The 72,089-nt window shown below is 37.5% G+C and overlaps 1 protein-coding gene across 1 annotated transcript; it reads right to left on the reverse strand.

The window, feature by feature from the left end:
* Positions 1–7,547: 7,547 nt before the first annotated feature.
* LOC104657922 (histone H3.3) lies at positions 7,548–8,584 on the reverse strand. Its single transcript, XM_010357789.2, has one exon. It carries the CDS (start codon positions 8,466–8,468, stop codon positions 8,058–8,060), a length of 411 nt encoding a protein of 136 aa, XP_010356091.2. The 5' UTR covers positions 8,469–8,584; the 3' UTR covers positions 7,548–8,057.
* Positions 8,585–72,089: the final 63,505 nt, after the last annotated feature.

The following is a 72,089-nucleotide window of genomic DNA, read 5'->3' on the forward strand; positions in this document are numbered from 1 at the left end:
AGTTCTTACTGATCAATAATTACCTTGAATATTGTATTAGTCCATTTTCTGTCCTTAAAACAGAATACCTAAAACTGGATAATTTAGAAGACATAAAATTGAATTCTTACAGTTCTGGAGATTGAGATGGGTTGAGGAGGCATATCTGGTGAGAGCCTTCTTGCTGGTGGGGACTCTGAAGAGTCCTGAAGTGGCACAAGGTATCACATAACAAGAGGGCTGAGCATACTAACATGTTGCTAGATCAGGTCCCTCTTGTTCTTATATAGCCACCATTTCCCCTTCCATGATAACTCATTAATCCATCAACTCATTAATTTGTTAATCTATAAATGGGTTAATTCATTCATTCATGTTAATTCATTCATAAGGGCAGAGCCCTTATGATCTAATCACCTCCTAAAAGCCCCATCTCTCAATGCTGTCACATGAAGGGCCATGTTTCAACATGACGTTGGGAGGGATAGTCAAACCATAGCAAATATAAAGAATTAAAATTTCCATTCAAAAGACAAAGAGTGACTGAACAGATTTTTTTAAAAAGACCCAACTATATTATACCTATAAGAGACTCATTTCAGCTTTAAGGACACACAAACTGACAGTGGATGGATGAAAAAAAAAAAAGGTATTCCATGGAAATGGAAACCAAAAGAGATCAGGAATAGCTATGCTTACATAAAATAAAATATACTTTAAGTCAAAAACTGTATAATGAGAACAAGAATGATATTATATAATGGAAAGGAGTCATCGCATTCTGTACTATAATATGCTCCTGATAAACTGTAAATATACATGCACACAACATTGGAGCATATAAATGTATAAAGCAAATACTAATAGATGTTAAGGGAGAGAAAGACTGTAATACAATAATAGGAGACTTCAATATTCCACTTTCAACAATGGACAGATCATCCAACCTAATAGACACATACAGAAAATTTCATCCAACAATGGCAGAATACTGCAGAGTATTCTTCTCAAGTCATTGGAAACATTTTCCAGGATAGATCATATGTTCAGCCACAAAACAAGTCTTAACAAATGTAAGAAAATTAAAGTACCTTTTTTGACCACAATGATATAAAATTAGAAGTCAATGGAAGGAGGAATTTTGGAAAATTCACAAATATAGTCACGCACCATGTAATGATATTTCAGTCAATGATGGACTGCAAATATAATAGTCTCAAAAGATTGTAGTTTTGTATTATTGTGCCTTTTCTATGTTTAGATACACAAATATTTACCATTGTGTTATAATTGTCTAGAGTATTCCTTACAGTAATGTCCTGTATAGTTTTGTAGCCTGGGAGTGATAAGCTATATTGTATAGCTTATGTATGTAGTAAGTTAAACCAACCATGTTTGTATAACTACACTCTATGGTGCTTGTACAATGACAAAATCACCTAAAGACACTTCTCTCATAACATACCCATGACTGTATGTGGAAATTAAACAGCATACTCCTGAACAACCAATGCATCAAAGAAGATTTTAAACAGCAACATAAAATATTTATTGAGACAAACAAAAATGAAAACACAATGTAGCAAAACTTATGGAGTGCATCAAGAGCAGTTTTAAGAGAAAGCTTACAGCAATAAAGGCTCACCTAACAAAAGAAAAAATATCTCATATAAGCAATTTAATACTATTCCTCAAGGAACTAGAAAAATAAAACTAAGCCCAAACTTTGTAAAATGAAAGAAATAATAAAGATCAGAACAGAAATAAATGAAACAGAGACTAGCAAAACAATAGAAAAGATCAATAAAACAAAGAATTGTTTTTTGAAGAGATTGGCAAACCTTCATCTGGACTAAAAAACAAAGAAGACTCAAATAAATGAAATCAGAAATTAAAGAGGCAACATTACACCTGATATCAGAGAAATACAAAGGGTCATAAGAGACTACTACGAACAATTATATGCCAACACATTGAATAACCTAGAGGAAATAAATTCCTAGATACATATAAACTATCAATACTGAATTATAAAAAAATAGAAAATCTGAACAGACCAATAGTAATTAAGGAGATTGAGTAATAAAATGTCTCCTATCAAAGTAAAGCCAAAGACCTGATGACTTTATTGCTGAACTCTACCAAACATTTAAAGAATTAATACCAATTCTTCTCAAACTCTTCCAAAATTTTGAAGAGGGAATATTTCCAAACTTATTTTGTGGCCAGCATTACCCTAATACCAAAGCCAAACAAGGACATCACAAGAAAAGAAAATTACAGGCCAATATCCCTGATGAACATAAATACAAAAATACAACAAAATACTAACAAACTAAAGTCAACAGCAACTTAATAATTCACCATGAGCGAGTAGGATTTATCCCAGGGATGATGCAAGTATGGTTCAACACATGCACATCTATAAATGGGATATACCACATTAATAGAATGAAGGGCAAAATGTGCATAATCTCAACAGATGCAGAAAATTTGACAAAAATTTAACGTTCTTTCATGAGAAAGATTTTTAATAAATTATAAATAGAAACAACAAAACTCAACACAATAAAGGCTATATATGATATGCCTGCAGCTAACATTATACTTAATGGTGAAAAGTTGAAAGCTTTTCCTCTATGATCAGGAAAAAAGGTGATCATTTTCACTATCTGCATTCAATATAGTACTGGAAGTTCTAGCTAGAGCAATTAGGCAAGAGAAAGAAAGAAAATGCATCGAAATTGGAAAGGAAGACATTACATTTTCTGTATACAGATGATCTTATATGTAGAAAACCCTAAAGACCACAAAAAAGTTTTAGAACTAGTAAACAAATGCAGTGAAGTTGAGGACACAAAATAAACATATAAAATATCAATAACATTTCAATACACTAACAAACTATCCCAAAAAGAAATTAAGAAAATAACATGGCTTACAATAGTACAGAAAAAAAATACTTTGCAATAAATATTGCCAAGGACGTGAAAGCTCTGTACACTGAAAACTATAAAAGACACAAAAGAAATAGAAAAAAGACAAAAATAAATTGAGTGACATCCCGTGTTCATGGATTGGAAGTATTAATCTCTTTAACATGTCCATACTGCCAAAGCTATCTACAGACTGTGCAATCCCTATTAAAATTCCAATGACTTTTTCACAGATTAGCTAAAACAATTCTAAAAGGTATATAGAACCATAAAAACACTGAATTAAAGCAAACTTTGGCAAAAAGAACAAAGTCAGATGCTCCAAGATGTCCAAATAGGAACAGCTCTGGTCTGCAGCTCCCAGCATGATTGATGCAGAAGACAGGTGATTTTGGCATTTCCAACTGAGGTACATGGTTCATCTCCCTGGAACTGGTTGGACACTGGGTACAGCCCATGGAGGGTGAGCTGAAGCAGGGTGGGGCGTTGCCTCATCTGGGAAGTGCAAGGGGTCAGTGGATTTCCCTTTCCTACCCAAGGGAAGCCATGACAGACTGTACCTGGGAAAATGGGACACTCCTGCTGAAATACTGAGCTTTTCCCATGGTCTTAGCAACTGGCAGACCAGGAGATTCTCTCCTGTGCCTGGCTCGGTGGGTTCCACACCCACAGAGCCTTGCTCACTGCTAGCGCAGCAGTCTGAGATCAACCTGCAAGGCTGAAGCCTGCCAGAGGGAGAGGCATCCGCCATTGCTGAGGCTTGAGTAGGTAAACAAACTGTCTGGGAAGCTGGAACTGGGAGGAGCCCACCACAGCTCAGGAAGGCCTACTGCCTCTGTAGACTCCACCTCTGTGGGCAGGGCATAGCTGAACACAAAGCAGCAGAAACTTCTACATACTTAAATGTCCCTGTCTGACAGCACTGAAAAGAGCAGTGCTTCTCCAAGCATGGCATTTGAGCTCTGAGAACAGACAGACTGCTTCCTCAAGTGGGTCCCTGACCCCTGTGTAGCCTAACTGGGAGACACCTCCCAGTAAGGGCCAACAGACACCTCATTGAGGCAGGTGCCCCTCTGGGATGAAGCTTCCAGAGGAAGGATGAGGCAGCAATATTTGCTGTTCAATATTTGCTGTTCTGCAGCCTCTGCTGGTGAAACCCAGGCAAACAGGGTCTGGAGTGGAACTCCAGCAAACTCCAACAGACCTGTAGCTGAGGAACCTGACTTTTAGAAGGAAATCTAACAAACAGAAAGGAATAACATCAACATCAACAAAAAGGACATCCACACCAAAACCCCATCTGTAGGTCACCAACATCAAAGACCAAAGGTAACTAAAACCACAGAGATGGGGAGAAACAACAGTAGAAAAATTGAAAATTCTATAAACCATAGCGCCTCTTCCCTGCCAAAGTATCACAGCTCTTCTTCAGCAATGGAACAAAGCTGGATGGAGAATGACTTTGACGAGTTGACAGAAGTAGGCTTCAGAAGGTCGGTAATAACAAACTTCTCCGAGCTAAAGGAGCATGTTCTAAACCATCACAAGGAAGCTAAAACCTTGATAAAAGGTTTGCTGAATGGATAACTAGAATAAGCGGTGTAGAGAAGACCTGAAATGACCTGAGGGAGCTGATAGCCATGGCACAAGAACTTTATGATGCATGCACAAGCTTCAGTAGCTGACTTGATCAAGTGGAAGAAAGGATATAAGTGATTGAAGATCAAATGAATGAAATAAAGCGAGGAGACAAGTTGAGAGAAAAAAAGATTTAAAAGAAATGAACAAAGCCTCCAAGAAATATGGGACTATGTGAAAAGACCAAATCTATGTTTGATTGGTATTCCTGAAAGTGACAGGGACAATGGAACCAAATTGGAAAACACTCTTGAGAGTATTATCCAGGAGAACTTCCCCAAGCTAGCAAGGCAGGAAAACATTCAAATTCAGGAAATACAGAGAAGATGCAAAGATACTCCTCAAGAAGGGCAACCCCAAGACACATAATTGTCATATTCACCAAGGTTGAAATGAAGGAAACAATTTTAAGGGCAGCCAGGGAGAAAAGTTGGGTTATCCATAAAGGGAAGCCCATTAGACTAACAGTGGATCTCTTGGCAGAAACCTTACAAGCCAGAAGAGAGTGGGGGGTCAATATTCAACATTTTTAAGAAAAGAATTTTCAACCCAGAATTTCATATCCAACCAAACTAAGCTTCATAAGTGAAGGAGAAATAAAATCCTTTACAGACAATGAAATGCTGAGAGATTTTGTCACCACCAGGCATACCTTACAAGAAGAGCTCCTGAAGGAAGGTCTAAACATGGAAAGGAACAAATGGTATAAGCCACTACAAAAATATGCCAAATTGTAAAGACCATCAATGCTAGGAAGAAACTGCATCAACTAACGGGCAAAATAACCAGCTACATCACAATGACAGAATCAAATCTACACATAAAAATATTAACCTTAAATGTAAAAGGACTAAATGCCCCAATTAAAAGACACAGATTGGCAAATTGGATAAGAGTCAAGTTCCATCACGAGACACATCTTACATGCAGAGACACACAGGTTCAAAATAAAGGGATGGAGGAAGATCTACCAAGCAAATGGAAAGAAAAAAAAAAAAACAGGGGTTGCAATCCCAGTCTCGGATAAAACTGACTTTAAACCAACAAAGATCAAAAGAGACAAAGAAGGCCAATACATGGTAAAGAGATCTATTAAACAAGAAGAGCTAACCATCCTAAATATATATGCACCCAATACAGGAGCACCCAGATTCATAAAGCAAGTCCTTAGAGACCTACGAAGAGACTTAGATTCCCATACAATAATAACGGGAGACTTTAACACACCACTGTCAATATTAGACAGATCAATGAGGCGGAAGGTTAACAAGGATATCCAGGACGTGAACTGAGCTCTGCACCAAGCAGACCTAATAGACCTCTACAGAACTCTCCACCCCAAATCAACAGAATATACATTCTTCTCAGCACATCACACTTATTCTAAAATTGATCACATAGTTGGAAGTAAAGCACTCCTCAGCAAATGTAAAAGAACAGAAATCATAACAAACTGTCTCTAAGACCACAGTGCAATCAAATTAGAACTCAGGATTAAGAAACTCATTCAAAACCGCACAACTACATGGAAACTGAACAACCTGCTCCTGAGTGACTACTGGGTAAATAAAAGAAATAAAGATGTTCCTTGAAACCAATGAGAAAAAAGACACAACATACCAGAATCTCTGGGAAACAATTAAAGCAGTGTGTAGAGGGAAATTTATAGCATTAAATGCCCACAAGAGAAAGCAGGAAAGATCTGAAATCAACATCCTAACATCACAAAAGAACTAGAGAATCAAGAGCAAACACATTCAAAAGCTAGCAGAAGGCAAGGAATAACTAAGATCAGAGCACAACTGAAAGAGCTAGAGACACGAAAAACCCTTCAAAAAATTAACGAATCCAGGAGCTGGTTGTCTGAAAAGATCAACAAAACTGAGAGACCACTAGCAAGACTAATAAAGAAGAGAGAAGAATCAAATATACACAACAAAAAAAAAGATAAAGGGAATATCACCACCGATCCCACAGAAATACAAATTACTAACAGAGAATACTATAAATATCTCCACGCAAATAAACTAGAAAATCTAGAGGAAATGGATAAATTCCTGGAAACATACACCCTCCCAAGGCTAAACCAGGAAGAAGGTGAATCTCTGAATAGACCTATAACAGGCTCTGAAATTGAGGCAATAATTAATAGCCTACCAACCAAAAAAAGTCCAGGACCAGATGGATTCACAGCTGAATTCTACCAGAGGTACAAGGAGGAGCTGGTACCATTCCTTCTGAAACTATTCCAATCAATAGAAAAAGAGGGAATCCTTCCTCACTCATTTTATGAGGCCAACATCATCCTAACACCAAAGCCTGGCAGAGATACAACAAAAAGAGAGAATTTTAGACCAATATCCCTGATGAACATCGATACAAAAATCCTCAATTAAATACTGGCAAACCGAATCCAGCAGCACATCAAAAAGCTCATCCACCACAATCAGGTTGGCTTCATACCTGGGATGCAAGACTGGTTCAACATACACAAATCAATAAACATAATCCATCACATAAATAGAACCAATAACAAAAACCACATGTTTACCTCAATTGATGCAGAAAGACCTTCGACAAAATTCAAGAGCCCTTCATGCTAAAAGCTCTCAATAAACTAGGTATTGATGGAATGTATCTCAAAATAAGAGGTATTTATGACAAACCCACAGCCAGTATCATAATGAATGGGCAAAAGCTGGAAACATTCCCTTTGAAAACTGGCACAAGACAAGGTTGCCCTCTCTCACCACTCCTATTCAACATAGTGTTGGAAGTTCTGGCCAGGGTAGTCAGGCAAGATAAAGGAAGGGTATTCAATTAGGAAATGAGGAAGTCAAATTGTCCCTGTTTGTAGATGACATGATTGTATATTTAGAAAACCCCATCATCAACCCAAAATCTCCTTAAGCTGATAAGTAACTTCAGCAAAGTCTCAGGATACAAAATCAATGTGCAATAATCAGAAGCATTCCTTTTTTTTTTTTTTTTTTAATAGTTTAATGTATTTTAATAGCAAACTTACAGGAACAGCACAGAAGACAGACAACATTAAAAACATGTACTTGCATGTAGGACAACTCAGTTAGAAAAGTATAGTGAATGGATGGAATCTACTGTATGATAAAAATGCTACAAACACCATTTAGTTGCCGTCAATAAGAAATTTACTTGTTTTAAAAAAATCCAAATGCTGGCATTGTCCAGAAAAATTTAACAGGTTTATTTATAATTATTATAAAGTTGAACCGCTGAAACTTGTTCACTGAAACATTTTAACTTGCATTAATGCTTTACGCCTCTGCATTTATATTAAAAATTCACACACAAATGAAAATGGAAAAACTGCCAATACCTGATTTCTGCCCCCTATTTTTCCACTCGCAATCATAACCCCATGGAAAAAAAATATCTAACGTTCAGAACTACCAATAACAGGAAGAAGAGAATTTTTTTTTTTTTTTTTTTTTTTGAGAATGAAATGTTTCCCATCATAGTGGATTCTTAAGCACGTTCTCCACGTATGCGGCGTGCTAGCTGGATGTCTTTTGGCATAATTGTTACACGTTTGGCATGGATAGCACACAGGTTGGTGTCTTCAAAAAGGCCAACCAGATAGGCCTCACTTGCCTCCTGCAAAGCACCGATAGCTGCGCTCTGGAAGCGCAGATCTGTTTTAAAGTCCTGAGCAATTTCTCGCACCAGACGCTGGAAGGGAAGTTTGCGAATCAGAAGTTCAGTGGACTTCTGATAACGTCTAATTTCACGAAGCGCCACAGTACCAGGCCTGTAGCGATGAGGTTTCTTCACCCCTCCAGTAGAGGGCGCACTCTTGCGAGCGGCTTTTGTAGCCAGTTGCTTCCTGGGTGCTTTACCACCGGTCGATTTGCGGGCAGTCTGCTTTGTACGAGCCATGGTACAGAGACCTCCTCACTTACCCCCCTTCTCCTTCTGCTGGAGCTCGGCGAGCGAAAGGCGGCGCTGGCGTTGGAGAGCGACGGCGGCGCGGCGGCGGCTGCGAACACAATTGAAAGATGAAGCATTCCTATATATCAATAACAGACAAACAGCCAAGTCATGAGTGAACTCCCATTCACAATTGCTACAAAGAGAATAAAATACCTAGGAATCCAACTTACAAGGGATGTCAAAGGACCTCTTCAAGGAGAACTACAAACCACTGCTCAATGAAATAAAAGAGGATACAAACAAATGGAAGAACATTCCATGTTCATGGATAGGAAGAGTCAATATTGTGAAAATGGTCATACTGCCCAAGGTAATTTATAGATTCAGTGCCATCCCCATCAAGCTACCAATGACTTTCTTCACAGAATTGGAAAAATCTACTTTAAAGTTCATATGGAACCAAAGAAGACCCTGCATTGCCAAGACAATTCAAAGCAAAAAGAACAAAGCTGGAGGCATCATGCTACCTGATTTCAAATTATACTACAAGGCTACAGTAACCAAAACAGATATATAGACCAATGGAACAGAACAGAGGCCTCAAAAATAACACATCTACAACCATCTGATCTTTGACAAATCTGACAAAAACAAGAAATGGGGAAAAGAGTCCCTATTTAATAAATGGTGCTGGGAAAACTGGCTAGCCATATGCAAAAAGCTGAAACTGGATCCCTTCCTTACATCTTATGCAAAAATTAATTCAACGTGGATTAAAGACTTAAATGTTAGATCTAAAACCATAAAAACCCTAGAAGAAAACCTAGGCAATACCATCCAGGACATAGGCATGGGCAAGGACTTCATGACTAAAACACCAAAAGCAATGGCAAAAAAGCCAAATGGGTTCTAATTAAACTAAAGAGCTTCCACATGGCAAAAGAAACTACCATCAGTGTGAATAGGCAACTTACAGAATGGTAGAAAACTACCATCAGTGTGAATAGGCAACTTACAGAATGGTAGAAAATTTTTCCAGTCTACCCATCTGAATCTACAAAGAACTTAAGCACATTTACAAGAAACAAACAATCCCATCAAAAAGTGGGCAAAGAATATGAACAGACACTTCTCAAAAGAAGACATTTATGCAGCCAATAGACACATGAAAAAACGCTCATCATCACTGGTCATCAGAGAAATGCAAATCAAAACCACAATGAGATAACATCTCATGCCAGTTAGAATATCAATCATTAAAAAGTCAGGAAACAACAGATGCTGGAGAGGATGTGGAGAAATAGGAACGCTTTTACACTGTTGGTAGGGGTGTAAATTAGTTCAACCACTGTGGAAGACAGTGTGGCAATTCCTCAAGGATCTAGAACTAGAATTACTATTTGACCCAGCGATTCCATTACTGGGTATATGCCCAAAGGATTATAAATCATGCTACTATAAAAACACATGCACATGTATGTTTATTGCGGCACTATTCAAAATAGTGAAGACTTGTAACCAACCCAAATGTCCATCAATGATAGACTGGATTAAGAAAATGTGGCACATATACACCATGGAATACCATGCAGCCATAAACAAGGATGAGTTCATGTCCTTTGCAGGGACATAGTTGAAGCTGGAAACCATCATTCTCAGCAAACTATCACGAGGACAGAAAACCAAACACAGCATGTTCTCACTCGTAGGTGGGAATTGAACACTGAGAACACTGGGACCCATGGCGGGGAACATCACACACTGGGGCTTGTCGGGGAGTGGGGGGCTGAGGGAGGGTAGCATTAGGAGAAATACCTAATGTAAATGACGAGTTGATGGGTGCAGCAAACCAACATGGCACATGTATACCTATGTATCAAACTTGCACATTGGGCACGTGTTCCCTATAACTTAAATTTAAAAAAAAATGGAACGAAGCTAAAGGCATTATGCTACTTGTCTTTGAAATATACTTCAAAGCTATATTAATAAAAACATTATGGTACTAGGATAAAAACAAATACATAGACCAAGGGAACAGAATGGAGAGCCCAAAAATAAGTCTACACAGTTTTAGTCAATTGATGTTCCACAAAGATGCAAGTATATACATAGTAATAAATAGTGGTTGGGACAACTGGATATCCACATTCAGAATAATGAAACTAGATCCTTATCTCACACTACATACAAAAGTCATCTCAAAATGGAGTAAAGACTCAAAATGTTAAAGCCTAAAATTGTAAAACTACTAGAAGAAAACACAGGAAAAAATCTTTCAGTAATTGGCTTGGGTAATAATTTTTTTGGATATGACCCCAAAAGTGCAGGCAACAAAAGTATAAACAGACAAATAGATTACATTAAATCAAAAGGCTCTGAACACCCAAGGAAATAATCAGAGAAAAATTCATGGATTGGGACAAAATATGTGCAAACCATACATCTGATAAGAGGTTAATATCCAAAATAGATAAGGAACTCAACTCAATAGTAAGAAAATAAATAACTCCATGAAAAGTTCACGGACCAAAATAGACATTTCTCAAGACAAGACATACAAATGACCATCGGGTACAGAGAAAAAATGGTACTTTTTAACTAATCATCAGAAACTCAAAACTACAATGAGATGTCACCTCATAACTGTTAGAATGATTGTCATCAAAAGACAAAGGATAATAAGTATTGGCAGGGATTTGGTGAAAAAGAAACCCTTGCACACCGTTAGTAGGAAAGTAAATTAATATCATTATCAAAAACAGTATAGCGATTTCTCAAAAAAATAAAAATGTAACTATCATACGGTTGAACAATCTCACTACAGGGTATATATCCAAAGGAGGAGAAATCGACATGCCAAAGAAATATCTGCACTCCCAAGTTCATTGCAGCATTGTTCACAATAGCCAAGATATGGAATCAACCTAAGAGTTCATCAACAAATGAATGGATAAAGAAAATGTGGTACATACACATAATGGAATACCATTTCACCATAAAAAATAAAAGAGAATCCTGTCATTTGTGAAAATGGATGAACCTGAGGGACATTATGTTAAGTGAAATAAACCAGGCACAGAAAGATAAATGCTGTATGACCTCACTTATATGTAGTATCTAAGAAATAACTGAACTAATAGGAGCAGAGAGTAGAAGAGTAGTTACTAGGGGGTTGAGGGGGTACCTACAGAGGGGAAGGGCTTTGTGAAATGTTGGCCAAAAGATATAAAGTTTCAGTTTGACAAGAGGAACAAGTTCAAGGAATCTATTTTAGAATATGGTGACTATAATTATAAACAATGTATTGTGTATTTCAAAATTGCTTATAGTCTATTTTAAGTGCTCTCACAACAAAAATGGTAAGTGAGATAATGTTAATTAGCTTGTTCTAGCCATTCCATGATGTATACATATTTCAAAACCTTGTGTTTTATACCACAAATATACATAATTTTTATTTGTGAATTAAAATAAATTTTAGAAAGAAGACAACACTAATTGCTCTAGTTAAAGAAATAGAAGTCATTTTTCATTGTTCTCTTTCCTTCACCTTGTTCTTCTGTTGCCAATTGATAAACAAATTGGTTCTGTGTTATTTTCAAAACTCATCATGATGACACTCTCTTTTCTTCATTTTCATTACCATCACCCTAGCCTCAGTGATAATCACCTCTCTTGCCTGGCCTCCCAGCACTGTTGACCATGACTGCCCCTAATGTTTTCTTTATATAGCAGCCAGAATATTCAAAAACCTAAATCAGATCATGGCATAATCCTGCTTAAAACCCTTCAGTGATCACTTCTTGGCCTTTTGGCTAAGATCCAGTGTAAAACCCTTCATTGATATTCTGTTTATCTTAGAATAATTCAAAGTTCCTTATCCCAGCCTTCACAACCACAAATCATTCGATGCTTGTCTATTCCTCTCAACTTACATAGTAATTCTTCTCAGTCATACTGCTCTGCCTATGCTAGCCTGCTTTTACATTTCTAAAACACCTGAAGTCTTTTCTTCCCTTGGAGTTTCCAGTATGTGCTCCTGCCTATAATGCTTTTTCTCTGCCTTTGCACTTAGTTCAAGTCTCCTTCATCCATCACTTTCAATTCACTTTAAATTACGTGGCCTTGACAAATTATGCTCTCACTTTACTCTTTGTGTTTCCTTCTTAGCATGATCATAGTTTTCAAATCACTCATTTAAAAACTTCCTTGCTTACATAAGAACTATTTGTTAATTCCAAATACACTTTATAAGTTCTTACTATGATTCTGATAATTTTCTAGGCAATAGAATACAGCAATTACCAATGTCCTGACCTCACGGAGATATTTCATTTATGCTTTCAGTCAACCATTACCAAACTGTAACAAGAAAAATCTAGTTTTATTTAATTCCAAATAAAAGCAAACATCAGGCCCCAAATCTGGCAGGAAATAGTCCATCTTGCTTATATTGTTAAGATTCTTTAATAAATGTCTGCAATGCAAACTCTTAGCAATAATCAAAGGGGCTCTGATGGGGAAAGAATCATCAAAGTATAGAGACTGAACTTTTGTTGGCATGTTTACATGTTCTATTCTTTTAACATATAAGGTAGTGGTGACATTTACTTGTTTTCTTTAGTCATTCATCCTCTAGATTCACGTAGGTGTCTCCATCTGGAGCTTTATTTGAAATCTTCTCTGAATGCCAGCCAGAATTTGTAGAACACTGTGAATCTTTTTTTATAGCAAGCTCATAGAGAATGGTGCTAGGGTGGGAAGGAATAGCTACCCAGGATCCATGTATATAGAACTTAGACCCAGAGAAAGCCAGAAATGCAATAAGAGTGGACATGCCATGATCTGAGCATAACCTAGGGCAACATGTGAGACAAAAAGCTTGCTCAAACAGGTGGGAAGACACGCTTTCTTATTTTTTTGAAACCATTCACCACCAATGACCTATTTATAGAGTTGATCTATATAAACAATTCTACTCCCTTCCCCCCAAAATTACACTTTGGCACATTAAACCTTAGAATCTTAGAATCATTGCACCATAGAGCATCATAGATATTACAGGAGATATTCAAAAGTCAAAAGCATGAATCAATGTCCCTGCTAAACTGTCTTCTGGATCAGGTTTATATATCTATAGTGCCAAAATACTCATTGCATTTTCACCTAAGGGTGCCTCAGGCTGTTAAAATAGCTGTTACTTAAGCTATTCATGTGTCTCTAATATACAACTTTCTAGATATTAATTTTCATTAATCCAAAAGCAAAATGTCTCAAGCCTTCATCTTTTATGCTTAGAAATGTGCAGTTTTCCTCCAATATTCTAGGGAGAACTTTGTGGATCTACTAATCAATCTCCTGGACAAGTCTCATTCTGGATTCCTACTCACATTAAGTGCACCATCTAATCTTTTCAATCTTATTACAGAGGCTGCTATCTACCTTGACGCAATGCTGTGACTCAAGTGTGGATAGTCTTGCCCACATTTCATTTTCTAAAATACCAACTACTGAAAGCTGCTTATGAAACGTTTTACTGCAAGTTGGCAGGGCCATAGAAGGAGAGCAACTAGTTATGACATTTACAAAGACCCTTAGTCATATGCTGTACAGGGATTTAATTTCTGACTGACCTTTCTTTTCCTTAGTCTGTGGTCTATCACTATCTCTCACCCACTCTCTCAGATACTTGTCTCCCATTCTCTTCCTTCCAACCTAAAATGTTCAGAGCTCAACTGGCAAACAGACAATTCTTTCTTACTTTATTATGGAGAACAATTCACCCTCTATCCAGCTTCTCCCACCCAAACTAATTTGGAAAACTATATTTGCATAATATGTATTACAGAATTTTTTGTATGCAAAATAATAATTTTCTCACTTAGATTAACTCTGTCTTTGGCTCCTAAAGTAACAAGCTTTAAAGTAACAAAATGTTACTTTCTATATCCCTATATTAACCCGGAATGTGTCCCATTTGTGGTAATATTTGTTGGTTTTAGTTCATTCATTTAATGATATTTATTGATTTTCTACTATGTTCCAGGCACCATGCTAGACATTGAGGGATGTGAAGACCCAATCCCTGCCTTCAATGAACAAAGACATAGAGATAAATACAAAGGCATTTAAAATATGTTATAATAATTGGTACTCTGGGGATATAAGCAGTTTATGGGAGACATGTGAAAACACTTAATCTAGACATGGAGGGTTCAGTGGAATGAGCTGTGTTCTTCAAAGATAGATCCAAGTCCTAACCCCTGGTACCTGTGAATGTGCCTTTATTAAGGATCTCAAGATAAGATCATTCTGGATTTAGAGTGGGCCCTAAATCCAATGACTAACATCCTTATAAAATAAGATATGGCACAAAGACAAGGAAGAAGGCCAGGTGAAAATGAAGGCAGAATTTGGAGTTAGGCTGCCATAAGCCAAGAAATACCAGAAGCCACAAGAAAAAAAAAAAAAAAAAAAAAAAAAAGGAAGCATTCTCCCCTAGAGCCTTTAAAAGGAACATGGTGCTTTTAACACCTTCATTTCAAACTTCTGCCCACTAGGCTGTGAGATAATAAACTTGCCACTGTTTTAAGATACTACATTTGTTGTAATTTGTTGCAGAAGCCCTAGGAAACTAATATACAGGATCACCTAATATTTTCTCAAGGACATGATGTCTAAACTAAGAAAATTAAAGTGAGCAGGTTAGTAAAGGGATAACAGGGATTGAAGAGTGTCCTGACTCAGAGAACAGCGCTATGACGATGTAATATATGTAATACGAGGATAACAAATGATGATGGCTGCTGTTTTTCTGTTTCTTATGAGAGCGCAAACGGCCACGGAGAGAACTTCATAGCTGTGACAAAAGGAACCATATACCCCCCACCCTTTGAGTTCAGAAGAATGTCAGTGGTTCCAACCCTCCCACCACAGAGTTTACTAATAGGGGATGTATTAGTTCATTTTCACCCTGTTGATAAAGACATACATGAGACTGGGCAATTTACAAAAGAAAGAGGTTTAATGAACTTACAGTTCCCTGTGACTGGGGAGGTCTCACAACCTTTTATGCTGTTTCCCTTTTAAAACTGAATGCTTTTAACAGCACCCAAGTCACCTCTTGAATACTTTACTGCTTAGAAATTTCTTCTGCCAAATACCCTAAATCATCTCTCTCAAGTTCAAAGTTCCACAAATCTCTAGGGCAAGAGCAAAATGCTATCAGTCTCTTTGTTAAAACATAACAAGAGTCACCTTTGCTGTATTTCCCAACAAGTTCCTCATCTCCATTTGAGACTGCCTCAGTCTGGATTCCGTTGTCCATATCATTATCAGCATTTTGGTCAAAGCCATTCAACAAGTGTCTAGGAAGTTCCAAACTTTCCCACATTTCCTGTCTTCCTCTGAACCCTCCAAACTGTTCCAACCTCTGCCTGTTAAGCAGTTCCAATGTCACTTCCACATTTTTGGGTATCTTTTCAGCAGCACCCCACTCTACTGGTACCAATTTACTGTATTAGTCCACTTTCACGCCCCTGATAAAGACATATCTGAGACTGGGCAATTTACAAAAGAAAGAGGTTTAGTGAACTTACAGTTCCACGTGGCTGGGGAGGCCTCACAGTCATGGTGGAAGGTTAAAGGCACATCTCACATGGTGGCAGACAAGAGAAGAAAACTTGTGCAGGGAAACTCCCCTTTATAAATTCATCAGATCTCATGAGACATATTCACTATGACAAGAACAGCATGGGAAAGACCTGCCCCCATGATTCAATTACCTCCCACTGGGTCCCTCCCACAACATGTGGAAATTCAAGATGAGATTTGGGTGGGGACACAGCCAAACCATATCGGGGACACTCCAACAGAACTCACTATAACCCTCTCAACACCTCCTATCCCTATAAAGACTTGCATTCAACTACAAATAACAGAAAACTCACTGCAACAGCTTACACAATGGAATTTGAGGGTTTTTTCCACCTAACAAGGAGTCCAGAGGTTAATAATAGCTGCTAGAGGCCAGCATCCATGTATAAACAAAAATAAAATCCTAAGTCCCCCACTAACTGGACAGACCCCCTTGGGGCCAAGAGTACCCCACAGAAACCTTAAAAGCTGACTTCCCACCCATTACAGGAGGGAGGTTGGATATGCCTCATTATAATCGCTTTCATTTGGAGTTTAGGCACAACCACTGACCAGTATTAATGTTAAAATAGAACTCATAAAACAAAATGTACTCCTTGTGGCAAAAAAAGATACCAAATTTGAGACAAGACCTATAACCATACAAGGCAAGAATCAAGTCATACACCTGCTGACCATCAGTCCTGTTAACAGGTCATACTGTGGCTCTGACATAGCATCCTTATTGGAACATTCCTTTTTGCTAACTCTCAGTTTTCAAAATTTTGTTCCTTTCACCACTTACATGTTAAAAAAATCTATAAATCCACCTGTGACTTACAAGCTCCTGCTCCAAGATACCCTGCATTTTTGGGCCAAACCAGTGTACAGCTTGCATATACTGATTTATGTTTTTGCCTATAACTCCGGGCTCTGTAAAATGTGTAAAACAAAACTCTTATCTGACCACCTTGGGCACACTTTCTCAGAACTCCTTGAGACTGTGTTTCCCCAAGCCGGGGTCACTCATATTGACTCAAAAGACCTCTTTGAAATATTTCCCTGAGTTTGGTTTTTTGGTTAACAACGCAAGTCTTGTGGACTTTTCCTCAGGTGTGCTGTAACTCTACCTTCACCTCTGAGCATGAGGTTTTCATTTTAGGCAAAAAGAAAAGGGACTAGCGAGTGGGAATGGGGCTTTCTTCTAGTAAGTATTTGCTTTTTGTTTTGAATTTAAAGATAAAATGTGTGTATGGGAGGGTTGGAACCACTGGCATTCTTCTGAACTGAAAGGGTGGGGGGCGGGTATACGGTTCCTTTTGTCACAGCTGTGTTATCTCCATGGCTATTTGTGCTCTCATAAGAAATAGAAATATATATGTACTATACAGAAGCCCTGCCCAATCTTTTAAAAAAGGAATGTTTTACTACCCCAAATTAGGACTACATTTAATCAGAAGTAAATAAAAAGTTATTTGTCAAACTGAGATATCACTTTATTTCTTGTTGCCCAGCAGGGAAGGAATTCAACAAAGCAAACCTGGCAACAGTTTTTGAAAAAAAAAAATAGAATTGTCTTACATTCACAAACCATTAACTTGAAACTTCACCAAAACTTCTATTTGTGCAAAGGCCTAGAGGTAAGAATACTCACGATTTATTCAGAGAAAGAAAGAAAATTTCAGAATGTTTGGAGCAGAGAAAACAAGAGAGAAGGAAAAAAGATGGGATTGAGTGGCTAAATGAAGGCAGTTTATAAATAACCCACAATTAAAGTATTACTCTAAATGTAATGGGGGATGGTATTTAATCAGGATAATGCTATGATCTGATTTGATTTTTGGAACCATTCCTCTGGCTCCAATAGAAACATGTTTGGAATAAATAAATTCAAAATATGGGAGACCAAAAAGGAAGATATTTTGAGGCTAAAGACAAAAGATGATTGCCTGAACTATGATAATAGCAAAAGATGAAGGTAGGTAAGTAAAAAATAAAAAGAGAGCCATTTTATCAAATAGAAACACAAGGCTTGATAACTGATTACATATAAAAAGTAAATGAGAAAAGGGCAAGTCATGGAAAATTATTTGGCATTTGGCTTTTATAATTAGGTAGAGGGTGGTATTTTCACTGATAAAAAGAACATTAAAGGGGGACATTTATAGGATTTTATGTGGTGATATCTAGTAGGTGACCAACAATTTAGATCTGAAGCTCTGGAGAAATATCTTGTCTGAAGATATAGATTTGAGAATCATCATGATAGAAATGATATAATTGAATTTGTGAGTAGGAAAAAAAATAATCCTCATAGGCTATGTGAAGCAAAAAAATAAAAATTCTTTCTAGGCTAGAATCTGGAAGAAAATTCATATACAAGAGATTAGCAGAAAGCAGGGAAATTCAAAAGAAACTGAGAAAAAGCAGAATAATTTGAGAAAGCTTAAAAAATGTAACAACAATGGGGAAAATATTTCACAAAGTAGGGAATAATCAAGATTATATTAGGTTGGTACAAAAGCAATCGTGGTTTTTGCTGTTACTTTTAATGGCAAAAATTGCAATCACTTTTGTACCAACCTAATAAATTTGCTGCCCAGAGATCAAGTCAGTTGAGAATCAGTTAAAGAAATTATTGGTGACTTTGGCAAGAGCACTTTCAGCGGTGTAGTGCGGGACTGGTCTTTCTATCAAAACTGCCATCTTATAATCATTCATATAAAACAACTAACCAATAAGAAGAATATGGGAGACAGACTCAGCCTGTGTGCTTTGGCAACTTTAAGTTCCTTTGGTGCTGTATATGTTGATCAACAAAGTAAATGACAGTGAAGATGTTGAGAGTATGGATACTATGCAATAAGAAATTACCCACAACAGGAATGTACCAGAATTTGATTTGACCTTGAAATTTTATAAAACTTGTTTTGGGATTCAGCCTTGCTCTTTGGAAGAATAGTCAAAGACTTACTTATCATCTCTGGAACTCTAAACTTATGATCAAGGATGAGACATCAAAATTATTATCTAATCACCATAAAAATATTAGTTATAAGGATTTCATATCATTCAAAGTATAGTATTACTACCTAAACATTCACTTTCAAATATAGACATTTAAAATGTGACTTGGAGTAAAAATTAATATCCTTACATGCTTTATGTTGCAATTCTGCCCAGAAAATGTTAACAACTTAGGGTGCATTTCACCATCAATATTTACAATGGCAGAGCTCAAAACAGAATAGCTTGCTCCTCCTTTGATCTGAATTGAAAGTGAGAGTCTACTGTATTAGTATTACAAAGGTTTAGTGTATTGACCTCCACTGAGAAGGCTGGGAAATCATTGTGTTGTACAATAATATCAAATTATACACTTTGACTATGAGCATTTTTAATGACAAAGTTAAAATGTGGAAAATTTAATATTTATTCTTGATTCCCAGAAGCTCATGCCATGAAGTGATATTCATCTTCAACTTCAGCTTAGGCAGAATATTGATTTTTAACCCTTGGCTAGACATTTAGCTGAAATGTGTAATTTGGTGGACCCTACACAACAGTGTTTCATGGGCTTTTGTGGCAGGGTCTGCAATGTAGCCTGGCTTGCACAACGGTAAGTAATCAAAAAGCAAGATTCTTGACAAGAAAGTTAATGTGTTTAATTAACATACTAAGCAATCTACAGTAGCCTGAAATGTGTTAATGAAAATCATCTGGGGAACAATAAAACGAAGCCCAGAAAAAGTCCATATGCCTAGTTGATGTGCTAGTTAATTCTACTCAAGGAAGGGCTTCTGTGAAGATTAGTGTGGCAAGAAACAAATCCCTCTGAATTCACAACATGATGCATGCCAAAAGAATAAAGAATTTGGGATTGTAAAAATGCCTTATGGTGTGGTTATAAGGTACATGAGAGAGAGAGCAAAGATAACTAACAACACAAGATGGAGAGAGGATAAATAAGTCAGAGCCCTAGGAGGGAATGGCCTTGGGTAAGAGAGAGGTCACTTCGTCTCTGATAACTGATATGAAAGAGACAGGCTATCCTTGGCTTTGATCTTTCTTCTGTTTTGCTTCCCTTTGAGGACTGAATAAATTTGAAGCTGAGCTTCTGTCTTTTTTGAGTTTATGTTTCCAGTTTACTCACACAACTCTGATGCAGCCTTGAAAGATTCTAATTCTAATTCTTGTTCTTCTAGTCCCATGATTAACCAATATCTCTGCTCAGCTCCTCAACCTCTCTGCTGCTTTCAAATTTACAAATGCCCTGAAAGAAAAGTGATGCTCTCTGCCCTTCCTTTCTCCCTAGGATCTTCAGTTCACAAATCTTGGCAGCCTCAGCAAGATCTCAGATATCTTCAACTGATTTATTGTTTTCTTTTTTTTTTCCCCTTCGTTCAGCTATTTTGGTTGTTCTCAGAGAGAGGTTTGATCCAATACAGCTAGTCGGTTAGCTGTCTAACTGTATTTTTTTCTATATTACATATTCTCTCCACACACCTCCTTGTCTTTCATATCTAAAGATTTTAATCCATGATCATGTACACTTTAAAAACAACCCACAAAACTCCCATGAGAGATTCTAAACATAGGGATATTATCTCCCTACATTTTTTTCCTTTCATCCTCATCCATTGATAGTCTCTGGTTCAGACACTCTTTTCAGGAAGCAAACTGGGACCGGGACTTTGGCAAGGACTGAGTAAATAACTTCCCCAATCACTATGGCCTTCTCTTTAGACTCTACAGGTTCATCTGTGAATCACAGCTGCCACCTGAGAGTAATTATTAAAGTCAGGATTTAAAACTGTCTGTAAAATGTAGAATTATTTCACTACATAATTTATTTGTTCTGTTTCCAAAAAATTCCAAAGAGAAGTTTATAATTTCCCTGTATAACTTATACATTTACTTATTAAACTCAGGTTTTTTTCTAGGAGGCAAAATAGAAATTCTTGTATTTGTATAAAACACATGCCTAGTATTACCAAGTCTGAAAACACCTGGCGTCTTACTGGCGGTGACTTGCAGTGCAATCTGTGTATTGTTCTATAAGGAGGAACAGTCTCAGGTCACCCTATAGGAGGCAGAGTGAGGTGGTTCACGCCTGTAATCCCAGTACTTTCGGAGGCCGAGGTGGGTAAATCATCTGAGGTCAGGACTTTAAGATCAGCCTGGCCAACATGGCAAAGCCCCATCTCTACTAAAAACTACAAAAATTAGCCAGACGTGGTGGCCCATGCCTGTAATCCCAGCTACTCGGGAGGCTGAGGCTGTAGAATCACTTGAACCCGGGAGGAGGAGATGGCAGTGAGCTGAGATTGCAACACTGCCCTCCAGCCCAGGCAACAGAGCAAGACTCCATCTCAAAAAAAAAAAAAAAAAAAAAGGTTACTGTATAGGAAAACAAGGCTTTCATCTAAAAGATAATTGTAATTTCTAGCTTTCCAAATTCTTCTCTGAACATTTTTTAAAAAGAATTATTGGAGAATTGAGAAATCAAATACTCATACTTTTGAGAAAATCACATACTTTGAGAAAATCCCTTTAAACTTTACCAAAAATGCTTTTACTCTCCTGAATTCTATACCTGGAAATGTCCTGTCTTAAAACAAGAAGCTAAGGACAAAGTGAAGTAATCACTCCTTTAAAGAACTGTGCTTTTCAGGGCAGGGTAGGGGTGGGGTCAGTTCAGCACATATTTTATGATTAGTGTGTAAAATACCACCTGCTAAAATGAATCCTCAGAAGAAAGACAATCTGCATAAACACTTTTGTGGAGGTTTAAATTAGCCCTTTACAGCATTCAGGGAAGTGAGCCTACTTTTTTAAGGAAAAAAAAAAAAAAAAAAAAAAAAAAACCATATATACACACCCACACACACACATCACATTGACTTGAATTTTATGGTATGATATAGACATTTTTCAAGACACAGCCTGAAATACACCGCATCCATGAAAAATATCTGTGAAACTCACTTTCAAAATAATTTTCCTTTTTTCATGAAACTGCATATTTCAAAGAAAATCTAGAAAAGGGTATGACTATAACTAGGACCATCTATCACTGGAAAATGTTCTTACTTTTAATATATGTAGAAAATCTCTATTTCCAAAATGCAAATAAAAACTACAATGAGATATCATCTCACCCAAGTTAAATGGCTTTAAGCCAAAAGACAGACAATAGCAAATGTCAAGGATGTGGAGAAAAGGAAACCCTTGTACACTGTTGATGGGGTTGTAAATTAGTACAACCACTATGGAGAACAGTTTGGAGGTTCCTCAAAAAACTAAAAATAGAGTTACCATATGATCCAGCAATCCCACCCCTAGTTATATATCCAAAAGAAAGAAAAATCAGTATATCTAAGAGATATCTGCACTTCCCCATTTATTGCCGCACTATTCAAAATAGTAAAGAATTGGGAGCAACCTAAGTGTCTATCAACAGATAAATGGATAAAGAAAATGTGGTAAATATACACAAGGGAGTACTATTCAGCCATAAAAAAGAATGAGATCTTGTCACCTGCAACAACACAGATGGAACTAGAGGTCATTACGTTAAGTAAAATAAGTCAGACACAGAAAGACAAACTTCATATGTCCTCACTTATTTGTGGGAGTTAAAAATCAAAACAATTGAACATAGACAGTAGAAGGATGGTTACCAGAGGCTGGAAAGTGGGGGTGGGGGAGGGTGTGTGGAAAATGGGATTGGTTAATGGATACCAGAAAATAAAATAAGACTTAGTATTTGCTGGCACAACAGTCAGACCATAGTCAGAATTTAATTATTCACTTTCAAATAACTAAGAGTTTAACTGGATTGTTTGTAACACAAAGGATAAATGTTTGAGTGACGGATACCACATTTACCCTAATGTGATAATTACATATTTCATGTCTGTATCAAAATATCTCACATAATCCACAAATATATATGCCTACTACATACCCACAAAAAAGTTAAAAATTAATTTTAAAAAGAACCAAAAAGAAAATCTCTATTTCTAAATTTTATATAATAAATATTATTTTATAGTTATAATGAGAAAACCTACATGAAGGCCTTTAAATGCTTTACTCTCTTCCCCTTGGCTACTTGAGAACAATTCCTTTTGGGTCTGAGTGAGCTTGGCAAGCTTGGCCGAGAGACGTATTTATCACGGAGTTATGATTTGAAGCTGCTCCACCATGTCCTGCTTAGCAGTGACAGGACATCCACTGTGAGTTAATTGCTTGTCAAAAACTTAAACATATGTGATAACCTCACACATCAGCAGGGTTACTCTTCCCCATCTTCCAAAGTCTAAATGGACTTGGACTGTAGCCTAGTGGACTCTATGAACAAGAGAAGTCCAAGAAGTTAGTTCTGTGCTTTGTCACCATTGTAGACAACATTTGATTCTAAAATGGTCCACATGCGTATTATCCATAGTGTGATTAACATGGAGCCACTCTGTACATAAGAGTCAACAGGATGATTCAACATCTAGGGTGTCAGGCAAAACATATCTTCAATAGCTTGTCATTCATATTAGCCATCCTTTTGTAGTATACCAAAGTCTCTCCTGGAAGACATTCAATGACACAGGGTTCTGTATTAAGTGCTACATATGTATTATCTCATTTCTCTTCACAAAACCCAGTGAAATCAGAATTCCATGACACAGGGTTCTGTATTAAGTCCTATCTTATCTTATTTCTCTTCATGAAACCCAGTGAAATCAGGTGCCGTATTGGTCCGTTCTCACACTGCTACAAATATACTATCTGAGACTGGGTAATTTATAAACAAAAAGGCTTAATTGACTCACAGTTCTGCATGGCTGGGGAGGCCTCAGGAAACATAATCATGGCAGAAGGTGAAGGGAAAGCAGGCACCTTCTTCACAAGGCAGCAGGAGAAAGAGAGACAGTGCAGGAGAAACGGCCACTTTTAAAACCAACAGATCTTGTGAGAATTCCGTCACTATCATGAGAACAGCATGGGGGAAACCAGCCCCGTGATCCAATCACCTCCCACTAGGTCCCTGAACACATGGGGATTCTAATTCAAGATGAGATTTGAGTGGGAACAGAGACAACTATATCAGGTGTTTACTGTTACTGCCATTTGTAGCGAGGGAATTGAGAATTAGAGAGGTTAAATAACTTTACCAAGAACACAGGGTTAGTGAATGGCAAGCTGAAATTCCAGCCACGTTGCTATATTGCCTCCTCCTGTGGCCTCTAGGAAATTTCAGGGCAAGTATTAAGTGTGTGAGCTACTGAATAACTTTGGCAAATCACATAACCTCTCTGAGTTTTCTTGGTTGTTTTGAAAAAGAAAGGTGGGAAAAACACTTTACTTTCTACTTTCACATAAACAACTCACCACTCAACACAGAATACTTCATCTTTGGTCGCCAAGATATATGGGAACTTCTTTCATACCAATTGGTACTCTAGAGGACACCAGCTGGGTATCCTATAATTCAATTCAGTTCTGACACTATCTACTTGTATGTAGATACTGTCAGATCTCAAAGGTTAAGGGCTCAAATCCCATAAGCCTGGTCCCTACTTCACATGCCAATAATAAGATTGTAACCTGTGCTTCTGATCCATCACTCCACCTAGGGTTTAATTTGCTACAGTGGCCCACAGAACTCAGGAAAACGCTTACTTTTGTTTACCCACTTATTATAAAGGACATTACAAAGTGTATTAGTCCATTTTTACACTGCTATAAACAACTGCCTGAGACTGTGTGATTTATAAAGGAAAGTAGTTTAATTGACTTACAGTTCAGCAAGGCTGAGGAGGCCTCAGGAAACTCACAATCATGGCAGACGGTGAAGGGGAAGCAAGCTACACCCCCCAGAAGGCAGCAGGAAGGGGAAGCACCAAGCAAAGAGGGGAAGAGCCCCTTATAAAACCATTAGATCTCGTGAGAACTCACTCACTATCACGAGAACAGCATGGGGGAAATCACCCCCATGATTCAATTACCTCCACCTGGTCTCTCGCTAGGCATACGGGGGTCATGGGAATTACAGTTCAAGATGAAATTTGGGTGGAGACACAAAGACTAACCGTATCACAAAGATTAACAGATGCACAGCCAGATGGAAGAGCTGCATAGGGCAATGTATGTAGGAAGGGTTGTGGAGCTTGCACGCCCGCTCTGAGGTGCACCCAGGTGCCTCCACTTGTTCATCAGTCCAGAAGCTCTATCCTTCTGCAGTTTTACAGAGGCTTCATTAAGTAAGCATGACGGATAACATCACTGGCCATTGGTGATCAGCTCAACCTCAGTCTCTCTCCTCCGGAGGTTGTGTGCTGGGGGCTGAAAGTCCCAAAACTATAATCATGCCTTTGTTTTTCTGGTGACCAGCCCCCATCCTGAAGCTATCTAGGGGTCCTAGCCACTAGTCAGCTATAAAAGCATATAAAAGACACTCTTATTACTCCAGAGATCCCAAGAGTTTTAGGAGCTGTGTGCCAGGAAGCAGGGACAGAGACTAAATATGTATTTCTTATAATACAAGTACCACAATATCACAGTTGTGAAATTGGCATCGTAACAATACTTATTTCAAAGTCATTGTGTTTATTAAAATGAGATAGTACACATAGAATTTATAACATAGTCTAGCACCAAGAGAGCACTAAATAAATGTTGGCTATTATTATCTGCTGTGAACACTAATACACAAACCCTTTCTTACCACCTACTATATAAAAACTCAAAGAAAATACATTTTAAAGATTACAGACATCTTTGCTGTTTTGTCATGTCAAATTAAATTTGGCATGAGGATGTCTCTGTACTTTGAGTCCTCATGTAATGAACTGCAACCTAACTTAGTGCATAAATTAACCAAAAGCCTAATTTAGGAGTACACTTTTTAAACAAATAGCTGAGTCTCAGCCTATCACAGCAGCCAAACTTCAGTCAGTTACAGGCAGTCAACTAATTAGGCCATATTCAAATGAGGCAAACGCCAAGATGTCACCAAACTGTCTCCGTATCTCATTGGTAATTTCTGGTTGTGAAGGTTGCTTGGCTCACAAATAGTTATTTGCTTAAACTGTTAAACTTAATTTTGCTAAAGTTTGAATTTTAACAATAATAATACACTCAGGGCCAAACTATCACAAATCCTATGCAAAACCTTGAGCACAGCTAACTGGACTTCTGTTGAGTCTACATTTCTCTATCCAGTCATCTGAGAACATGTAAAGCTTCATTACATTCTTCATCAAACGTCTAGACATACTCTGTCAAAGTCATTCATTTTCATGATATGCCTATCAGTCTAGAAAACTCATTTTTTTAAAAAAAAGGGGGAAAAGAAAAAGACACAATACGTTGTTCCACCCAATAATAGGTGGAATACACAATGGGCTTCTCTAACCCATTAAGTTCGAAAGTAAATTTCTATCTTTACTTAGAAATCTGTTCCTCAGCAGGGGCGGTGGCTCACACCTGTAATCCCAACACTTCGGGAGGCCGCAGCGGGTGGATCACGAGCTCAGGAGATCGAGACCATCCCGGCTAACACGCTGAATCCCCATCTCTACTAAAAATACAAAAAATTAGCCGGGTATGGCTGCGGGCGCCTGTAGTCCCAGCTGCTGGGGAGGCTGAGACAGGACAAGCGCTTGAACCCGAGAGGCGGAGCTTGCAGTGAGCACTCCAGCCTGGGCGATAGAGCAAGACTCCATCTCGAAAGAAGAGAGAGAGAGAGAGACAGAGAGAGAGAAAGAGAGAGAGAGACAGAGAGAAGAAATCTGTTCTTCTTTCCTATGTCACGTGAAATAAAATCACCATCACCCAGGCACTCAGACTAGAAACAGGGAAGTAATAAAATTTGCTTTTAGTTATTTTAAATACATATATAATGAAAAATTTCAAGCATATTTTGAGAGATAATAAAAACAGTGTATCACCTTCCAAATTTGTCAAATATAAATATTTTGCTATATTTGCTTCAGATATTTTTGGTAATGTTTTTCAAAGAAATGCGACACTATAGATAAGGTTCTATGTATAAAACTCCCTGATCTCATTTTCTTCCTTTCCTTCCTAGAGAAAATTATCATTCTGAAATGTTCTTTATTTTTCTGTATACTTTGTGAAGTTTTCTCCATATGTCTATAACTATAAATAATATACATTATCGCTCTGCACGTTTATAAGTTATATGAAATAAATCATATCATACCTATCATTTAATAACCACTCATATTTTATATTTCTCTAATTTTTAAAGATAGCATTGTGCTAAGTAAAGTAAAATTGAAGTGCTGGAATGTTCTGGTATACTGTAGTGTAAGATATCCAAATATTTAGAATGCCTTTGGAATGTTGGAGTAGATTTATCAAGTTAAATCTGCTCACTCCACTTCTAATTACATCCCCTGGTGGGTTCAGAGTACTCTCCTTTCACCAAAACTGTGAGAAATACACTCATGAGGGATGTCTGGCATTCTTGAACAGCTCTATTGTTTGTAGCATAGGAATGACAATGGGAAATGCTACCATCAAACTCTGCTCCCTGAAGTCTATCAGTTTAACCCTGATGCCCTAGTAATTTATTTTTGCTATCTTTTGTGCAGTATTGGTCTGTGTGGGACTGGCCTTTTTTTAAAAGAATGAGCTTTTCTCTCCATCTAGCCTTAGAAGCATTGTTGTAACTACCTATAAAGTAATCCTTCAAGGATTCCTACATGATACAAAGCATACAAAGCAGCAATTATCTAATTATCTAAACTTTTTAACTTTTATTTTAGGTTCAGAGCTACATGTGCAGGTTTGTTATATAGGTAAACTTGTGTCATGGGTGTTTGTTATATATATTATTTAATCACCCAGGTACTAATCCTAGTACCCAATAGTTTTTTTTTTTTTTTTCTGATCCACTCCCTCCATTCACTCTCCACTTTCAAGCAGGCCCCAGTGTCTGTTTTTCCCCTTTGTGTCCATGCATTCTCATCATTTAGCTCCCACTTATAAGTGAGAATGTGTGGTATTTGGTTTTCTGTTTCTGCATTATTTTGCTAATGATAATGGCCTCTAACGCCATCCATGTTCCTGCAAAGGATATGATCTCGTTCTTTTTTATGGCTGCATAGTATTCCATGGAGCATACGTACCACATTTCCTTTATCTGGCCAGCCATTGATGGACATTTAGGTTGATTTCATGTCTTTGCTAATGTGAATAGTGCTGTAATGAACATATGTGTCCATGTGTCTCTATGGTACAATGACCCAATAATGAGATTGCTGGGTGGGATAGCAGTTCTGTTTTGAGCTCTTTGAGGAATCACCACACTGTTTCCCACAATGGTTGAACTAATTTACCTTCCCATCAGCACTGTGTAAGCATTCCCCTTTCTCTGCAACCTCCCCAGCATTTGTTATTCTTTGACTTTTTACTAATAGCAATGCTGACTGGTATGAGATAGTATCTCATCATGGTTTTGATTTGCATGTCTCTAATAATCAGTGATGTTGAGCTTTTCTTCATATACTTATTGGCCATGTGTATGTCTTCTTTTAAAAATTGTCTGTTCATGTCCTTTGCCCACATTTTAATGGAGTTGACTTTTTTTCTTATAAATTTATTTAAGTTTATTTTAGATCCTGGATACTAGATCTTTGTCAGCTGTGTAGTTTACAAATATTTTCTTCCATTCTTAGACTGTCTGTTTACTCTGTTGATAGATTCTCTTGCTGTGCAGAAGCTCTTAAGTTTAACTAGGTTCCATTTGTCAATGTTCATTCCCATTGCAATTGTTTTTGGTGTCTTTGTCATGAAGTCTTCACCAGGTTCTACATCCAGAATGGTATTTTCTAGGTTATCGTCCAGGATTGACATAATTTTTGATTTTAGACTTGAATCTTTAATGCATCTTGAGTTAAGTTTTGCATATGGTATAAGGAAGAGGTTCAGTTTCAATCTTATGCATATGGCATCTTGAGTTAATTTTTGTATATGGTGTAAGGAAGAGGTTCAGTTTCAATCTTATGCATATGGCTAGCCAGTCATCCCAGAACCATTTATTGAAGGAGTCCTTTCCCCATTGCTTGTTTTTATCAGCTTTGGCAAAGATCAGATGATTTTAGATGTGTGGTATTATTTCTGGCTCTCTGTTTTGTTCCATTGGTCTATGTGCCCGTTTTGTACAAATGTTATGCTGTTTCGGTTACTGTGGCCCTGTAGTATAGTTTGAAGTCAGGCAGCATGATGTCTTCAGCTTTGTTCTTTTTGCTTAGGATTCCCTTAGCTATTCAGGCTATTTTTTTATTCCATATGAATTTTACAATATTTTTTCTAGTTCTGTGAAGAATGTCTTTATTAGTTTGATGGGAATAGCATTGAATCTATAAAATGCTTTGGGCAGTATGACCATTTTAACAATATTGATTCTCCCTACACATGAGCATGGGATAGTTTTCCATTTGTTTGTGTCATGTCTGATTCCTTTGAGCTGTGTTTGTTAATTATCTAAACTTTAATGAGTACAGTGAATGTGTTTATCTGCACTACACAATAAAACTACATAATTTTATACAAATTATATTTTCCTTTTATACTTCAATACATATGAACTATAATGTAAATAAATAATGAAATGTAGCAATATGCTTACAATATAATAAAAGCAAATGCAATTTAACTATTACAAAAACAAAAAGACAATCTAAACTGTTTAGTGCTTATTAAAGAGTTGTTTGAGTGAGGTTTGGTATTAAGGAAAGGAAAATGGAGTTTGGTGGCAAGTGAAGATTAGTTAGAGTGAGCTGGAGATAAAATCGAGTAAAAGAAGTAGATATCTGAGGTATGCAGTACAGGTTACACTTATTGACACTCAGATGGCCATCTAAAACCATAGAGAAGGCATTGGGATGGAAGTCTCAGTAATCACTTTGAAATATTTTGGTTCCAATTATGTGGTTCCTGAGAGTATGACACCATGCATATCATCATCTTTTTAAATGTGATGTTTCTCTTCATGTCATGATCAAATTCACAAGCAATCGCAATAATTTTGTCTGCATCATCTAAAATTTCTTTTAAAGATTTTGCATCTTCTATTCATGACACTTTTTTTTCCACCAGTAGTTCCCTGTATTTCACCAAGAAAGATGGATTCAGCCTTGCTATTACTAGAAACTGCTTCAACCCTAATTAGTATTTACCTTAGATCTCAGTAAACCTGCCTGGGCTTGGCTCTGGCTTTCCTCCTGCCAGACTCCTCCTCATAGGGAATATAGTTCTAGAGATCAAGAGGATGTGCCCACCTAGTGTCTAGGCCTCTTGTTTAGATCAAAATCAGGTAACTAAGACCCTAGAATTTCCTACCCAAATGGACACAAGCCTGCACATGCCTCTCTCTAGACTGATCCTGCAAGCAGTGGCCATACTGTGACTCTTTCCTGAGCCTGGGGGTGGGGAGAGAGTCAGTGAATGGAACTTTCACTGTGGGCTGGAATATTCATGCTCACATATGCAAAGCCCCTCACAGTATGGGATAGCTGATGAAGGCAAAGTTGGGTGAGCTGTGGGCTGGAACCTTTCATTTTACTCTACCTCAGGCTGTACAAAGCTTAAGGGTGGGCCTGTCAATGATCTTTAAATTATATAATCTTACAGCTTCTTAACTTTCTCAAACCATTCCTGAGTTGCTTTGGAACTCAGTTTCCCCTGCTAATCACTCCCTTTCTCCACTGCCCTCTTCAGATCTTTAGAGATGTCCAGTGTCTTCTGCTATCTCAATACAAGGCTAAATTACATCCCATGCTGAGTGTGGCTCTCAATCCATTACATACTCTATTTCTCTAGCTATTAAAAAATATTATGCTGTGCTCAAGTAACACAGTGATGCTTTCCAGCATCAACAATGTTTTTATAATATTTATTTTCTCCTTATATACACAATAGATATAGAAATGTGTATGGTCAAGCTTCAGATATTTTATGCATTTACTTTGTTCAACAGACTATACCACCTCCAACATCTTTTTAAGCATATGAGCTTTTCTAGAAAATTTCTTTCTGCAGAATGTTTCAAAAAATATATTAAAAGCATTTTGACTTAATAATGTAAAGCAAATAAGTAAAAGAATGCACAAAATGTTTTAAAAACAGAAGTATGAAAAGTTTTCCTATCAGAAAAGAAGATACGAAAGCAGTGCTCTCTGAATCCTCTTGTCCAGATTCCAACCTAAACTATTTTTGCTAGCACATGTATGCTGATATACTGGCTTGGATTTCAACTAAAGTAGTGAGTTTTATGTATAAATATTACAAATATTTACAGTGAATATTTGGAGAGTGAGCATTCATATAGTGAAGGATACCTGAACTTCTCTCTTCAGTTTATTCTGTGAGCTGTCAAAAGACTATATTTCCAACATAAATACTATTCTAATTAATCATTTCCCTTCTTTCGAAACACTGATACTTTCCAACAGTTTATGAAAAAAAAAATCTAAACCATTAACATGTCATTCAAGGCCACTCATAATCTGATCCCAACCTACCTTTCCAGCCCTATCCTAACCTCTTCCAATTATAAGTTTACACTCAAACCACACAAAGCGACTTGTGGTTATTCAGACAAATAGTCATAAAACTAGTTCTTCTGTTTGGAATGCCTTTCTCTATTTGTAAGGTACACATACCTTCTCTTTTCTCAACTTTCTAATGCCTCCTTTTCCACCCCAGTAGAAACTTCTCTTTCTACTTTTCTAAGACAATTAAAGCCATCAGAAGAGAACTTACACCAACTCTCACCACAACTGTTACCCCTTAGTGTCTCTACCTATAAACCCTGCCTTCCTTTGTGCAACTATAAATAAACTGTTTCTGCTTCTATCCAAAAATAGCCCCTGTATGCCTGTGCAAGATCCTTAATGGCCGAAGGACATCACTCCAGCAATGCTTCCCTCTTTCCTTCAGCATCAAATTTCTCCTCTGTGCTGAATCACTCCCAATAGTGTATAAACAAGGTATTATTTCTCCTATCTGGGAAAACAAACTCCTCTCTTAACTTTAGTTCATCCTCCGGCTTCCACATCATTTTTCTGCCCCTCTTTGTAGCAAAACTCCAGGAAAAGTGCTTTATTCTCCATATCTCTAATTCCTCTCCCCTCATTCTCTCCTACTTCCATTCCAATCAGGTTTTTCACCACTGTCATGCTATTAAAACTGCTTTGGTCAAGGACAATAATGACCTCTACATTGCAAAGTCCAGAGGTCAAACTCAGTTCTCATCATGCATGGCCCATCAGAAGCATTTGACATTATTGATCACATTCACTTTCTGGAAATACTTTCTTCATTTGGATCCTAGACCATCAGACTGTTGGCTTTCCTTTTACCTGATGACCCCATCTTCTTAGATCCTGCTGCTATTTCTACCTCTATATAGTCTCAAAATTCTTAATGTTGGTACCTCAGAACTTAATTTATGGACATCTTCTCTATCAATACTTACTTATTTGGTAATAACATTCAGTCTCATGGCTTTAAATACCATTTGATGACTCCAAAAGTTTTATCTCTAGCTGGACCTCTCTCCTAAAATCCAAACCTGATTGCCCAACTACTTACTTGATATAGTCACCTAGGGGTATAGGAGATATTTCAAACCTAATATGTTTTAAGCTGAAGTCCTAATTTATCCCCTGAAACCTGATACATTCAACCTTTCCCATTTCAGCTGATGGAACACCATCCTTCTAGTGGCTTAGATCAAAATATTGGAACCATCCCAAATCCTTTCTTTCCCTCAAAATTGCATCTAATTCGTTAGGAATTTATTTACAATGTATTAAGAATCCAACCACTTCACAGCATCTACACTGATTTCACTCTGGTTCAAGCTGCCATCATTTACTGCCTCCTAACTCATGACCCTGCTCTCACCCTTATGCCCCAAACCTGCTCTTCAGCACAACAGCTGCAGTCATCCTGTTAATAGCTGAATAAATCAAGCAACCCTAACATTTGGGGCATACAATCCTCAAGTGAAAAGCTTTTAATGTTTCCACTTCTCTCAGAGTAAAATCAAAAAAATCTGTTTAACAACCTGTAGAGTTTTATATCAGTGATTCTCCAACTTTACTATGCATAAGAATCACCTAATATGGCAGTTGTACAGGTGAACCACTCAGATCTTCCTTCCAAAGAGACAAAATTATAATAAGCTGAAAGGAGGAAAGTTAGATGATAATCTTCAAAGCAGAGGCTTTGAGTCAGCCTGAGCTTTCAAGGCAAGTCTCTGGCTTCCTAAGTTGCCTTCAACCTGAGACCAACCATGGAGAGGCTACTAGCACCTGGTCTTTTCTCCCCAACATGGACTCCTCTAACAGACAATCTCCCCTCAGAACTTTGACAGAGACCTTGTCTGAGGCTCTCTCTACACAATCCTGCTTTACTCTCCTTTTTTTTCTCAGATTTTAGGTCTGGATCATGGTCTGAAGTCTTCTTCTACCTAATTTTGCTTCTTCCGCCTGTGTCTTTCACAGACATACCTTCCAAAGAACGACTTGCACTTCCAACTTCCTCAATCCTGAAAGATCAGAATTTGTCAAAGTTGGTACTGATAATGGTTTAAGAATATGATTTGGACACTTACCACCCAGATGCCTATAATTAAAGAATGCCAGTAGTAAGGGATTTACCCAGATATCCTCTGCAAAGTGCAAATTGTCATAATGTGCATCTCCAATAACAAAGAAGAAAACTTTTAGAATCTAGGAAAAACACATTCCATATTTAGGAATATTTGTCTGGTTTATACACTGATGGATAAGAAAAGTAGCCAGTTTTGAGAGGCCCAGAACACAAAAGGACTCTGCAGCAGGTCCAGGCTGCAGTTCAAGCAGCCCTAACACTTGGGCCACACAGTTCAACAGACCTTTTATGTTTGGAGGTGTCAATGGTGGAAAAGTTGCAGTATAGAGGTTATGGCAAGGACAAGTGGGAGTACCACAATGCAGGCTCCTGAGGTTATAGAGCAGGGTCATGCTAAGGTAAGGGGGAGTTATTTGCCTTTTGTGGGACAGCCTCTAGGGTGTTTTAGTTGGCCCAGGGAGAGATGGCATACTTGACCAAGGGATACCAAGCGACCATGCATCCAAACTTCCCATCAAGAGCTGAGTTCTATTGGAGCTATCAAGTCATAAAATCAAATAGGCCCAGCAGCAATCCATGTGAAGATTAAAAGGATAGTTATATACAGGAGTAAACACTAGTAGGACCAGAGGGCATAAGTAAACTTTGTGACCAGGCATCCCAGACTCCCACATCACCATGATGCTGCAGTGGAAGCTCACACTAATGGAACTATGGGGCATGGAGAGGAGTTCTACAAAACCCTCAAAAGGGGAGGAAACAGACTGAGCTCAGTTTACACATAATTTTATATACGAGTGCAACCCAAAATTAAATGACTGCACTACAGCCACACTTAGTGATGGCTATGAAAGATATTAGAGAAGAAAGTATTCCTACTGGGCAGAAGCATAAGCAGTAAGCCTGATTTATCCACTCTTAATGAAAGAGAAATGGCCTAAGGTGGCCTAGGTGAGAATACATTAATATAAAGTCAATGACTGACAGTGGTAAACAGCTTGACAGGTTGGTCAGTGGTCTGGAAGAAAACAGACTAGAAGTTTGGAGACAAAAATTCAGGATATTATCTAAAATATAAAATCTCGACAATAAGAAAATAGCTTAACTAAAACAATGAAGAAGGTCTTAACAGACACCTCACCCAAGAATGTATACAGATTGCAAATAAGCTTATGAAGAGATGCTCCACATCATATGTCATCAGGGAAATTAAAAAGTTTTAAATGAGATAACACTACATACTTTTTAGAATGGCTAAAATTCAAAACACTGACAACGCCAAATGTGGCAAGGATATGGAGCAATAGAAACTCTCATTTATTGCTGGTGGGAATGCAAAATGGTATAACCACTTTGTAAGGTAGTTTGGTGATTTCTTACAAAATTAAACAGATTCTTATTATATGATCCAGCAACTGTGGTCCTTGGTATTTACTCAAAAGAGTCGAAAATTTAGGTCCACACAAATATCTGTACATGGATTTTCATAGCAATTTTATTCATTATTGCCAAAACTTAGAAGTAAGCAAGATGTCCTTCAGTAGATGAATAAGTAAACAAACTATGGTACATCCAGAAAATGGAATATTATTCAGTGCTAAAAAGAAATATGCTATCAAGCCATGAAAAACCATGGAAGAAACTTAAATGTATATTACTAAGTGAAAAAAGCCAATCTGAAAATAACCAGTGGTTGCCAGGAGCCAGAAAGTATGGAGGTATAAGGTAAAATTATTCTATATGATACTATTAATGGTGGATCTATGTCATTATTCATTTGCCAAAGTTCATAGAGTGTACAATACCAAGAGTGAAACCTAATGTAAATTATGGACTTTGGGTGATAATGATGTGTCAATGTAGGCTAATCAATTGTAACGAATGTACCATTCTGATGTGGAATGTTGGTAATGGGGAAGGCTGTGCATGTGTGATGATGGGGGCATGTGAAAAATCTCTGGACCTTCTGCTCAATTTTGGTGTCAACCTAAAACAGCTCTAAAAAAACAAAATAGCCTGCTTAAAAGAGAAGAATTTCAGGGCCAGAAACATGAGCATGTATGTATGGGAATGAGCACCATGTCTAAAGATCCTTGTATCACATGTTAACACCTTCCAGAAAGCATCCACCATTGAGGAAACACCAAGTAACTAAGCAGGAAAAAACATCTCAGCCAGTTGACTTTGGCCAATGTCATCAGCCATCCCTGAACAATGAGGTTACATGAAGAGCATGTCTACAGCAGTAGAGATGAAGACTATACATGGACTTCTCTTGATCAGTGCCTTTGAATGTCTAACCCATAGCAACAGCACTTGAAAATGTACCCCTAATAAGACACTATTCCTTGAGGAAACTAAATTGGACCACTGTGAATCTCATGTCTGCTATGAATCTGGCTGCATCTGACTCATAAGAATAATGTCTCTATTCCCTTGCTTTTTTCCAAGTCTTATATGAATGCCTTTTATCACAAAACTCTAGCCAGAAACCAATTAAAGAAGGGGATAAGAGAAATGTCCCTACTTTCTCTTCTGTGATATATATAAGACCTTAGAAGAAAGTGGTGGTGAGGCCAAGTTAACAACAGAGATCAGAATACAGATCAACCCTAGCCACCCTGGCATATATACACACCCCTACTGCTATAATGTAACTTACAAGTTAAGACAGTAATTATATGTAAAGATGAGAATGTCAATGGGTGACCTTATATTAATCTTTAAGTAAGGCATCAGCATCAAAGAGGAAAAAAGGAGAAATTTGATCTAGGCAAAATAAATAACTTACCTGTCAGTGAGGGAGTTATAGATTCCCTTGTGTGTGTGATGGCAGAATGGTATTTATCTTTAGGAGAAGTAGGAGACCAAAATAGTTAAAAACATGTACTCAGAAGCCAAATGTTTACATCTGAATCTTATCTGTATTTGATCTTATGTCTCCTTCTTACTAGCATGTGCCATTGGACAAGTTACTTAGGCTTTTGATGCCTCATTACCCTTCTCTTTAAAAAAATGGAGATTTTAACAGTACTTACGTCAAAGAGTGATGATAAACATAAACATATACATGCTAAAGCACCTAAATCAGTGTTTACTATATGGTGAGCACTCTGTAGTTGGGCTGTTACTATTCCTGTCTTAAGGACAGTTGCAAGAAAAGAATTATCAAATGGCCTCTCATTATTTCTTCCCATACAAAATGTCAAAGATTTTGTGGTTTAAAGGTTGTTGGACCTACCCAGTTCCAAAAAGGTCCCCACCTGTCCCAATTCATTTTCATCCTCACTGACCACTCCAAGGAACACAGCGCTCTTAGAAGTGTATGGACATCTGCAGCACACTAATATGGCACACGTATACATATGTAACAAACCTGCATGTTGTGCATATGTACCGTCGAACTTAAAGTATAATAATAATTAAAAAAAGAAGTGTATGGACATCACTGGCCCATGATCTCCTCCCCCTACCCTCTCTCTGTCCTTCATTCTATAGGGTCCAGTCATCTTCAAATCAACCTACCTTATTCTTTGAAGTAGAAGAGAAAGAAGAGAGTTTTTGAGGTTATTTCTTAACCTTTCCTAAACAGTAGCTCTGATTTGGTTCAGAATAATCATACTCCATGGATAGAAATTCAAAAGGCTTGAATGTAATGCCAGCCTTCCAATTTGGACCCCAGGGGGTCAGAAGTTCCATAGTTACACAAACTCAGTACTTTGCTCCCTTGCATTACTGTTGCCATCAGATTGTAAACTCTTTTAAGGACACAGTTTATCTTTCATCCATCTATCTTTCCTAACATCTGGCACAATGCTTTGCTCAATAAAAGATTGTTAAATGATAATAAATAGAATAAAATGGAAGTTAATGATTTCTGAAACTCATGAATAGCTTGATCATCTAGCAATGAGATTATTTTCTAGGATTTAAAAAAATTAGAATGACATTTATTATTTTAATATAGAAAAAATCATTAAAAAAAAATATAATGCCACAACCCAGAAATTGCCATTGTTGTTATTTATGTTACATTTAATTTTAACATTTTGATGCTTTTTTTTTTCTTTACTTAGAGACAATATCCTTTTTCTTTTGGCGTCCTGTAGAGTTTTTTTAACTGAATTTATTTTCTATTATATACCTTAAGAAAAAAAATTGGTATTTTTTTCTTACAACCTAATGGTATTTATTTCAGAGTTATTATATAACAAAGCGTTTTTTTTGTTGTTGTTGTTTTTTTGTTTTTTTTTATAAACACTGCTGGGTTAAACATTATGATCAGCCTGAGGGCTCAGAGTGACTGGGCTATAGGTTTCAGTGAAAAGAAAAAAAAAAAGAACAGAAGAAAAGGAAAGAAAAAAGAAAAGGATAGTTCTCTTTATAAAAATCCAGCACTTTAAGATACATATGGATGGATGGATGGCTTTCCCTGCCTAGCTTTCTAACCAATTTCTGAACCACATATCTTGGGTTTTCCTGGTGCCCTGGTTCACACGTCTCATTCTGGACAGATTTGAAAGTGCTGCTTTGTGTTGATCTAGACTCTCTTTCCCTCTGTATTCCTGCTTTTGATCCCCAGGCTAAAATTCAGAATCCTATTCAGATACCCTAGGCATTGAGTGTGGGTCAGACTGATTTTCTGCTTTGTTATGATCTTTTCACCACTGGCAATTATAAATGTTCTCATTTTACCATATGGATTATATAAAATATCTGATTAAATCAGAGGGCTTATTTGGCTGTCTTAGTGAAAGCTGCAATACTGGTATTACACATTGATAACTTTACAGCAAGTATCCTCGATAAACACAATTGTAATGATTATCTCATTTCCAGTAACTTGTTCAAAAATTACTAATAAGGCTAACATCACTTGGCGAATATTTGTAACTGTAATAATGAGGAAGTAACATAGAAAATATCAAAAATACTGACATGATAGTAAAAATACTTGAGTTCTCATCTCAAGTATGCCAAGAATTAGTTTTTGGGGACTTAAATTGTGTTCATGTGTTCAATTACTCATTTATTCAATAATGACTAACACTGTCAAAACATTAGTTCTCTATGTTGTTCCTAAGCATCATGCTAGGTATTAAAGATACAAAGATTAACAAGATGAAATTATTGGCCACAAGCTATTCACAGTTGTTTATTCCATCCCAAGTAGATAGATAAAACAAACATTAACAAACATTGTGATATTTATTATAGATGTGTGTATAGGACACAATGGAAGGTTGAGAGTCAAAGAAATTTTAAAGGAACTGGTATTTTTGTAACACTAGATCTTTCCCTGTTTCCTTATCTTAGGAGATTTCATTATCTCTAAGTTTGTTCTCAGTTCTGATAGTCTAGGGAGCAATATGTGACATTTACCAGCCAGGGACTAGTTTAAATATCCCAAGTATGCAGGGATTAATCATGCCTCCAAATTTTTCCAAAAATCTCACTATATTGGACAAACTGACTTATCATTATTTTCTTAGTTATTGATTTGAAAAGATACATATAGAAAGAGTAGTCTTTGGTTGAAGAATTTAGGATAAGGTGAAAGAGTGTCATGTCATGGGACTCATTTTCCCCATGGCCAAGTCTTTCCTCCTGGTATATATCTCTGTCTCTGGTTACCTGATTCTGTATCTCTATCTGCCTGATCTTGGAAATTTAGTAAACATCTTAGCGACTGTGTTTTATCATCTGTAGAATGTCCACCATAGTGTCTATGGAACTTACATCAGATATGAGATGTGTGAAAACCTTAAAATGTATTATACTTTTAATGTACTCTAATAGCATTTTTTGCATTCTAAAATTCCCAAGTGTTATGCAGATATGACTGACTTGCATAACAAGACTGGCATTGTTTTCTCTAAACCCTTGCTGCTCTCTTCTCACATTGGACAATCAGGACTAAGTATTTTGAATCTGTAGACATTGTCTTAATGATCATTGAATTCCAGCACTTGGCACAGTGACTAGGACACGAAAGATGCTCGACAAATATGTATTTAATTAATGAGACATGAGAGATACATTCATAGACATCTGGCAAGAAGCAGAACTGGTCAAAAGGAAGGAAAGTCATTCACATATTATTATGTGCCACACAAGGCATTTCCCCCAAAGGACTGCTTTTTCTTATTGATGGGATTGCAGTCCCAACCACACAATTCCAGCCATGTTGTAAATTAAAAAGGTTCATGTGATTTAGCTTTGGGTCTTAAGTATCATGGATATTTCTATGAGAACATGCTCTTGGTTCAAACCATTACATAATCTATGAAGCACAGTTCCTCTGTTAGTTGAGAGCTAACTATATACATTTTCTTCTTAATAAATGTTATTTTTAGAGACGTTTTAGGTTCAGAGGCATATTAAGTGAAAAGTACAAAGAGCTCCTATTTACCTCTTACCCCCACCCAAATGCATAGCCTCCTCCATTATCAAGATCTCTACACCAGAGTAGTATAATACATTTGTTTTCATTAATGAACCTCCATTGGCACGTGATTATCACTTAAAGTCCATAATTTACATTGGTATTGTACATTACAGGCTTTGACAAATATATAGTAGAATGTATCCATCATTGTAGTATCATACAGAATAGTTTCACTGCCCTAAAAATTGTCTGTGCTTCACTGATTCATCCTTTCTCACCTTCTAATCCCTGGCAGCCGCTGTCTCCATAGCTTTGCCTTTTTTAGAATGTCACGGAGTTGGAATCATATAGTATGTACCTTTTTCAGGTTGGCTTTTTATTTTTCACTTTGTTATATGCATTTAAGATCCCTCTGTGTCTTCTATGGGTTGATAACCCAGTTCTTTTTAGTGGTGAATAATATTCCAGTGTCTGGATGTACCACAGTTTATTTATTCATTCACCTACTGAGGGACATCTTGCTTGCTCCCAAGTTTGGACAACCATAAATAAAACTGTTATAAACATCCATGTGCGGGTTTTGCTGAAGATATAAGTTTTCAGCCCCTTTCAGTAAATACTAAGAGATATGTCTGCTGGATTGCAGGGCAAAAGTATGTTTAGTTTTATAAGAAACTGCCAAACTGTCTTCCAGAGTGACTATACTATTTTATATTCCCAATGACAATGAATAAGTGTTCCTGTTGCTTCGCATTCTCTCCAGCATGTGGTGGTGCTGTCAGTGTTTTGGACTTTCACCATTCTAACAGGTGTGCGGTGGTGTCACATTGTCGTTTTAATTTTCAATTTCCTAGTGGCATATGATGTGGATCATTTCATGGGATTATATGCCATTTGTCTATCATCTCCAGTGAGGTGTCTGTTCAGGTCTTTGTCCCATTTTTTTTAAATCAAATTGTTCGTTTCTTTACACTGAGTTGCAAGAGTTCATTATCTATTTTAGATAGCAGTCCTTTGTCCGACACCTCTTTTGTAAACATTTTCTCTCATTATGTGGCTTATCTTTTATTCTCTTGGCATTGTCTTTCTCAGAGCAGAAGGTTTTAATTTTAATAAAGACTAGCTTATCAATTATTTATTTTGTAGATCATTGCTTAAGTGTTCTATCTAAAAAGTCACTGCCAAGCTCAAGGTCATCCAGATTTTCCCCTATGTTATTTTCCAGGAGATTAGTATTTTTGCATTTTACATTCAGGGCTGTCATTCATTTTGAGTTAATTTTTGTGAAGGGTGTAAGCTCTGTGTCTAGATTTTTTTTTCTTTCTTTCTTTTTTTTTTTTTTTTTTTTTGCATATGGATGACCAGTTGTGCCAGTACCATTTGTTGAAAAGAGTCTTTTCTTCATTGCTCCATTTTCTCCTTGCTTCTTTGTCAAAGATTAGTTGACTATATTTGTGTTAGTCTGCATATGAGCTCTGTATAGTGATATATTACTTAATGACTGGGATTTTTTCTGAAGAATGCATTGTTAGGTGATTTCACTATTGTACAAATATCATGAAGTATACTTACAGAAATCTAGATGATATATATTCTGAAACATTTTTTTCTTAAGGAAAATCAAATGTCCCAGCACCATTCCTCTAAATACTAATCATTTCTCCTATTTAACCTGTAATGCCAATATCAAGTACTGTAAGTCAGCTTTCTATATATGATTCGTTGTAAACCTAGGGGACCACGGTTGTATATACAGCCTGTCATTGAACAAAATAGTGTTATATGGTACATGACTGTATACTGTTCTCTTGATTCATCCATTTTTTTTTCACCAAAATTACATTGTCTTGATTACTGTAGCTTTATAGTAAGTCTTGTGGTTATATAGTGTTAATCCTCCAACTTCATTCTTCTTCAATATTGTGTTGGCTCTTCTGGGTCTTTTGCCTCTCCATATAAAGTTTAGATTTATTAAGACAAAATAAATCTACAAAATAACTACAAAATAACTTTCTGGAATTATTATTAGAATAGCACAGGATCTACAGATCAAGTTAGGAAGAACTGACATCTTGGAAATATTGAGTCTTCCTATCCATGAAAATAGAATATCTCTTTATTTATTTACTATTTCTTTGATTTCTTTCATAAGAGCTTTGTAGTTTCCCTCATACAGGTTTTGTACATATATTATTAGATTTTTACCCAAGTATTTTATTTTGGGGGTTGATCATGTAAATGGTATTGTTTTTAATTTCAGAATTCAGTTGTTCATTGCTGATATACATAAAACTGATTGACGTTTGTATATTAACCTTGTATCATACAACCTTGCTATTATCACTGCTCAGTTCCAGGAGGTCTAGCGAATGTGTGTGTCCATATGTGTATATATTTTCTTTGCTGATTCTTTCAGATTTTCTAGATACATGATGACATCATCTGTGAACAAAGGTAGTTTTGTTTCTCCCTTCCCAATCAGTATACCTTTAATTTCCTTTTCTTGTCTTACGGCATTAGCTTTCAGCACAGTGTTTAAAAGTAGTGGTAAGAGGCATCATGCTAACCTTGTTTCTGATCTTAACAGGAAAGCTTTCAGTTTCTCACCATTTAGTATAATGTTAACTGTAGAGTTTTATAAACATTCTATTGTCAAGTTGAGGAAGTTCCCCTCTATTCTTAATTTGCTGAATTTTTAATCATTAATGGGTGTTAAAACTTGTGAAATGTTTTTTCTGCATCTATTGATATGATCATGTAATTTTTCTTCTCTAGTCTTTTGATGTAATGGATTACATTAATTGATATTTGATGAATATATTTGTATCATTATTAATTTTTATGGCACACAGGAGAAGCCTTGGAGGACAAGGGTAGGCAAACTCTCATATGTCCTTGATATGCCTCACTGCAGAAATATCTTTTCTCATAAATTGAGAGAGAAACTATTTCAAGCAGAAAGAAATTATGAGAGGAGTGCCTCATAAGCATGAAGGCCATGAATAATTGATTCATCACATCATTTTTAGGTCACCAAAAAAAAATCAATCCAATTTAAAATTAAGAAGTTAAAAAAACCATTGTTTTGTATCATATAGACAAAAAAAATTATTACTTTCAATCAGTTGTGATAAGACAAACGTTCCATCTTAAAATAGTATGCTAGTTTCCATTAAAATGCACAACAAGCAAGATTATAATTGGTTAGAATTCAGTCTTAGAAAAGAGCTAAGCAAAGGGACCAGATAAGGAATCAGGAAATCTGGAGTCTAAAGCTGATAAGGTGTCTTCAAGCAAATCAGTTCACTACAGTGGAATCTATATTTTTATCTAGACAGCATTATGAGATAATAAACAAAACATTAACTAGCTAAATGTTTTAAAATCTTACAAAAAATTTTATTTTAAAATAATATATTATGATAAAATAACGGTAGATCCCTAAAACATGCCTTTTGTTTATTATCAGAATATTTATAATGTAATCCTTCACATTAATGTGCTAACTAGCAAGGATTGCATTATATATATATATATAAACAAATTTTTTATTAAGTTCAACACCAATACATAATTTAAAGTAAACTCTTTCAGAAAACTAAGAATAGAAAAAGACATTCTTAATTTGATAAAGGCTAAAAATAAAAAACCTGCCATAGAAAAGGAGGTTAAAGATGGCTGACTAAAAGCATCCAACACTTGCCTTTTCCAGAAAGAAAAACCAAAATTATGAACAATCACTGCTAGAATAGAACACGTAAGAGAAAACACTGAAATTAAGCAGAGAAGTGACAGAAAACAGAAGGCATGGAAGGAGAAGGAAATGAGGCAGTTAGCTCAGCCAGGATGGGCTGGGAACCTGGAGAGGCTCCCCAGTGCAGGGAAAGGATAAGTGAAAGACCCCTAGTGGTCCATGTTTTCACCACAGACTCCTGCAATCCCTGCCACAGGAGAGCATTTCTACCCACACAGGCCCTCTCAGACTAGCATAGGCAGCTGCCCGAAGACCCTGTGAAGACATCACTCCAGTGGGCTCATGCTGGTTCATGTACGCCACTGGAAAACTAAGTGCTGGAGCACTATGCCATTCGAGAACCTAGCCTCCACTGGCTTACATCCTACCCTGGGGTCCAACAGCCCCTGCATCGTCACATCTCAGGATTCCCCACTTACACTTACATCCCTCTGCAGCTCCCTGGAGGGCTGCAGCAGCCCAGTGCTAATGGACCCAACAGTATGACAGGATTCCCAGCACTATGGCTGACACATAGACCCACACCTCAGGGAAAGGGCAGTGCAGTACATCCAGGAAGCTACTCTTGGAACAAAGGGAACTGAAGGCCAAGCTCCTCAAAGACTGTGAGCTGTCTGTCTGGGCTGTTAATAAAAACCCTGCCCTAACAGCAGCACAGCTTCTGTGCTCTAGCCTGTGCTTTGAAGATAGAGGCTCTTCCCACATACTTGTGTGGCCACTGCTGCCACAGGGAGCTACTAAGAGCTGCCTGCTTGAGGCTGTGGACAGCAGCCCCTCCCCATCAGCAGCACATTCTGTGTTTTAACACACACACTGAGACAGGCTCCCATTGCACACTACTATGTTTGTTGCTGCTGCAGGAGGCTGAAGTGTAAATTCCTTATAGCCAGAAAGTCACCTGCCACACTGGGGCTGCTCCCACTGACAGCAACCTTTCCCACCACCAGCAGTAGGGCCACTGTACAATTGTGTGAACCCTGAGAGTAGGCTTTCCCCACAACCCCTACTGTAGATCACCCCCACCCTGCCTACTACAACCTATACTTATATGCACCACTGGGAGTTGGGAAGTGGAATGCGGTCCACCTAGCCTGGTACTACCTCCCCACACCCAGTGCCTGAGTATGCCTTCCAGGGGGTTAGGGAGCACCCCACCCAGAACTGAAGATGGGCCAACTTGACCAGCATCAACACTACCACTGGCATCTACCTGCACATACTATCTGGGTGCCAGAGCCCTGGCTTCCAGACAGCATCCCCAGACCCACCCACAGCTGGAATGAACTCACTGCCCTTATGGGAAGGTTAAAAGCCTGGCTGGATTTGCCACAGGCTGATTGTAGAGCCCTTGAGCCTTGATTCAAAATAGACAGTAGCCAGATAGTGGTCACTGTGGGCCTTGGGCAAGACCCAGTGCTGTACTGGCTTTGGGTCTGACCCAGCACAGTCCTAGCAGTTCGTGGTCACAGAGGTGCTTGTGTCATACTTTCCCCAACTCCAGGCAGGTCAGCACATAGAGGGAGAGACTCTGTTGCTTTGGGGGAAGGTAAGTGAAGAGGACAATAGTCTCTGCCTGGTAATCCAGGAAATTCTTCTGGATTTTACCCAAGACTACCAAGGTGGTCCCTCTATGAGTCTGCAAGAGCCACAGTGTTACTGATCTTGGGTGCCCCCTTACAACTGCTGTGACCAAAGATTTACATCACACCCCCAAGTTTCTTTGAATATATGGAAGCCTTCCCAAGAAGGATAGATACAAACAAGCCCAGACTGTGAAGACTGCAATAGATACCTAACTCTTCAATACTCAGACACCAATGAACACCCACAAGCATCAAGACCACCCAGGAAAACATGATCTTACCAAACGAACTAAATAAGTCACGACGGACCAGTCCTGGATAGGGATATGTAACAGACATAGAATTCAAAATAGATGTTTTAAGGAAGCTCAACAAAATCCAAGATAACACAGAAGAGGAATTCAGAAATCTCTCAGATAAATTTAACAAAGAGATTGAAATAATTGAAAAGAATGAGGCAGAAATTCTGGAGCTGAAAAACTCAACTGACATACTGAAGAATACATCAGAGTCTCTTAATAATAAAGTTGATCAAGCAGAAGAAAGAATTAGTGAGCTTAAAGACAGGCTATTTGAAAATACACAGTCGGCCGGGCGCGGTGGCTCAAGCCTGTAATCCCAGCACTTTGGGAGGCCGAGACGGGTGGATCACGAGGTCAGGAGATCGAGACCATCCTGGCTAACACGGTGAAACCCCGTCTCTACTAAAAAAAATACAAAAAATCTACTACTCCGGAGGCTGAGGCAGGAGAATGGCGTAAACCCGGTGAGGCGGAGCTTGCAGTGAGCTGAGATCTGGCCACTGCACTCCAGCCCGGGCGACAGAACGAGACTCCGTCTCAAAAAAAAAAAAAAAAGAAAATACACAGTCAAATGAGACAAAAGAAAAAATAATAAAAAAGAATGAAGCACACCTACAAGATCTTGAAAATAGCCTCAAAAGGGAAAATCTAAGCATTATTGGCCTTAAAGAGGAGGTAGAAAGAGATATTGGGGTAGAAAGTTTATTCAAAGGGATAATAAGAGAGAATTTCCCAAACAAACCTAGAGAAAGATATCAACATTATGTACAAAACGGTTATAGAACACCAAGCAGATTTAATACAAATAAGACTACCTCAAGGCTGGGCGCAGTGGCTCACACCTGTAATCCCAGCACTTCGGGATGCCAAGGTGGGTGGATCACGAGGTCAGGAGTTTGAGACCAGACTGGCCAACATGGTGAAACCCTATCTTTACTAAAAATACACAAATTAGCCAGCCGTGGTGGCATGCGGCTGTAATGCCAGCTACTTGGGAGGCTGAGGCAGGAGAAGTGCTTGAACCCGGAAGGCAGAGGTTGCAGCCAGGCGAGATCACACCATAGCACTCCAGCTCTGGGTGACAGAGCAAGATTCCATCTTGGGGAGAAAAAAAAGACTACCTCAAGATATTTAACAATCAGACTCCCAAAGATCAGGGATACAGAAAGGATACTAAAAGCAGCAAGAGAAAAGAAATAAATAACTTACAAAGGAGCTCCAATATGTCTGGGAGCAGATTTCTCATCAGAAACTTTACTGGCCAGAGTGGCATGACATATTTAAAGTGCTGAAGGAAAACAACTTTTATCCTAGAATAGTATATTCATCTACAACATCATTCCAACATGAAGGAGCAATAGAGACTTTCCCAAGCAAACGAAAGCTGAAGGATTTAATCAACACCAGACCTTTCCTACAAGAAATACTGAAGAGAGTTCAGTATTTCAGTCTGAAATAAAAGAACATTCATAAACAATAAGAAATCATCTGAAGGTACAAAACTCACTGATAATAGTAAGTACACACACTATTACAACACTGTAATTGTGTTGTATAAACTACTCATATTTTGAGTAGAAAGACTAAAAAATGAACTTATCAAAAATATATGACATATATCTTATAACAATAACTGGGTTATGAGAATAATATATTACAAGAATAATATCAAGCCTCATGATAACCTCAAATCAAAAAACATACAACAGATACACAAAACATAAAAAGCAAGAAATTAAAACATACCACTTGAGAAAATCACCTTCACTAAAAGGAAGACAGGAAGGAAACAAAGAAGAAAGAAAAGACCATAAAATAATGAGAAAACAACTAAATGGCAGGAGTAATTCTTTACTTATTAATAATAATTGAATGTAAATGGACTAATATATCCAATCAAAAAACATTGAGTGGCTGAATGGATTTTAAAACAACAACAACAATAAAAACTAAGATTCAATCATCTATTGCCTACAAGAAACACACTTCATCTATTAAGACACGTATGGACCGAAAATAAAGGGATGTAAAAAGATATTCCATGCACATGGAAACTAGAACAGAGCAAGAATAGCTATACATATAATAGACAAAATACATTTCAAGACAAAAACTATAAAAAGAGAAAAAAAGGTCATTATGTAATTATAAATGGGTCAATTCAGCAAAAGAATATAACAACTGCACATACATATGCACCTAACATTGGTGCACCTAGATACATAAAGCAAATATTATTATAGCTAAACAGAGAGATAGGCTCCAATACAAAAATAGCTGGAGACTTCAGCATCCCACTTTCAGCACTGACAGATCATCCACAAAGAAAATCAACAAATAAATATTGGACTTAATCTGCACTGTAGACCAAATGGACCTAACAGATATTTACAGAACATTTCATTCAGTAGCTGCAAAATACACATTCTTCTCAGCACATGGATCATTCTCAATGATAGACCATACGTTAGGTCACAAAACAAGTCTTAAAATATTCAAAAAATTGAAATTATATCAAGTATCTTCTCTGACCACAATGTAATAAAACTAGAAATCCTTAACAAGAAGAATTTTGGAAACTATACAAACACATGGAAATTAGACAATATGCTCCTGAATGATCAGTAGGTCAATGAAGAAATTAGGGCAGAAACTAAGAGAAATGTTTGTGGCAATAAATACCTACATCAAAAAAGTATAAAAACTTCAAATAAACAACCTAATGATGCATCTTAAAGAATTAAAAAGGCAAGAACAAACCAAATCCAAAATTAGTACTAGAAAAGCAATAATAAAGATGAGAAATAAATGAAATTGAGAAGAAAAGAAAATATAAATGATCAATGAAACCAGAAGTTGTTTATTTGAAAAGTTAAAATCGACAAAACTTTAGCACCACTAAGAAAAAGAGATAAGACTCAAATAAATACAATCAGAGATGAAAAAGGAGACATTACAACCAATACCACAGGAATTCAAAGGATCATTAAAGGCTACTATGAGAAACTATATGCCAATACATTGGTAAACCTATAAGCAATGGATAAATTCCTAGACACATACAAATTACCAAGATTGAACCATGAAAAAATCCAAAACCCAAACAGACTAATAACAAGTAATGACATAGATGCAGTAATAGTCTTTCAGCACAGACAAGCCCAGGACCTGATAGCATCACTACTAAATTTTACCAAACATTTAAAGAAGAACTAATGTACTCCATAAATATACACACCTTCTATGTACCCACAAATTTTTTTAAATGCTTAGGGACAATCTTTAAAGGAAAGGAGAGAGATATGAGGATAACTGCAATGTATGATCTTTAGTTGGATAGTGTTTAAGAAAAACAATATTAAGGACACTATTTTTAGTATTTATTATTCTTATTGTTATAAAAAACACGAATATGAAATGCATGTAACAACATAACACCAATGTCCAATTTCCTGAGTGTGATAAATATATTATGTTTGAAGAAAAAAACCATAGTGTTAGTGTCAAAAATATTCAAGGAATTCTTGCAAATGTACTTTAAAAGCTCGTAAGCTAAGTTGAAAAAATGGGTAAAGGAAATAAATAAGCAATTCACAGACAATGAAACCTAAAACACCAACAAGCATATGAGATGCCTAAAATACAAGTAATAAAAAAAATTCAGAATAACATTAAACTATAACACTTTATACACTTTATATCCATTATGTTGGCAAAAATTAGGAAGAGAGTAATGCTACATTTGGCACGAATATGTGGAAAAGGTAACGCACCTGAAATTAGAAGTATAGACTTGCAGTCATTCCAGAGAGCACTTTAAGGTATTTAATAAAATCAAACATTAGTATATCCTAGAAACCCCCTCTTTAATATGTATCCCAGAAACAACTGTTCATAGATCTATAAGGATGCATAGCTAACAATGTTCATCTGGGCATTATGTATGGAAGTGGGGAGTTTACGACAATCTAGGTATACATCTATGAATGGATGGGTAGGCAGAAAACGGTGAGTGTGTTCAGTGGTTTACTAAGCAGCTGTCAGAAGCAACACACAAAACATAATGTTGATGGGAAAATAACTACAAATAATGAGATACAAAGTACCTTGTACTTATGCAAATTAAAAACACATGTAAGCATAAAATAATAACATAATTTTTCAAAGAATCATATATCTCTAAAGACATAGAGTGAGTACCCAATCATGGGAAAGGGAGAATGGAGAGAGATGGATGATAAAGGGGAAAATACTCAAGAGGACATCGAGACAAAGTATCATTGAACCACTAGGAAATATAATTAACAGGACACTCTATATTTGAAGTCTAAAAGAAAGAAAAAAAATTAAAATAAAATAAAATAACAAAAATCAGGGTAAAACTAGATCATCTTTAAAGTTACTTTTCACTGTAATATTCTGGTTTTCTATGATACTTGAGATCTTTCTGCACTGAGTAAGCCTTGAGAGACCATTTGTATCATTATCCATTAGTGGGATGAAGCCAAACACCTGCAAATCCAGTAAATTCAGACAAACTACACTCAGGGGAGCTAGTTTCACATCATCTGTCAACAAGGACATCAAAGAGAGGTGGGAAATCAAAATCATCTGTCTCTGGGCTACAAGCCCTGGCTATGACTCCCCAAACACCAATCATAGCAATTCTCAGTGTTCCTATAACCCTCCACATCTGTTAATTGCTTAGGGCTTCATATTCTACCCTGGAGGCCTATTGGTGTTCCCAGTTTAGTTAAGGAGAGAACTAAAAGGATAGACAGGTAAGTTAAAAGCATGCAGACCCTGAACAAATGTTTTGTCACCAGAAGCCACAAGGCAGTGTGGCGGTAACTATAAAAACTGAGATTTTTATGGCTGATTTTAATCCAAGAAGGTTTAATTAGGACCCCAGAGAGGTGTCTGTGGCGAGATGAAATCCTGCTCCATACGATGAAAACAAAAAGTTCTTAACAATTGGGATAGGCATAAATGAAATTGGCAACCACAAAATATAGTCAGATTTTTCTTCCTGTGTATTTTTCTAGTAGAATCCAATATTACGAAGAGTTAGAGATGATGTGACGAATATTTATCACTGGATAAGTCCTTCTGGACTACAGGTCTCTTTAGAGTCCCTTGCAACTTGGAGATTATGTGGTTCCATCAAGTGTGTTATGTGTTTGTGCATGTGCTTATGCACTTGGAGACAACATGCTATTGGAAATGAGGTTATTAAGCAGTAGGATGCTGCTTCTGGGTGTGTTGAATGTAGTTACACAGTTTATCTTTATGGAGCTCCTTCCAATCCCTAGAGAAGCCTTGATGTGAAAGTCTAAGAATGCAGAACACATTCACTTGGCAGAATTATAAACATCAAAATCGTACATCAATGTACAGTCATTGATAACCTCAGGAGGTGATCAATCTACTTGCATCTGTATGCTTCTGCTTCTTTTTTCTTAGGTATTGCCTTTTTTCTCGACCTATCAGAAATACATTTTTTCCAGTTTTAATGAGATATAATCGACAAATAAATGTGTATGTTCGAGGTATACAACATGATGATTTGATGTAAGTATACATTGTATAGTAATGACCACAATCCAATTAGTTAACACATTCAGCATCACTTGCAGTTATTTGTGTGTGTGCATGCATGTGTGCGTGTGTGTGTAGTGAGAACAATTAAAACCTGCTCTCATCAAATTTCAAGGTAAAAAACAGTTATTAACTATAGTCATCAGGCTGTGAGAGGAATGTGACACTGAGTTTATTACTTACTATGTGTCCTTCATAATTTTTTATGCACCTGCGTGTAAACAGTATACTGTTATCTTTGTTGAGTATTGGGTCAGGAACACTCAAAAAATAATTATGTCATCTCTTCATAAAATCTCTACCCAGAAACCTTGTGAAGTATTGCAATGTATATGATCTTAAACTTTACTGATATTTAGAATCGTATTCTGTATTGAATTCAAGCAGTGCCCATTAGGTCCAGGATCCTATTTTGAAAAGACAAATACCTCTCTCTGAATGCATTACATACTCTGCTAGGAACTCCAAATTACATAGGCCCAGATAGCAGATACCAAGTAGCACCTTGTTCTTAGATTCTTGCTTTTCTTCTCTGGCTTACCGGAGAGCTTCTCCTCTTAATCAGAAAACCTGCAGACCCATGAGTATGAAAATAGTCAACCTGAAGACCCTGAGTATGAAAATAATTGATTGTTATGCAGCAAAAATCAATTCACACCTCAAGTAGTTTGTAACCTCTGCATATACAAACATCCCAAAATGCAACATCTCTTTGAGAGCTGGATGCTAAGGGTTCAGTTCTGCATAGTTGCTGCAGCTAAGCCACAATACCAGAGTAGCTATCTTTGATGACAAATCCTTCTCTTACCCTCAAAACCTCCTTCCAAAGTCACACAAGGGGCCTTCTGTCCATATCCCTGTAAGGGTGAAGAGAAAAAGAGAAAGGAATCCCACTGTTTAAGAGTTAAATGAGCATGACAGTCCCTAAAAATGTGTCCTACTCTACCATACTCATTTCTTGATATTATATAGTCATAAGAATTAGAACTCTGTAGGAATTAATTTTCTACACATCTTCACTAGTGGAAAGAAAGCACCATCTCCCTTTCATAAGTAAAAGCTCTCGCAAAAATCTTGTCTGAGCAAGATGAAATAAAATTCCCCATGATTTCACCATCAACCTTCAATATGAAGGCACTAAAGGCTAAGGTAAGAAGGAAGTCAAAATGGTGCCCCCTAGTGTTACGATCGCCAACAGCCTGGAGACCACAGTAATGCATGGTGTCTCAGCAACAGAATGTGGATCACCGTAGATTAAAATCTGCAGTACCAAAACCACATATGTTATTTACTACCACCTACACCAATTCAGCCAGGAAATAAGATCTAGAAAACCTGAAATCAGCTATGTTGTTTTCAAATATATGCATTGGATGAGTCTCCTCACTTCTCTGAATTACAATGTTTTCAACTATAGTTTAGGGATACTATTTTATCAGTACTGGATTGATAATAGGAAGAAATGAGATTGTAGAGAGTTATTTAAAAACTGCAAGGGATTCTACAAATTAAATGAAACAGGTTGGTAATAATTAGGAAATCACATTGTATCTAGCCCAACACAGTTCTATATTTAAACTTGTAATTCTATATTTAAATGTTAATTGACATTAGTATTCTGGGGGAGAAATCTTATTGGAAAAGTTAATAAAAATAAAGAAATAAAGATGAAAATACATATATTAAAAAGAGGAACTAACCCATGTTATCAGTTGAAAGGTATATGCCAGGATGGGTCCTGAGTCTGGTCTTCTTCACTTCATTTGGGTCAATCTGTAAACAGTGCAAGACAGAGCCTGTAAGCCAGTGCCATAAAATTCAACTTTGTTTCACTTCCATTTCAAATTTAATTCCAGTGCCTTTCAACAAAGATTTATTCTGAAGCCAACTCTTTCACATCCCATTAAGTTGGTGTGTTTTATTTGCAGGAAATTCCAAATTGATCTGATGTTGATGTCCAGGCACTCTATAAGGAGGAGACAGAAAATATCTGTTAAAAATAAAAATTGCCAAAGGGAAGACACACATAATTTTTTAGCTTAAGCTGTAAACAGCACTTTTTTTCCATTATCAGATTGTCATTATAATTTCCAAAAGCTACAGAAGATGATGCCTGAGTCCTGCTTAGTTTCCAACCTTTCACCTTGCTTGGCATCATTCTCTGAGCATATGCTCTGCTCAAAAGAAATGAAAAAAACAAACAAACAAAAATACCCCTGCATCACTTGCCACAAATGAGGAAAACATACTAATAACAGTGTATGAAATATTTCAACACCGTCCCAGCATTTAAGAGCTTCCAGGGTCCTCCCAAGTCAATTTTCTGCCCATGATTATTCTGCTTTCAGTATGTTTAGAAGCTAGTTTCTCAACTCCATTGTTTGGGTGTATAGTTATGCAGGAGTTTGGTTATGAAATATATAAGGAAAGGGCTAAAATTTGTCTGTAAAAAATATTTGTTATCCATATCTACATGTTTGATAGCATTTCCCAATATTCCAAGCTATAAATCAGAATATGATTATAAGATATTAGTAGGGGTGGGAGAAGCTAGGAAGAAGAGGAATGAATTCCAAGAATTCATGAACATTTGTTGAGGGTTAGTACATGCCAACTACTTAGTTGAGTGATTTGTCTACACATTCTCAGATAATCCTATAATTATTCTCTAAAGTGGAAGTCATCCCAACTTTACGATGGCTCAGAGAGGCTGTGTCAGTTCTCCAAAGCCATATAGCATTTAAATGGCAAAGAAGGTACGTAAAACCTAAACCTCTTACTCCAAATCTCACATTTCTTTCACCTAACTCTGCTATCCTCAATAATTGAAAGTCCAGATTCAATGATATAGCTATTAGAGGTCCCCCATTCAGATAATCAAAAACAAGAATTTGTAGAAAAACATTTTAGCAGTTGGCACCTTAATTTCACATAAGGTGAGAACTTTGTTTTGAAGGGTGCTTTGGTTACTTTAGCTAGGAAATGTGAAAACATAATGGTTTGAATGAGAGGAGATATTTAACTGCTTTGCTTAAGAAGAACACAGATATTTGGATTTTGAATAAAGAAAATAGGAGGAGAAAAACATAAAAAAGGAGGGAGCTGGAAAACATTGTAGTGGTCTGCAACCTGTTAAGAAATGCTCTCTAGGAGAAATCTCAGTGGCAAATTGGCCAGAAGACTTATTATAACAAGAAATTGCTTATTTTAATATTTAAGTTTATTCCTATATATCTCTATGAAAGCATCTTTTATCTACCAAACTTTCAGTACAACCTACTTCATCCCAAATTCTTGTATGAGAGACATCTAAAAAAAAAAGGGAAGTTTATTGTATATCTGCATCAGAAAAGGGTGGTGAAAGGAGACTTAGGGCTCAAAAGGCACAGGAAATTAGAAGTAGAGATGCCCATGTGACTGTGGGGGGGGGCAGTGTGCACCCCATAGATGTGGAAGAAGGAATGCATTAATTCATGTAAATGTCAAGGAAATGATACACTTGACTTATACTTGATCAACGAGATCCTATTGTCTTGGTAACATCCTCCTGTTCCCACCAGATATGGTTTAGTAGACAAAATGTCTAAAAAATAATTGACATTATTCCCTTTCAATAACATCTCACCATGGTTATGATTGAAAAATAGTAGCAAAATTCCTTTCCCATATACCCAGTATTTTTGTTGATGTCACTATCTGCTTGTATACTTTCACTCCCAAAAATCCATAAGCAAATTAAGATGATTTCTTCAGGTAAAAACCTGCAGATCAACAGTCTAGGAAATTTGGCATTCAGTCAAATGTTGTGATCTCTACCAACAGTTGTATCAGTTATAGCCCCTTTGCAAAAGGTTATCCATATCATGTCCTGCTCCTCCGAATAGACACAGACCTTTAAATGCTTAGGATTACTGGCCACAAAACTCACATACAGAACTCTTATTATAGCAATAATAATAGCATTGAAAGAAACTCAGAAATCATCTAGTTTGACCTTCCAAAGATTGCAATAATCCTTTCTACAATAGACCCAGTGAGTCTGTAATTCGTCTTCTTGAGCACATCCAACGACAAAGACATCTCAAAAGGAAATTCTATCTTTGGATAACATGAAACTTTATATAAAAAGCTTCCTTATATTGAGCCTAAATTATATTACTGGTCCTACATAAGTTCAGGCATTTGGAACAGCATACGTATTATTCTTCTTCCATCTGTCTTTTCTTCAATTATTTGATGACAACTCCAACGTCACTACTTAATTCATGCTAAATGTACTCAGTTCTTTTAGTCATTTCCAGATGGTCTACCATACCAGGAAATACCTGGGGACATTCCATTTGTCAATACCCCTATAAATGTGTGGTGTGCCGAAGGAAATCCTATGTTCCAGATGTGATCTTAGCTCTGCAAATTTCAATTGTATTTTTATATCCCTCTTCTGCAAATGGGTCCTTCAATAAAGCAAACCAAGATGGTTTTAGCTTTTTATGACATTGTATTACACTTAAATCATACTGAGGTTGCCTTTGCCTGTTACTTAAACTTTTGAGAAACTCTGTCACTCAGTTTTTAAATTCTTGTTTGATCTTTTTAAACCAAAGTTTATTACACCACATTTATCCTCTTTTAATTTAGATTTTCTAGTCTACTGTTTTGGATCCTTGGCTGTGACAACTAATGTATTCACATCTACCCCTTGCCACATTGGAATGGCAAAACATTTGATAATTATACATTCTGTGCTTTTTATTAATATGTTTTCATAACTGATGTAATCACAAGAGCATAGACTCTAAAGTGATCATGATTAAGATTTTCATTTCTCTTCTGCTAGCTATATATACCACACAGCTAATCATCCTGCTTTTATTGAGCACTTACTATGTTCTAGCCACTCTGCTAGTGACTTTCCAGATATACTCTATTTTAATTCTTTCAAGTTATCAATGAGTAGGGAAATATATTTTTCCATTTTTATTATAGGAATATAAAGCAGAAGTTTTATATTTCTGTTTAAGCATACACAGCTAAGTGACTTGCACATAATTCACCATCCTAGTTTTCAGTTCTGCAAACATTTACTCTTTCAACATTCCATCTTTGATTTCAAGGTTTGTGAAATTTATATTTTTATTAACTTGTCACAGAGAATTTTCTTTTCATTTATTTCTTTCTTCCAAACTGGTTTCTTTGTCTACCTTTTGTATTCTTCCTGCCTACATTCTCTTTTCTCTTCTTTTTTCTTTTCTTTTTATTCTTTTCTTCTCTCTCACTTTTTTCCTCTCTCCCTCTTTTCCTTTCTCTAGCCTCCATTATCTCCCTTCCTTCTTCCTTCCCTCCTTCCTTCCTTCCATTTTCATTTTTTCCTTCCTTTCTTCCTTCCCTCTTTCTTTCCTTCTGTCCTCCATTTCTTTCTGGTAGTATATTTGCATTATTGCCAAGTATTTCTTTAAAAATATTTCTCCTTTTTAATATGTGCAGATGACACTCTATCCAGAACTTCTATTGAAAGTAAATGACTTTTAAGTCAGCTGTCTCTTCTTATTTAAGACCTGTTTGCTTTCATTTCTTAGCTGCACCCAAGGAGTAGGATGCCTACTCTTCTGTCTAGTTTTCTGTAGCTTCAGGGTCTGGATGGAGGTGGATTTCTTCTGCTGGGCTCATGTTCAGCCTTTGTGGAAGAGCCCAAGTGCTTATTTTTCTTCACAGATTTCTTCCAAATGTCCAGGAACCCAAGATCACCTAATCTGTGCACTCCTTCTGGGTTCACTTCCTTTCTTTAGCCTAGGGTTTTAGAATACTGTGAGCCAAGGCTGGTTTTCTGCCTCTTCTAAGATTCTGAGTTCATGTAATAGTTCATAGAAAATTCTCTTCTTATTTGTTTTCTCCGTTTACTTTCCTCCTTAGTTTATTTCTTTCCAAATTACTGTGAGTGTGTGGGAGGATAAAGGAAGGGGCATTTTTTAATACAAAATCTCAAGATGTTGTCCACTAATCTTCTTTTACCATACTGTTTCTGGCAATTGGACATTGCCAGAAGTTAATAATTGAGCCTCATCAAAATCTTCTATTTCTTTCTTTACCATTACATTTCGCAAATTAGAGCATGTATGTATCTAAATGAATACTTTCTGTTGTTTTGTCAAATTTTTTTAAATGTAGGGAGAAAAAACTCCTGTGATTCTGATTTCTTTCCAATATTTTAACCCTATTATTTTCTTATATACTTTTTTACACATTGGAAAGTTTAAACATAATTTATTTGATAATATGTCTCATGTGATAATATCATTGATATCAGAATCTTTGTTGTAATACTTCATAATCCTGGGATAATTTAGAAAAGAGTCAAATATTACGTAGCTAGTATAATTTTACTGTCATACAGTTCACAGGCCTCAAGCTCGACTCAGAGGAATTTCTACAAAGATTTCATGTATCTTACTGATACGCTATATATCATTGACTCTATCCTCCATTTTCCCTCTTCTTTTCCGTGATTCTTAACAATAGGGCAGAGGAATAGGACCCCACACCATCTTATCTAGGAACATTGTCTCCTCCTTGGAGATCCTTATCCTAATACCATAAAGATGATAATATATTTGGGATATCCACAGTGCACTGAATTTTCTACATGAGAAGAGTTATTTCTTATCATAGAGTTGTTAGGGAAAAAAAGCCACAATATTGTTAAGAAGATAACTAGAAAAAAAAGAAAACAATTATTCAAAAATCATTGAAACATCAACTAGGAGAAAGTATTAGACAGTTGTAGAAGAGAGGAATATGAGCTTCAAATACTGCTTCAATATTAAACCCCTTTATACACACTAACACCAGACCTCTGAGTCACTAGGCCTCTTTTCACAACATTATCTTTATTTTAGTGCCTTCTCAAAACAATCCCTACAGCCTTGCTATAAATATTTGAATAACTTCTAAGTAATCACCTGTATTCTTCTTAAGAGACCCTAGGACAGAAAACTCACTAGTTTGTAGGTCAGCCCAGTGCATCACCAAAAAGCTCATGCCTCATACTCTTAGGAAGTGATTGGCCTATTTTTAAATTTTAAAAGTAGAATAAAATTATATCTGATCCTTGTAACTATGATAGAGATTTTCTGTCTATATGAGCAAAGGCTAAAGGAAACACTGGCCAATGAAAGGAGCAGCAGAACCATATGTGAAATTAGTTTTTTAGAATACTATCTAGAATCAATAATGTTGATTAAGAAAAGGGAAGACTAGACTGGGCACTGTGGCTCATGCCTATAATCCCAGCACTTTGGAAGGCCAAGGCAGGCGGATCACTTGAGGTCAGAAGTTCGAGCCCAGCCTGGCCAACAAGGTGAAACCCCTTCTCTACCAAAAAATACAAAAATTTGTCTGGTGTAGTGGCACGTATCTGTAGTCCCAGCTACTGGGGAGGCTGGAGTCAGAGAATGGCTGGAACCTGGGAAGCGGAGGTTGCAGTGAGCCGAGATTATACCACTGCACTCCAGACTGGGTGACAGAGTGAAGCCCTGTCTCAAATTTAAAAATAAAAAAAGAAATGGGAAGAATGCTGTGCTTTATATTAAATCAAAACCCCCTCTCTCTCTATTTTCAGTGCCTAAAACTCTGCCTGGCATGTAACGCTTAATACACATTTTGTGGAATAAATGAATATGAGATCTTTCTATTAATACTACATCAAACCATTGAGACCTCGCACAACAGGTATATTTCCTTTTCTACACAACAGGTACCATGGTCTCTGGGGATTTCCCTTGTCTAGGATGAACATTTCTGATTCCTTCAACAGTTCTAAAAGTTCTTATATTGACTGCCCTTCACTTCATGCCAGTAGTAGGACTTCGAAGTTGCCCAATATAGAGCCTAAGTTGCTCTAACATTGCCTCTCACAACATTTCAGGTGAGATACGGCAAGGTAAGTGCTGGCGTGAGAGGAGTAAGGGGAGTGAGCTTACTTGTCTGAAAAAAAGAAAAGTCAAGTTTTGTTTTTTTTTAAAAATTTACCTGATTTGCTTTCTGAGCACCTTCTTATAGCCTTTTAGAGATCATTCTTCCCAATGCATCTCAATATTCTTTTTCCACCCCTGAGGCAGTCACATAAGGATCTTTTACCTCCTCTCCTTCACTGCCACAGAACTGGATGTTCTTTCCAGACTGTCACATAATCGTGGGTTCTCTCAATCCTCATTTTTTTTTTTTTTTCCAAGATGGAGTCGCACTGTCTCCCAAGCTGGAATGCAGTGGCATGATCTCCGCTCACCGCAACTTCTGCCTCCTGGGTTCCAGTGATTCTCCTGCCTCAGACTCAAAAGTATCTGGGATCACAGGCACCTGCCACCATGGCTGGCTAATTTTTGTATTTGTAGTAGAGACGGGGCTTTGCCATGTTGGCCTGGCTGGTCCTGAACTCCTGACCTCAGATGATCCACCTGCCTCAGCCTCCCAAAGTGCTGGGATTACAGAAGTGAGCTGCTGCACCTGGCCCTCACTTTTTTTATGCTGGTCTCTATCTTGAGTATTCTGTGATGCAAAAATACACGAGAAAATGGGGGCTATCACTTCAAATGCAGGTTTTGTTTGATCACCATTTTTCACATCTTGCTGACATTTGAGAGCAGTACAATATGAAGCTTCTTTTGCATTTCCAACATGAAATTTAGCAAGTTTGAATCAATCCTTTGTGAGGCCCATCCTTTTCCTCCCCCATTAGAATGAAATATAGCTTTAAGCTTGAGTTATGTATCTTAGAATATAGTTTAACAAAAGCTAAAACCTAAAAAAACAAAAAAAAGGCATGGCATTCTTGGTATTTGTGGGTGAACTCTGTGGTGACTATTTTAATTAATTTATGTAATTGGAATTTCACCAAGACATAAATTTACTCATATCTATTTTTAAAGACAAGAATATTGATCTTGGACCAGCAATAAATTCCTGCAATATTTGTCCTCAGTAAAAAGCCAAGACAATTCTAGGCCATTTCTTTTTGTCTTGAAAACATTATGCCAAAACCATCATTTTGCTGGCTGCATACATCCTGATTTATATTCGATGAGAGTTATAAAAGGCTTTTATAGTGGAGATGGCCGAGTGACATTTTCCTATAAATCACCATCATTTTTACTGCCACAAAGTTCTAGGACTGAACTTCAAATACAACCGTGCTGTAAACTCTGTGGATGGAACCACATACTTGCTGAATGAGAAACATGTTTCCCTTTCACCATGAGTGACTGCATATTCCAGTCAGTCTCTGGCAGATGAGAGCATCACTAAAACCCAGGGAACCATGCTCAGCTCTGATGGAGCAGCCTCATGAATCATTCAGGTCCGTATAGATACTACATGTTGAGCTGAAACAACCTCACCATTAGAGGTAACAAGAATGAGGGGAAGCTAATTTTGGCAAACATCAGTATTGTGCATCAGAAATATAACACTACAGATTAGAATCCTAGTTCATTCAATACGAATCCTTATAAGAATGTCTTCTGGTCATGGAGGTGTCATCTGTGCACATAACTCTCCTCACCCTCAAGTGACCACGGACCTGTTAGATTCAAAGGTAACTTGCTTTTGGAAGAAAGCAGCGTAGAGCAAAGATGAGGGTACCAGGGATTAGAAGCTCTGAATTTCCTTTCAACCCATCTTAGTGAAAATAAAAATAAAAATAAAAACCCTGGATTTAGAAGGCAGAAGAATGGCTTATGTGATTTTAGAAAAGGGGTATTAAACCTCTTCATCCCTAGATTACTGATCCGTAGTCACAGATGTTCTATTAATAATATAGGTGAAAGAAATATCCATCCCTGTATTCCCTACTCCCACTAAAGTAAATTAAACCTGGTTTAAGTATCCACTTACTAAGAGAAGCAGAAGCTTTAGGGTCAATTCTGGATGTTCTCTACCCTACTCTTTGTGGGTGCCAGAACCCAGACTTACATAGTCAAGGAAGACTGTGACAGAGGCCTCTCATCTTCAGTAACAAAGTAGTAGCCATTGTGATTGTTTGTTTCCTAAGATTGTTATTCACTCAAATATGCACAGCTTTTGCTAGCAGCCTCATGTTCTCCACGTCACCTTCAGATACAGAGATCTTTTACCTAGGCTCCCAAAGTCCTGGAGCTTGGTGCCAAGTCTCTCCTGGTACCAGCATAAGTCCCCTACACCAAAGATCTTTCTACCTTCGTATTTTTATTATGAGCAGGAATTATCCAATTCATTCCACTTTGTTCACATTTGCAGTCTGGTAAAATTATCTATCTGGTTTAGACTGGGCTCTGTTTCAATCCAGTGAAACCACAGCCTGCGTCTTCATTTTGTCTCTGACAATGGAGCCTCATCATACTGACAGCCTTGTACACACAAAAGCCTAGGCCTGCATGCATGTGTGTACAGACACACACACATATGCATGCACACTCACACAGTTCACTGGCCCTTCAAGATAAGGAGAATTCAGACCTGCTGGATTTTCTTGGAAGAAGTGGGGATAGTGGAGATGTTTTCATTCTACGTCCTGGTGAGTCCACAGCAAGAGTGGGGGTTGTGAGGAGCAATTATGACACCTCATTTATTACATGAAATACAAAACAAAAATCTCATCTACTTTCTTGGTATTACCAAATAGACACTCGTTTATTCTAAAGCTAGACTTCCAGCTTGTTTCTCTCTCCTAAGCTCCAAATCTGTTTAGTCAACCCTCCAATTCCTCTTGGCAACATGTTAAAAAACAAATTCACTGACCAGGTGCAGTGACTCACACCTGTAATCCCAGCACTTTGGGAGACCAAGGCAGGCGGATCATGAGGTCAAGAGATCGAGATCATCCTGGCCAATATGGTGAAACCCCGTCTCTACTAAAAAAATACAAAAATTAGCCAGGCACGGTGGCACATGCCTGCAGTCCCAGCTACTCGGGAGGATGAGGCAGGAAAATCGCTTGAACCTGGGAGGCAGAGCTTGCAGTGAGCTGAGATTGCACCACTGCACTCCAGCCTGGCGACAGAGCAAGACTCTGTCTCAAAAATAAATTAATTAATTAAAGTTAAAATTTAAAAAATTAAAACCAAACTTATCATCACCACTCCACTCACCCACCTACCATTTCTCCTATAGTATGTGTATCTGTAAATGACATCGCCATCATCCAGCCAGAAACATAGGTCTTATCCTTGAGTCCTCCCACTTTCCCCTTTCTCAGTCACATATAGTCAACCACTTAAGGTTCTATTGATTTTCCAAACTTAAAAATCACTAAAATCTGTTCACTCATCTTCTACCATTCTAGGTCAGTCCCCATCATTTTCATCTTGGGTTGCTACTGTAGCTTCTTAATTGCTCTTCCTACTCCCAATTTTGTTCTGGGCTTGCTCCCAGCCAAAACACGTTACAGCCAGAGTGTTCTCTGTAAAATGTGTGTCATTGCAGTGTGCTAATAGTAATCTCTCAGTAATGCTTTTCATATGATTTTAATATATCTCCCCTACCTTCTATTGGTTACCTTTTTCCTACAATGTCCTTTTCTGTTGTATTCTTAAGAATAAACTAAGATGCTGTAGCAAATATCAAATATACCAAAATAGAATCATGGTTCAGTACAGTAGAAGATTTTCCCCCACAGTCCTGAGCAGGTGTCAGTTCTCTGGAGATGCTTCTCCTCCGAGCTGTTATTCAGGGACTCCAGATGCTTCCATCCTGTTGTTCTACTATCCTCTAAGGTCTATCTGCACCTATATGCAACCAGATTCAGGAGAAAGGGCATGGTGCAAGGCATCAGGGAATCAGTGCACCAGGCCTGGAAATGGCACCTATCACTTCCACTCCTACTACACACCACCATACCCAAGAAGAAGGGGGCATAGATTCTGTGAATGGCCAATACATATGTTGTTGAAGTTAACAGAAAGATAAAAGGGCATAATCATCACTCCTTCAGTTTGCTAGGAAAGGTTTCCTAGGAGTGGTAGATTCAGGTCTCTGAGTGGCAGAAGAGTGTTAGTATAATTAAGAATATGAGCTTTTGAGACAGACAGGCTTAGGTTTAAATCTTGCTTCTAGTGCTTATACTAGTTGGCTCAGTTAGGTAATTTATTTCACATCATCCAAGTAGTGATTTGAAATAAATCATACCAAAAAGCATGAACTTTGTTTAAGGACTAAGGGAAATTAAATATTTGGAACAATTGGCTCGATCTGTGTCAAAAGGAAGTCTTGCTAAATGGAAGTAATTACCATTAGTTATTGGTTGGGTGAGATGAAGGCTGGAAAGAGAGGTTAGACAGAAACAGTTTGGAATACGGTGAATTCTGCCTTGTGACATTTGGCAAATTACTTAACATATTCCAGACCTTTGTTTTTTTCATCTACAAAATGAGCATAATTCCTTATACCTGATAGATTAATATGAGACACAAATGCAATATGCATATAAATGTTGGCATCGTGTTCAACCCTTATTCATGAAAATTATGATTATGGAAGTAAGCTTGGTATATCAGGAAGAAGAAATTATCTACATGGTGAAAACATTTTTCCTCTTGCCGAGAGAATAACTGACTATTTCAAACTCTCCACTTTCTCTCTTTAAACTCTTAGTAAGATTTTGAATTTTCAAACCACAAACTCAAGTATGCAAAAAATGTAAGTATTTTTCCTAGTTTCTGTCCAAAACTCCTATGGCACCTAGAGCAGAAATTGAATTTTGCAATTTCAAGGGAAATTCATTCACTTAAAGTTTTTCTCAGTCAATTCCAAGTAAACTCAATCAATTTATGGTTCAGCACCTCCCTAACTTTGTGGGACTCCTAAGAATTAGGAGACCCTTGAAGTAACTTAGCATCCAGGGGAAGACACTTTAAGTCATCAGCTACCCTGCTGACGTCCACTAGGATTTACACAGCCCTATTTGATTAGGGGTTGTCCTTAGACCACCTTGACTGCCCTTTGTCCTCCTTGTTGTCACTGCTGCCTAGTCCCTGTACACATAGCACATGTTTTCATCCCGGCTGCTTTCCTGACTATGACATCCTTTGGCACAACTGGATTTTCCACCACAGTACTCTGTATCTACAGAGATTCCACAGTATTCGGTATCTACAGAGAACTCAGCAGGACTGTCCTGGTTTCTCTGCCCCGCCCACTGTGCATCCACGTCTCCTCTACTCCTTCTGTGTCACAATCACTTGGAAAAATATCTACAAGTCTATTGATTCCTCAGGTTCAAAGAGACAAATCATGGTAATTTCTCTTTTATTTGAAGATGTCCCAAATCACTCGGGAGGTCCAGCATCTCCCTCTTTCTAAATAATCCCAGGAGAAGGGCAGAGGCAGAGCCCTTCAGAGAAACAACAACATCAAACTCATGGGCTTCCTCTCAGGGTTTCTCTTTTCTTCTCCAGATCAGATCATTGTTTCAAGTTTAGAGATATTTGATTCCACTTCACTATGAAAACTTGAAAGTCATGAATTTTATACCTTAATCTCTGTGTTGTTGTGGCGATTCTTTCCTAAGGACGAGAAGGCTTAGGTCAGACTTCCAGGGTTACTCCACACCTATTTCAGATCACCTCCCTTTCACTGAGAAAACAGAGGCATCAAAGAAGAATGATGTTGTCTCACAGTTGCCAAATTCAAGACACCCTGTACATCTTGCATACTCATGTTTGATGTCTTTCTTGCCTACCCCTGTCCTTTGGGACCCTGCCTCATTCCCTTCTCAAGGTGGTCTCACAATATAATTTTTTTCTTCCACATCAGAGGTCAACAAATATTTCCTGTAAAGGACCAGATAGTAAATATTTCAGACTTTGCTGGCCATGCAGTCTCCGCTGCTACCTCAGAACTGTGTCATTGTAGCAGGAAAGTATTTATAGATAATACATAAACAAAGAGGTCTGGCTGTGTCCAAATAAAGCTCATTTATAGACACCAAAATTTGAACGTAGTAGAACAAATCAAGTCAGATATATATTAAAATCATATATATATAAAATCAATAAAATTTTTTAAAAAGTTGTTAACCACTTGCAAATGTAAAAACTATTCTTAGCCCACAGGCCATTAACAGTCTACAAAAGTAGTCAGCAGACCGAATTTGGCCCACAAGCCATAATTTGTTAATCCCTGTTCTACATTATTTATCTCTCATTACTTAGCAGAAGATTGACAACCAGTTATATTATATGCTCCGGTATCTTATAACTTCTTTAAAAATTATCTTCCTTTGATTCTACAAGCATGTCTAGCTACTATATTACTTCTCTGTTGATCTTTACGACAAAACTTCTTAAAACTATTGTACCAGTTAATCCCACATCCTCATTTTTCAATTATTTTTAAAATCATGTTAATGTAGTTTTCATGACACCACTATTATGAAAGGAAAAAAAAACTCTCATAAAGGTCATCAATTATCTCTGTTTCCAAATTGAGTGACACTTTTGGGTCTACATTTTATTCAACTTGCCAACAGTTTTTAATCCAGTTGATGGTATACACAGGAGACAGCCAAGGGTCCCCAGCGAAATACCACCTTCAAGCCTAAAACAGCCTGAAAGCTGAAAAACCAGACTGCGAGTCCAGATGAAGTCCGCCCTTTCCCGACTGATTCTGACCATGCCCACCCGCGCACTGGGAGAAGGGGGTGGAGCCACAGCAAGTCGGTGCGTTTTGTAGTGGGGAGGAGCCTGGCCTCTAGTTTCCGTGTGGTGGCCTGGGGTCCAATCTGTGAGGCAGCAGACTGTTGGTAAGTCTCCTCGCTTTGCTGAGAGCTGTTTTTCCTTTTTCCTTTTTGCCCAATAAATTCTACTCCTCACCGCTCTGTGTGTCCGTGAGCCTAATCTTTCCAGGTCCTGTGACAAGAACTCTGTTTTAACTGAACTAAGGAGAAAGTTCTGCAACACTGACTCCTTCTTTCTTACTACACCTCTTATTGCTTATGTGACTTCTAGTCCTCCTACGGCATGCACCACCCCTCAGCCTTTGCAGTGGACTTCTTTGCTTATGCCACAATTCCTTGGCATTCTTCCTTTCACTCTTTCTCTAAGTACTCTCATGTCTTTGATTCTAATCTATGTTCTGGCAATTCTGAAAACATGTATTGCTTCAGCCCAGACCATTATTATGATCTTCAGACTCAAGTAACCAATTGCCTACTTGGTATGTTCATGTACGTGTGTAAGAGGCTGCTCAAAGTTGACAAGGACAAACAGAACTGCTGATTTCTGACTCCTGAATCTTCTTTTTCCTCCAGCCTTCTGCCTCCAAGTTAATGGCACCACCATCTACCCTGATACTCAAATCATCCTTGACCTTGATTTCTCTTTTCCCCCACCCACTACATGTTAATAAATCTATTTCATCCTCTTCATTTTTGCTGTGCAGTTCTCATCCAAGTCACCTTCTCTCTTAACTAAATTGCTACAACTACCCCTTTTCAGTCCCCCTTCTACATCTTAGCTCCTCCAATCCATTCTGTCTGCACAGAATTGAAAGTAATTTTTTATGCATGAATTAAATCATTTTACAGCCTCTTGTGGCTTCCCATTGCACTAGCATGGCCTGCAAGAAGCTGCACGACTTGTCTTTTGTTTTCATTCCATGCCTCCTTTTACTTTGATCGCTGGCTCCCAGTCACAACCACTTTCTATCAGGTCCTCAACCACAGTAAGCTCTTTCTGGCCTCAGGGACTTTGCACATGCCTTTTTCTCTACTAGAAATATTCTTCCTATGGCCACTTAGATGTTTGTATTGAGGCCTGACGCCTTCTGTAAACCTGATTCATAGATTTCCACCCCTGACATTTATTCTCTAACCCAGCTTAGCTTCTATTACTAGTTATATTAATTACTTATGATACATAAGGCTTAAATAGATATATAAATACAGTTACATCTAGAAGTTATCTACTTACTGTTCCCTGTTTACTGCTTGTCTCTCTGACTGGAATGTAAGCTCCATGGAGTCACAGAGGTCTTTGTTCTTCACTATAGTACACACAACTCCTTACACTGTAATGGACACAAATTGGAAGTGAAGAAATGAACACGTGTGCTCAATTTCAACAAAAACCAAACACGCAAAACGTGCTATGGACTAAGTATCTGTGCCTCCCCTCCCACAAATTCCTATGTTGAAGCCCCAATCATCGATGTGATGGTATTTGGAGGTGGGAATTTTAGGAGATAATTAGGTCATGAAGGGAGAGCTTTCCTGATGGGATCAGAGCCCTTATGAAGATACAACAGAGAGATTATCTCTCTCTCCACTATATAAGGATACAGACATGATAAAGAAAATGTACATATACACCATGGAATACTATACATCCAGAATTATGTCCTTTGCAGCAACATGGATGGAGCCGAAGGCTATTATCCTAAGCAAACTAACACAGGAACAGAAAGCCAAATACTCTATGTTCTCACTTATAAATGGGAACTAAACATTGTGTCCACAAAGAAGGGAATAACAGGTGAGAGGGCATACTTGCGAGTGGAGGGTGGGAAGAGGGTGAGCATTGAAAAACTGCCTATCGGGTACTATGCTGATTACCTGAATCATGAAATAATCTGTACCCCAAAATCCCTGAGACATGCAATTTACCTATTTAACAAACCTGCACATGTAAACCTGAATCTAAAATTAAAGTTAGAAAAAAATAATAATAAAAGGAACTCATTTACAAACCAGGAAGAGGACCTTTGCCAGAAGCCAAAACTGGCACCTTAATGTTGGACTTCCAAGCCTCCAGAACTGTGGGAAATAAATTTCTGCTGTTTAGGCCACACAGTTTGTAACACACATGTTTCTCAGCTGGACAGGTTACATCACAATAAAACCATCATACGCTGAAAATATCGCAAGTTGAAATGTATTTAATACACCTAGCCTACCAAACATCATAGCTCAGGCTAGCGCAATTGGGCAAACTCATCTTACGCAAAGCCTATTTTATAATGAAGTGTTGACTGTCTCATGCAATTCATTGAATACTGTACTGAAAGTAAGAAACAGAACTCAAAGTACAGTTTCTACTGAATATCTATTACCTCGGTACTATTGTTAAGTCAAAAAATCCCAGGTCAGGCCATAGTAAGTCAAGGATCATCTATATTTTGTTACAGCGGCTCAGGCAGACTAAGAAAGTATATCTTAGAATGTTAAATTTGAACGAGACTGTTAGTGACATCTAGCCTAATCCCTTCACTTTACAGATAAATAAGCTGAACTCCAGAGTGATGTTGGTGAACCGAACAAAGTCATGGCTTAAACAGGACTAGAATACAGTTCTTTCATTTCTAGCCCAGGGCCGTTTGTTCTATGTCATGGGGAAAGACGAGAGACAGTAAGTCATCTTTGTTCTGTGCTTTATACCCTTTTCTTTATTAAGGTTAATGTTTTCAACCTTCAAATAAGTTGCTAGAGGATAGGGACAGTCCTTTTAATTTGCTTAATGCAGCAAAAAGGGAGATAGCTGTATAAATTTTTCCAGACGTCTTGTTTATAGCCTTAAAGTCAGTGTCCAATAGAATTTAAATTGAATCTAACCTATTTTTAATATTTCAAACCATAGATGGTTCATGTTTTCCATATAAAATCTGCAGTTCCATCTTAGTATTTTGCATTTCCATCCTCTTTTTCCACCTTCAAGTGGTCTGGCTCTCCCAGGAGTGTGGCAGCCAGATGACAAATGCTCTTCCAAATAACCCCAGGAGTGGTTTCTCCTTCTGCACCAGGGCTAGGCAGCCAGCTCAGAGAGTGGAAAGAGAAGGGGCTAGAAACCAGGCACCCTAGTTTACAATCCTGGCTCCACCACTAATTCCCTGTGTCACTCTGGACAAGCCGTTTCAACACCCTGGCCATGGTCCCCTGCTTTGTAGAATGAACAATTCAGAATAAAATCTTCTCAAAGCTTTCAGACAGCTCTAGCCTTCTATGGTTCTATTTTCTACACATTAAATACATCTTTGCACCAAAACACTAATTCATCTTATTTCCTTCTCTCCCATTTATATTTTTTTATATTCCTTCTTCATAAGCTGACCTCCTTAAAGAATCTTCTCCTCTTCTCAAAATCCACATCACTCCTGAGAACGTCAATTTCCTTTCCATGTTTTGCTCTGGCCTTCTCAAGCTGTTGCCTCAGGCAAGGAAAGTCTGGATGTCATGGGGATCAATTACCCAATAGGTAGCCTCAGTACATGCTCCAGGCACCCACAAGGCTAAGATTTCTGGATGTTCCTGAAACATATTAGAGAAAGCTTTCATGACCTCTGAAATCTATCCTTCACTGCCAATGGTAGTCAGACATATACCCAAATATCCAAGAAGAATGAAAACCTTTTGTTCTAAAATATTCCACTCTCTGCTTAAATTGGGGGCACTAAAGTTACTTAACATCATCCTTACCTGTGCCAGGGGCCACTCTAGAGACTGGCTGACTTAAAATGAAGTATTGCAGTCTTTCATTCATTTATATATTTAATGAATATGTTTTCAGTAATGACTACATGCTGAGCATTGTGTTATATCCTGGAGACACAGAAATAGAGAAGATGCTAATCACTGTCCTCAGAAAACTTGGTCCCCCTGCAATGCTGACAAGTAAATATGCAACTACAGTTCAAAATGATCATTGTTATAATTTCCTTATACAGGCTTCACAGTTATTTTGAGTGTTATATGGAAGATAAGTGGGTTAATCCAGGCTTGGGCCTCATGTGAAGTATAAGAAGGGTCCGAAGTGGAAAGGTGGGTGAGTGGTCATTTCATCCTCATGGTGTGGGGCAGTCTTTGAAAAAGCTAGCCACATTTGGGTGGAATCCAAGACCCCACAGTGGTCATTTTGAAGTCCCAGGCTAATGGCACACACTCTACCCAGGCTTGTTAAGAATCTCTGAGCTTTGCTTAAAAGCTGAAGCTTGCTTTTCACCCCAGCTCTTGATGTTCTGCTATAGGAGATTTATGCTTTTCCATAGAGAAATTCCCTACAGATCCTGAGGAGTTCCTTAGTCCATCTCTCAGCAGGAACGAGAGAGACCTGAAGCCACATTTTCCCCACCAGCTGACGCAATGTCCTGTGGCACCATTGAGAGTGTGTGTGGCATTATTATCTCTGTAGGTGATTTGGAAAAGGTGGGAGTTTTGCCTGGTTATTGTAGGGTTGATATTTCAGTTATAATACATTCTAGTTGCCTTTATTCTTTAACTACAATACAAAGTCAGAGGGTATGGTAAACCTTAGTATAATAATAATAACAAATAATTAACAGTTATTGAGTATTGACTACATACAAAACATAGATTTTTAGTCCTCTAAGTGCCTCTTCTCCTTTAATCCTCCCAATACTCCTATGAGGTAGGTACTATCATAATTGTCCTCATTTTACCAATGAGGAAACTGAGGCTTAGAGAGATTAAATAATTTATTCTATGCCACAAAACTAATAAGTGGGAATGCTGAGGTTTTAAGTGGAAGTCCAACTGATCATAGCCTGCATGTTTACTTGCTAAGCTATTTGCCTCAAAGCTTTAAAAATATATACTCCTGAGATGCCAATGATTATGGATGCTAAGTAATTTGAAACATTATCCTGATGGCAGAATCAAATTGAAATGTACTTAAAAATGAGCAGAACAAAAACTTCAGATGAGTTGTAATGATGAAATAAGAGAGTTCAAAGATGTGGTCCTACTGTGTGCTACTTTGAGGTTCTTCTGTCCCACCTAACCCTCTGCATCCCACTCTTCTGGGTATTAATTGCCCTCACTGGCTATTAGAACAAAAGGTGTAGGTGTAACAGAGTAAATGGATCACATCAAAGTGATTCATCCAGATATTCCATCACCAACCTCTTTTCTTGCTCTATTCCAATAAGATAGTTGCTCCTTCAGGCAGGTCTACAGAACTCATCCATCTCAGTTCTAGGTATTTGATTTCACCTTTCCAGCTGCCTAGAGTGCCCTCCATACAGTGTACAGCTATGTGAATTATGACTCATAAGGTCCATTTCTGTCCACACATCCTCTCTGCACCAACACTTGAGCATTGACTAATTTGCATATCGGTAAAATTAGCTGGCCAGATAGGTAGGAAATATCAAAGTCAATAGGTTCACTAATCTTATCTGGATCAACACGTGAGTTTAGCTACCTTGCATAGAGCCTCTTCTAGGAAAGGCATGAATAGCAACAACCCTGGGACAACCAATCACAGAAATGGAATTCCCTATGATAAAATATAGAAATCCTAAGCATGCACTCCTATGCTCTCTTAACACATGAATGTTTAACCTCTGGCCAGAAGCTCTGGATGTCAAAGCAACTATCTCTCTCACATCCTTGGTCATCCCCAGACTGTCAGTCTAGCCAGCCACTAGAGAGAGAATGAGAGCCCTTCCACATCTACAGGACTATTCATTAGCCATCACACTCATCCATCTGGAGCTTTAAGCACTGAGGCCTTTTACTCCTACCCTAAAATAATATATATGTACGCATATGTGTATTAATAGGAAAGTTTGGCTTAGGCTGAATTAATTTTATATTGAATATTTTTATTAATACTATTAATTTGAATATAAATATAAATTATTTGAAATGGTTACCTGTGCTGATTTTCCCTTATTGTAGCAAATACAGTGGAAACAATACAAAACAATTTGATGAAAAGTCTTAGACTCCCTATA

This window comes from Rhinopithecus roxellana, chromosome 9, assembly GCF_007565055.1.
Source record: "Rhinopithecus roxellana isolate Shanxi Qingling chromosome 9, ASM756505v1, whole genome shotgun sequence".
Taxonomy (NCBI): domain Eukaryota; kingdom Metazoa; phylum Chordata; class Mammalia; order Primates; family Cercopithecidae; genus Rhinopithecus; species Rhinopithecus roxellana.

What these genes read in the sequence shown, in the direction of transcription:
- LOC104657922 (XM_010357789.2), bottom strand. Translation starts at nt 8,468, where the DNA reads ATGGCTCGTACAAAGCAGACTGCCCGCAAATCGACCGGTGGTAAAGCA.